Raw genomic sequence first — 67,951 nt, 5'->3', positions numbered from 1 at the left:
AAATTTTGACTTAACTTTCGTGACGACAGGAATTCATCTTCGGTTCTTTCGGTAAAGTCACGTAGATAGAAAATTAAACAAATAAAAACTATATATACATATAAACAAAAAACTCACGACGTTTCGATCGCAACACAAGCGGTCGTCATCTAACCAAATTCTCTCTTACCAAGTAAAGCCCACCCCGATATTGGGGTCTTTTTCAGAAGCGACCTGGCCACAAATGATAGCTCAACGAAGTGGCTTATGTGGAAATGTATAGCGGCAAAATAACCTAAATAATTTAAACGCACGTTTCAAGGTGGGGGGGGGAGGTTTTGGGGAGGAGTATGAAGGGACAGGGGATGCGCAGGGAGAGGAGGAGATGCAATGGGTGAAAGCGTTGGAGGGGAAGAGACGTTGGAAAGGATAAGGGGGCATCAGAGGATGTAGGGACAAGGGGAGATGTATGGGGAGGGGAGGAGACTCAATGGAGAGGGGGAGTTTCCAGGATACACGCATGTGTATGGTCGCGTGTCTTCCCGTCTGCCGCCGTGTGTCTCTGTCTCACCGTGCGTCTCCATATCCTCATCCCGTGTCTGTGTATCTCTGTGACTCTCCGTGTCTGACTTGTGTGTCTCAGTAACTCAATGTGTCTCACCCCGTGTCTCACCCCGTGTCTCACCCCGTGTCTCACCCCGTGTCTCACCCCTTGTCTCACCCCTTGTCTCACCCCTTGTCTCACCCTTGTCTCACCCCTTGTCTCACCCCTTGTCTCACCCCTTGTCTCACCCCTTGTCTCACCCCTTGTCTCACCCCGTGTCTCTGCGTGTTTCCGCGTTTCTCTCCGTGGCTCTCGCCGTGTGCCGCCCTACAGAGCCAAATGTCATGTCTGTGGCCATGCCGACCCACGGTGCCGGAGACGGCACCCCCAGGAGTCTGCGGCAGCACGACTTTGTGCAGAAGACGGTAGGGGGCGCTCTCTCCCACTGCTCGCGCACACTAAGAATACAATGACAAAGATCCCCCATATAGCTTGTAACAGACTGGTGGGGCAAGTGCTGTAAGCGAGCACCTATGAAGGCCAACACGGAGTGAATGGGTGACCAACACCGCCTTTGTCTCCCTAGTGGCGATGTTTCCACACCGCACCAGTTACTCATTTGAGGCTGAGTCGACCTAGGGGAGCACAAATTGAACTCGGGTCGCCGGATGTGCTAACCAAGACACTACCGCTCCCTACACTAAGAATACACATATATATGCACTGTGTGCACGTTTAAATACGTGCGTTAAATGTGTGTACCTCTGGCCGCGCGTCTTGAACAAATGTATGCTTGGGCGCGCGATTGCCTGTGTTTGCGCACGTGTACAGACCTGCGCGTACCTATAAACTATTTTGATTTCACCAGGTAAGGCCCACTGAGCTACGTAGCTCTTTCCAAAAGTGACCTGGCCACAAATGATCGCTCAACGAAGTGGCTAATCACGTGCAAATTTATAGCGGCTAAATTCTTTAAACGCGTGATGTTGATTCTAAATGTGGAAGGAAAAACCGGAGGACCCGGAGACAAATCCACGCGACCACGGGGAGAGAAACATGCAAACTCCAAATATCCAGGCGTCAGGGTCGGGATCGAGCCCATGTGCCAGGCGAGGTATTTCAACATCTGACCACCGTGGTGCCCTCTCCCCACTCGTCTGAATGTGCGTGCCCCGTGCGTCGCAGTCGATCAAGCCGGAGGCGTGCGTCCCGTGTGGACGGCGCATCCGCTTCGGCAAGATGGTGCTGCGGTGCCGCGAGTGCCGCACGGCGGCTCACCCCGAGTGCCGCGACCGCTGCCCCCTGCCGTGCACGCGGCCGTGCCCAGCACGCCGCTCACGCTGGCCGAGGTAAATCGTCGTTCTCATCGTCGTCGTCGCGATAATCTTTCTTCCACGAGGCGCCTTTCATGTCGAAATATCTCAAAGCGCTGCGGTACGTAAAACAAGTTCTTTATATGCAAAATAAAACAAAGACGACGTTTGCAGGGCACGGTGGCCGACTTTGCGCCGAGCACGGCGCCCATGATCCCCATGCTCGTCATCCGCTGCGTGGGGGAGATCGAGCAGAAGGGCATGCACGAGGTGAGCACCACCCCCAGCCACCCCCCCCACCTCGCATGCCTTGCCCCGCTCCTCCACACCTGCCCTTACATTACCCTTGTGTTGCCATGCTACTTAATCTGATTGTTTGCCCTGTCCCCTGCATTATCCTGTTCCTGCATGACCTCTCTTGTTTTCCTCTGATATTCATGCCCTTGCCTCGCCCCCCCCCCCAGCCTATTGTTGAGAGCTTGGCTATCCAATAATTTTAACCGTTTACTCGACCAATAATCGGTTAGCTTATAATCGGTTAGATTATTCATGTTATGGTATAACATGCAAAATAGTTGGGAAAACAGGGTGAGGGCGACACAATTGGCGTCTTCTGCGTGTGGTACTTAGGGGGTTTCCCACCTTCGGGAGCGGTGGCCCAGTGGTTGGCGCACCACGCTACGAACCCAACGCCCCGTGTTTGATTTCTGGCCACGGTCAACATCGGGGGGTGAATGTCAGAACCAGTTCTGGGCATCCCCCTGGGCCAGTGTTTTTTACTGCAAGGCCGCGGGCCACTGGCGACCCCTGGTGGCCTTCAGTGCGGCCTCTGGCGCCACCCCATCATGCCGCTGTCAAACCCCAATGGTTTCAAATGTGTGGCAGCACCTCACACTGGTGATGTTTTATCGGCAAAAGTGCCCCCCCTCTGAGAATTAGTGAAGAACACTGCCCTAGGTCGACTTAGGCTCACACGAGTGCCTGGTGGCGTTGTGTAAACATCAGCATGACAAAGATCGGCCGGGTATCTCCCTCGCCACACCAATACCATTGCGTGGCCATGCCGGCCTTAATAATAGGCGCTCGCTAACAGCGACCCGCCTCAACACGACAGTCTGTCAAAGACTACACGGTGGGGGGGAGGGGTGGAATGTTCACTTTTTTGTCTCCCGTGCCGGACGGCGTCAGACGGGGATCTACCGCGTGCCGGGCTGCGACCGCACGGTGAAGGAGCTGAAGGAGCGTTTCGTGCGTGGCCGCGGCACCGTGCCGGTGCTCAGCAAGGTGGAGGACGTCCACGTGGTGTGCGGCCTCCTCAAGGACTTCCTGCGCAGCCTCAAGGAGCCGCTGCTCACCTTCGCGCTCAACGGCACGTTCATGGCGGCCGCAGGTGAGCGGGCCTGCGCCATGAACCCCTCAACTCAACTAAAACCCCACTAAGCCATTCGCTCTTTTTCAGAAGCGAAAATCGGGAGGGGGGACCAGCGGTCCAGACAAAAAAACGACACCTAGAATTCTCAACTCGTGTGTACATTCAAATAAACAACCTTCATTCCAGCTGCTGATTGTGTTCACTTTTCCCTCGCCATATGTTGTCTTTAGCTTTAGAAGGGGCTCATCATCATCATGTGGAATTTCTCGCAGCCAAATATTCTAAACGTTTCATGTTGATTTTAAATTTGGAGGGGAAAAACCAGAGGACCCGGAGAAAAACCCACGCGACCACTGGGAGAGAGACACGCAGACTCCAAATATTTTGCAGGCGTCAGGATCGAACCCACCACCTCCTGTGTATACCAGGCGCGGGAGTCAACATCTCACCACCTGCTGAAATAGTGTGCGATCTGTCGTTTTCTGTTATTGTAATTTGTTGTTATGTTGTTGCTTTTTTGTTGTGTTTTCGCAGAGACAGTTAGGCCACGTAACGATGATCCGACAGAATTTGTAACGCTAAATAGTCGTTGGGCACGATTCACAATTGACGCTGGTTGTAACTATCGGCGGAACGGTCGTGCCCAATTGTTAGACGTCGTGTGCCTTGTTCCCCAATATGGGCGGCGGTGCTGCTGATGGAGCAGTAATAAATTAGCACGTTTGTTCATCACGTGACACCTTTGTTAATTGCCAGTGTCGGGTGGAGGAGGGTGTACGACACACATTTTACACACGCGGCCCATCCCAAAAGTCGTGCTAGCCTCCAATTAGCAGGATTGGCTATGCACAGTGCGAAAGAAGTTCAACATGTACACATACAAACTTGCACACGATACTTCTTCTTTGTATATACGGCTCTCCACGTATGAAAAAAGTTTCTCTTACACAAATCGTCAGCCGCTCTACCTTCTGGGTTCGCATTATTTCAGCAGCATTGATTCAAATACAGTAAGACCCCTGGTTGCGGAAGGCCCCCGACTTATGGAAATCCAACTTTATGGAAATTCTTCCATAAATGTTTGCGTTAGTTACATAAGCGCAAGTAGTGCAGCGCGGTGAGGTTGCGGATGAATACCGCGGAGCGAGGCGTCAGCACCGCCTTGTGCCTCGCTCCGCCAAAACGCCGCCTTCACTGAGCCCGAGGTTCACCAGGATTGAAGTAAATTGAAATGTTTGTCGCGTTACGTCATTGTTTGTAGCGTGACGTAATTGTTCGTTTTCTATGCTTAGAACGCTTTTTTTGCCCATGTTTCTGTTGTTAGTTTTTTTTATTTTGAGTTTCTTTCACGGGTTATTTACTGTATGTACTTTATTTAACACAATTACACTTGGGTTGCTTATGGTTTCATCCAACAGCGATTGGAGAAGACTAGACCTAGCCTAGTGCACGGTAAAATAACATTCGGAGGCTTGTGTTGCTCGTGTTGCCTCCGAAGCGTCGTGATTTAATTTATTTGTTTTCTTTTTTTAACCTACGTGACTTTACCGAAAAAACCAAAGAGTATAACATTCGGAAGTGACTGCTTTCTGATAATAAAACAAAAATCTTGGTATTTATAAACATTCGGGTACAGTAAATGTTCCATTAGTTTAATTATGGGTACTGTTTTGGTAAATATTCAATGAAACGAAAGAATCGTAGGAAGTGCAGAGCGTATTTCCAGCGATGCGATGCCAGGTGGCGATAAAAAACGGATGACAGCGCGATGCAACACTGACAGAAAACGGTAGGGGAGGTGTAACTGTTTCCGCTATGGGATTTTATCTTGAATTTGGTGGGAAATTGTTCAGTTTTGGACATACGGAAAATTCGGGTTACGGATCGTTCTGGGGAACCTAACCCATCCGTAACCCAGGGGCTGCCTGGACAAACAAAACCCGGCCGATTTTGACCGACTGCTGATGAGACGCTGTACGTCGAAACCGGACGCAGACACGCACAAACACTTATGTAAAGATGAACTTTGCAAACTCGCAAGCGTGTTGGCGTGTGTGCCTGCGTGCTTCTACAGAGATCCCGGACGAGGATAACAGCGTCGCGGCCATGTTCCAGGCGATAGACGAGCTGCCGCAGGCCAACCGTGACACGCTCGCCTTCCTCATGCTGCACCTGCAGAAGTGAGGCCCTCGCACGCACACACTCATTCACACTCACACTCGCACGCACACACTCACGCACGCACACACTCACTCACGCACACGCACGCACGCACACACTCACTCGCACGCAGCGCGCACACACTCACTCGCACACGCTCGCACACACTCGCACGTTCACTCGTTCGCACGTACATGCAAGCACACACTCGCACACGTTCATTCACTCGCTCACGCTCACTCGCACGCACTCACTCGCACGTGCGCACACGCACGTCTCCACTTGCACACGCTCGCTGACACTCGCACGCAAAGGATCCCCCATAGAGCCCACACAGGCTGCACTCGCACAATCGTACACACATGCTCGCACCAACGCGCTTGTACCCACACACTCGAATGCATATACACATTCATGAGCACAAACTCGCAAATCGCAAACGCACGCACACACGCTTGTATGTTGCACTACGCTTGCTTTCGCACCACGTTTAACAATTCCTCTCTCCCCTGCCCCTTTGCGCTGCTGCTGCCCGTGCCCTGGCCAGGGTGGCCCAGAGCCTGGACTGCAAGATGGACGCGTACAACTTGGCGCGCGTGTTTGGGCCGACCCTGGTGGGCCACGCGACGGCCGACCCCTCGCCCATGGTCATGCTGCAAGACACGCGGCGCCAGCCAGCGGTGCGGCACGCACACGGGGTTCAGAGTGTGTGTGTGTGTGAGAGGGCGCAAGTGTGTGTGTGAGAGAGAGACCGACCGTGTGTGTGTGCGAGAGAGACCGACCGTGTGTGTGTGCGAGAGTAGGAGTGTGTGTGTGAGCGTACGAGTGTGTGCGTGCGAGAGAGTGCATAGGTGCTTGCTAACAGCACTTGCCCTAACAGTCTATTCAGGCTACACGGGGGATCTTTGTCTTTGTGTGTGAGAGATTGAGTGTGTGTGTTGGGAGTGGTAGTGCAGCAGTTGGCACGCTACGCCACAAACCCGATGACACGGGTTTCATTCCCGTTCACGGCCAACATTAGTGACAATTAACTGACCAGGTCCTGGGCCTCCACTCGGCCTCAAATGAGTACCTGGTGTGGTGTGTAAACATCGCCACGGCGGAGACAAAGGCGGCCGGGCGTGGTGTTGACCACCTACCACCTCGTGTGCCGAGCCGGCCTTCATATAGGTGTTCGCTAACAGCACTTGCCTCTACAGTCTGTTACAGGCTATACGGAGGATCTTTATCTTTGCCTCCCTCCGAGAGCGTTACCAGTTGCAGTCATCACCTGTGTACGTTGACAAAGAGAATACAGCGATGGGGGGGGGGGGGAGGATGTCCCTGGTCAATCTTGCTACGGGATCTGAGTTGGACTCCCGGCCGTGTGCCCCGCCGACGAGCGCAGGTGATCGAGCGGCTGCTGTCTCTGTCTCCCGACTACTGGAGCAAGTTCGTGTCGGCCGGCGACAGCAGGAGGCCCGACGACACTTACGGAACTCCTGACCAGCGCACGCCCATCGGTGAGCGGCCATCCACTCTGCACCCGCCGCGGGGCCACGAGTTGAGCACGCTCGGCCTTCGCGACGTCCTTGAAGCGCAAGGGGATCGTCGTGTAGACGGCGGTAGTTTTGCAGTCGGAGGCGGCGATGCTGCTGTGTGTAATCCCGACCGAGTAATTAGCGCTGTAATTATTGTTATTTATATCTTCAAATTCGGTGGCCCACTCTGTTTTGACTGACGTCACGGGATCTTTCGCCTCCACTGTGCATAGCAGCAGACTGTGCGTGTGTAGTAGTATTTTTAAGGTGAATATGTCCCGAGTAATAGCCGGCCTGCTGGATAGTGCCCACAGACCTGTGTGCCGAGCGTCGAACGCGCTACTGCTGTGCAATGTGACCATTCGGTACCGCTGTAGAGTCGCCGTTAACCCCTTCACGGCAATATTAATTGGTCGTCTGTGCGTCACCATGCAGCCAGCAAAATATGTATTTAAATGCATTAATGTGGTAATAATTTAAAGGAGTGAATGGGGCTTGACCCTTCATCCTTGTGTAACATTGTTTACAATATCTCATGTTGCCACTAGATGGCAGCAGCAGAAAGATCCTCTTGTGTTGCCTGTGTGTTGGCTTACAAACAACCTGTGATTAGGACGGTTGGCTAGGTGCGGGATGAAAGTTCAACGTATACACAACCAACCTACAATCTCCTCGCGTGCAATATCGGGACCGACCGCAGGAGGGCATCGCCCGGATCCGGAGAAGAGACCGGTCGATCCGGCTGTGACAGTTTTAACATTAGCGGCGTGGTGGGAACGCGCGTCGGTCCAACGTGTTCCGTGTTTACCGGCGAGACGGATGCCCGCTAACAGCCCTCGGTGGGGTGCGTGGCGCCGCCGCTGGCGCTTGTTTGCGTGGTGCAGGCTCGAGCATGCTGGGCCCGCTGACCACGCCGGAGATGGTGCACGGCCCCACCCCAACCAAGACTCCGTCGACGAGCTCCCTGTCGCAGCGCTTCAAGTCGACGCTCACCCCCAAGTGAGAGAAGCCGCCACGCGCTCGCACTCTCACACCCACAGTGTCCGTCGCGCGGCAGTCAAAAGTGGAGGATATCATTGCACCCCTATTACAATGACGTCGCTAATTGTCAATTACGTTACCGACTGACCTTTTGCCCTCTGCCATCCGCCCCTCCCCCCCACCGTGATCCCACGACAGGTTCGGCAGCCGTGCCAAGACCCCATCGGTGACGTCACTTAAGAAGACGGGAAATTACTTTGAGTCCCCGTTGCTCAAGTGAGCCACTCCGTGCTTCCAATCGACACGACCCCTGCTTTCACAACCCCCACCCCCCCACCGTCCAATCCACCACCGCCGGCTGCCGCGGCATCGGTGGGTAATTGAAGGTGGGGCTGCGAGGCCTGCAACAGGGCGAGTTCGTGCCGAGTCCTGGCCGTGTTGCGCTGGGGCGTCGCCCACGACACGGACGCCGTGGCCGGCACGCCTACAAGCAGCCAATGGGGTTTGGAAAAAAAAATCGGTGGTGGATTTGACACGGGGTGGGGGCGGTTAGGTTGGGGGGGGGGGACTTCAATGGAGCGTAGTCTGGTTCCGGAACAAGATTCCGCTCCGACACACACTCCAGGAAATACCTTAAAAGCAGCTGCCGCTTGGTGCTTGCGCTCATGTAGCCGATGGCTTGTTGCAATGTTTTTCCCGTAATTTGTCTCCGTCGGGGTGACAGCGTCCCGGTTGGACACCAGAGCGGTTGACGGAGCTTTTTAGATTCGTAATTTTAGCTTTAAGTCTGCGTGCATTTTTTATTATAATTTTAGCCGGGGGAGGGCGGGAGCTAGAATCGGCCGCTGCTCCTTGACTTCCGGTTCCTGTGGGGAGGGGTGAGCGACGCTCCGTGCCGGGGTGTCTCCCCCTCCCCCACATCGCCGGTGGTGACTCCGGCTCGCGTTTCACAAGGTTCTGGGCGAACCGTTTTGAAACGAGAAAAGGTGAAACGCAACTCTTCCAGCGGCCGGGTTGACGGCATCGCGCCTACTGACGTGAGCGACGTGGTGTGCCCGCCCCCGCCCCACGCCCGCCGCATACTCTGCCATCATTTGAATGAAGCACCGACTCTCGCTGGGAAAACCCTGGGGTTGGGAGTTTCCACCGGAACCGGACCCGCGAGGTCGTATCGCCGCCGTCCCGGGAACAATGACAACAGCAACAAAAACAAAAACTCCCAACGCAAGCGAGCGTGGAGCGTCGCGCGTCGACTCGTCGATGATGCCCCCCCACCCCACTCCGTCTGGGGGGGGGGGTGTACAGCAGATGACCGCAAAAAAGAAGGTCCTTGAGTTTGTAAGTGGAGGGGTCATCATCGTGCAACCGCTTGACGCTGCCAATCTCCACTCTGGTATTGTCAGTCCGCCAGCGGTGCACCGGGGCTCATGGGGTATTTAACGGGGAGGGGGGGGGCGGGGGAAGGTGACGCGACCTTATGTTGACCACAAGTAACTTGTGTGGGTGCGTGTCACCTGTGCGTGTGTGACTTCCATGTGTATTGGTGGACACGTGTGCATGCATACGTCACACACCACAGTTTGACCATGACCCCCGTGTTTATGTCTGCATCATACCTGTGCGTCACACCATGTCTGATCGTGACCCCCCCCCCCCTGCCGTGCGTGTGTTCGCACGCGTATCTGTGCTCGACACTCGAGTGTGAGCGGTGTGTGTGTATTTGCCCGTGGCTGTGGGGAGCGATAGTGTAGCGGTTAGCGCGCTGCGCTACGAACCCGGCGACCCGAGTTCGATTGCCGGCCAACATCAGTGACGGTTATCTGAACCGGTCATGGGCCTCCCCTAGCTCGACTCGGCCTCAAATTAGTACCTGGCGTGGTGTGTAAACATCACCACTTGAGAGATGAGGGGCGTGGTGATGGCCACCCACCGTGTCGTATCGACCTTAATTGCTCGCTAACGGCACATGCCGTAACAGTGTGTTGAGACTACATGGGATCTTTGTGGCTGTGATAAGGAGCGGTGGGTGCGAACACGCCGTTTACGACGCCCTCTGTGCTCTGGGTGGGTAAATGGATAACGTAGCGTGCGGACACAGATAACCGCTCGGAGGTTTTTTGTGCATGCGACGGCTATTTGTGGTCAGCCTTGGGGTCACCTCGCTGCCACTGGAATCGACTCGGGAACCGTTCGCCTCTTGAACCTTCCCCGGCAGCGACTCCCACACCGTCCCGTCGGGAAATCATCGCGCCGGCGCAAGCAAACCAGACGAGTGGTCGAACCGTTCCCTGCCGAGGGCCCAAGAGCATTTTCAGCAATAGTCGCGGTGGGCAGGCGGCGCGTTCGCCGCCGCTAAACCTTGAGCGCGCTCGCACTGCGCACGTCGGCCGCGCGCTCGGGTACCTCTTCTGAAGGCAAACGGTGTGAGCGAGCGCGGCGCTGTCGTTAAACACGCGCCGGCGTTCTTGCCGGGTCGGCAGCATCCAGAACCCGACGTGGCAGAGACGCGAGCACGGGGGGTCAGCGGCCCGAGGCGCCACGCCGGGATGGGAGGTCGTCGGTTCGACACGATCTCTCCCGGCGCTGGCTGTTGTAATGGTGGGGGGCGAGTTTCTTGAATCCCATTCAACCGGCCCACTTGTCTCTCCCCCAGTGCCTCGCTGTGTCTCTGTCCCACCCAGCACCGGTCGCGAGCCGATGATGGGCAGGTCGCTTGGTGGAGGTGGGGTCACGTGTGGGCCAACATTGGGAGTTCCACAATTCCATGGCTGGAGGTTACTTGGTTTTTGAGGGGAAGGGTGACGACTTGATTGCTCATAAGTTGGTACTATTTTAACGACTCTGGGGGGGGGGGGTGATGATGGGCCCAAGTCAAATACGTGCCCTTTGACTGGAACGTTCACCCGAATTTGACACGTAAGTTTTAGCACAGTTTTGACTTATTTCTCAGTTCTGTTTATTTAGGGACTGCATAATAATCACAATTGCTCGCTATGTCGGCAAAAGTCACGGACAGCCAAAAAAAAAATCTTAAAAAAATAGGCTCGCGTGAATTATTTTATGAATACTAATTGGGGCAAATTTTAATATAATTTCAATAATGCATTCTAGATTTGAAGCTTTCGTGACTGCAAGGATTCATATTCTTAGGTTTTTTCGGTAAAGTCACGTAGGTAAAACATCAAAATTAATAAAAAATAAAATAAAGATCACGACGTTTCGGAGGCAACACAAGTCTCCGTCATCAGGTGGGACCGTCACAGCCAGATTAGCTGCATCAAGTTGATGCAGCTAATCGGTCCCACCTGATGACGGAGACTTGTGTTGCCTCCGAAACGTCGTGATCTTTATTTTATTTTATTTTTTTATTAATTTTGATGTTTTACCTACGTGACTTTACCGAAAAAACCTAAAAATATATTTCAATAATGCAAGTGACGCATACATTTCAATTGCTTGACCTTGTTTTAATTTATGCATTCGTGGCAGTATCAACGGCAGGAGCGTGTCCGCAATGTCAATTACATAATCGTTTCGCGTCCACGCGAGAGCCCATCGCTTCCGCGTTCCCTACAGGAGGGACAGTGCGGCGTTGGGATAACCCAACGACGGGCGATGCTTCATGAATTCTCCAACGGTTGCAGGCTGGGGCCAACGCTTTGCTATAGGAGCAAGGTGAAAGCTGAGAGGGGTACGGTGAGGCTTGGCACCCCCACTACGAATCTCGCAAACCAGAGGTTCGATTCCTGGCCGTGGCTAACGGCGGCCGCGGCAAGCATTACCCGAGCCGCTCCTGGGCGTCCTGACGCTCGCACTTGGCAAAACCCCGCAACAGCTGACCAGCGTGGTGAAGTACGGTCGAACGAGCCCCCCGTGACCGAGGCGGCATGTGGAGGGAGGCCTTCATCCAGCAGTGGATCTACAAAAGCCTGCCATTTATGACAATTACTTAATAGCTCAGGAATGCCACACTGAGTCTGAAGACTGCTGACAGGAGGGGTACTGCGTTAGGATGTTTGACCAATACCCAGTTAGATTGTGTTTTTTTTGTGTGTAGCCATGGCAGGTAACCGCAGAGCCCGGAGGAAACGCGCTTAGAGCAGGGGGTGAGAAATAAAAACTCTGCACAGACGAGGCGGCGCCCGAGTCGGGAGTCGAGCCCCGGGCGCCCTGCTTGCGGCGAGGCGCGGGGTTTGCCGCCACTGCGCCACCCTGCCGCCCAAGTGGTAGTCCGTGCAGCACACCGCAAGCGTTGTGAGGTGGGGGTGCATCTTAAGGGCACCCCCCCCCTTCAGCCACTGGGTGATCGCTACATTCACCGTGACGGTGAGATGGGGGTGGGAGGGGAGAGAAACACAAACTGTTCTCGAATTCTAATCGCGAGACTGAATTTAGTGAAACTTTATTGCTCCTTGATGTCGGCCTGGCCAGCCTTGTGGAGATAAGTTGCCTTTATCTGGGAGACGTGGGCTGCGCTTGTTATTGTTGCCCCGGGCAATGTTGAGCGGTGGGCTCGGTAGGCGTTTGCGGGGCCCGGCCAGGCTGGCTAGCGGCGGTGGCCTGACGCCTCGGGTATCTCGCTCTCTCGCTCGTCCGCTTTACCGTTACGCGTTGCGAGCTCTGTCGGGCGCGGGACGGAATACGGTCGACTCGCCTTGAACTCCCCGCAGAGCTGCATCAACTCATTCCGCCAGATTACGGTCTGGAACGACGGGCCGGGGTAGCGTGGGGGACGAGGTCCTCTGCCCCCCCCCACCCACAAGTCCCTAGCCCCCCACTTTGTCTATGCAACCGTTGTTGTTGTTTTTCTCCATTCCTGTGTACTCCGTTCACCATTCCGCTCGCCACTCTTGTACAAAAACTTGCAATTTTTTTTCCCCAAACTCTGTGACCTCATTCCTTCCTCGCATTCCTCTCCTCCCCTCGCTCGTCGCGGTTCCTTCGTCGTCGCCGTTCCTCGTTGTGATGGCCAGCAACAGCGGGGGACATTGCGGACGCCCGTGACTCCGGTTTAAGAAGGGGGGGGGGGGGTCCCGCTGTATCATGCCCGTCTTTTTTTTGGGGGGGCGGGGGATGTTTTTGGAGCAAACTATTCAGTAGCAGCTAAGTAACCGTGCAAGTAAATCTCTCTGGGCACCGGAAATCCTCAATAGGTGGGAAACAATACAACATTATTTAAATGCGAAATTGGATTTCATTTTCATGGGACTGATAGTGATGATCTGCATTCCGCGACATGTCATGTTGTATTGTGAACCATGATATACCTTAGTGATTATCCGTTTTTTTCTATACTCCATATATTTTCTACATTACTTACTGCCGAACGTGTCGTGAGAAATATCTACGTAGCGATTGCGTTTGTGGAATCCTGAGAGTAAAGCTGCATACAAGAATTAACGGTAATGCTTCCTGAGACTTTTCTTTCGGTGTGGTGCTGGTGGTGCTGGTGGTGCTGGTGGTGCTGGTGGTGCTGGTGGTGCTGGTGGTGCTGGTGGTGCTGGTGGTGCTGGTGGTGCTGGTGGTGCTGGTGGTGCTGGTGGTGCTGGTGGTGCTGGTGGTGGTGGTGGTGGTGATGGGAGTTTGTAAATCGGGACTAAGATGGTGATGGCGATGGTTGTACATAATGTGATTGATGACGATGGTGTTTGTTGTGATGATTATGATGGTGGTCATGATGTTGATGATAGTGATTGTAATGCTATTGGTGATGGTTGTGATGTTCATGATGTTGGTGAAGTATAATGTTGGTTAAGATGGTGATTGTAGTCATTGTAATGCGATTGATGGTGTTTGATGTAATGGTTATGATGGCGATGGGAAGTTTGTAATGCTGCTTAAGATGGTGTTGGAGATTATTGTACATAATGCAATGGATGATTGTGTTTGTCATGATGGTGGTGGTGATGTTGATGGTAACGGTTAATGCTGTTGATGAAGCTGTTTGTGATGGTCCTATTTGTGATTACATTGATGGAGCTGACTAAATGTTAGCTTTGTGGTTTAACCAGCTGAGAACTCGCAAAACCAGGATCACTTAAACATGTCCCGGTGACCTGGGCGCCAGGAGTCTGCCGGTGTCATCCCAATGGAGTCATCTCGCTGTGCAATCTTCCAATTTGTACACTGACGCGCGAGCTGGTGGCACACAGGCCGATTCGTGTTGATTTACATTCCGACTACCGTTGTCTTTACCAGGTGAGGTCCACCGCTGTGATATTGTCACTTTTTTTTCCAGAAGCGACTTGCCTAGCACGAATGATAGCCCGGCGAAGCGGCTTATCATCGCGAGGCAATTTATCGCGGCCAAATAATCTCGGCGCGAGAGAGAGCCACGCAAGCTCCAAATGTGCAGGCCGTGCACGCGAAGTCAACTCGATTACCAGGCACCACTGGGTTGAGTGGTTGTCTTGACAACAAAACAAAAACTCCACGCGTTATTGCAAACTCGGCAATATAACAACGTTTGCTTCTGGGTGGTGTAGACTCCGCTGTCGATCTACGTCTGGTTTCACCGCTCGAGTTATGGGTGTCCGTACGTACAACTTCTTTCCCACCGTACGTGGCCAGCCATGCTGATCGGAGGTGCGGTTTTGCTGATGAGATGGGGGTCTTGGGGCCGGGGGGGGAGTTGTGAATGATAGAAAGTAAAACGGTTTCCTTTCAGCCACCGACCCATATCGAGAACGGAGAGAAGAGCCTGTTGCCTTTAAAGCTTTTGGCAGGTCGCCAGCATTGATTGGGTCAAGGTAGCCTTGACTTGTCCAGGCGAGCTGGATTTCGAAACCGGTGTAAATTCTTATTTCTGTGAAAGCAATGCTGCTGATAAAGGAACACTCCCTGGCCGAGGCTGTGTGTCTGGGTTAAACAAACAAAAACTCGGCACGTCTGCCACGAATCTGGGACGCATTATTAACGAATGGTGGCTCATTTAATCGATCTTCACGATGTTTAACATCGTTTTGCCTCGACCGCTTGTGAGCAGCCTCAACGTGCGGCACTTTGGCTTAGAGAGCGACAATGAGCCCGCCTCGAGACACTGCGCCGCCACCGTACGAGCATCGACTCGCTCAGAGACGGGGAGGACGACTCCGCGAGATAGGGGGAGAGAGAGCGACTCTGAGAGGGAGAGGATGACAGAGGACGACTCGGGGAGGGAGAGGACGACTTTGAGGGAGAGGACGACTTTGAGGCACCAGGAGAAGGAACCACGGACGAGGAAGAGTTAAGGCAGCAGCAGCCACCAACGATTGCCCGAGCTCTGGGGTCCTCTATACGAATGCGTTTTCGGACAACGCATGCGAGTGTGTCTCCACGTGCGTGAGGAAGCCGGAGCAACCGGGGGGAAAGAGCCCCAGGCGTGCGAGCGGCACAACGCTCTGTCCCGTGCAGGCGGAGCAGGTGGAGCCCACGTTGTTTGCTGTTTACCGCCGCCTGCCTGGCAAGCGCGGGGTCCGGTGGCATCTCCTCGCCCCACAAGAAGCGGCACATCGTTGGTGAGGCGATCCACCAAAACCCTTGCCGCTGCCTCCAAAGTCAACGACTACTGTTACCAGGCAAGGCCCCCGCTGAGAGCTGTGGAGCTCTTTTTCAGACGCGGCCTGGCCACAAATGATAGCCCAACGAAGTGGTGGCTTATCATCATCACGTGGACCTTTGTGTCGGCCAAATGCTCGAAGCGGTTCCTGTGCACGGCGGCAGCAGCGGCGACGACACGACACAACAGCGGCACGCGTCCGGCATTGACCCCGACCCGGGGTGGGCGGAGGGGGCCCTGATTTCTGAATGACCTCTGCCCCGCATCCCCCCCCACCACCACTACCCCACCCACCCACCACCCCACCCAACCCCACCCTATGCGTGCCGATAATTTGAGGCGTAATTGCGTGAAGTGTATGCGGCCTTGAACTGTTGGCATCGCGGGTGATCTGCGACTCCGGGACGTTGCATTGGGGGCTTGATGGGCAGGATTTATCTCGCCTCATCATCGGCACATCAAGTCGGGCGGCGGTGTGGGAACACACCAACACCCCTGAACCACGGGGTTACACACACACGCACACGCAAATCGATTTGCGTGAGCGCGCCGTGAAGCGAAGCGGAGATCCTCGCACGCTGACAAGTGGAACACGATGCCTCGCTAGCACGTGACACACTGACAGGCGACGCGTGTCTCTCATCATCATCACCACGGTGGCTAGGATATGTTAACTACCTCGCCTGGTCTACAGGAGGTCGTGGGTTCGACCCCGACCCTGACGCCTGCTGCTGTATATTTGGAGTTTGCGTGTCTCTCTCTCATCATCATTATCATCACGGTGGCTATGAGATGTTAACTACCTCGCCTGGTCTGCAGGAGGTTGTGGGTTCGATCCCGACCCTGACGCCTGCTGCTGCTGTATATTTGGAGTCTGCGTGTTTCTCTCTCCCCGTGGTCGCGTGTATTTTTCGCGGGGACCTCCGGGTTTTCCCTCCACATTTAGCACCGACATCACCACGCGTCTCGAGTGTTTGCCTGCTACACATTTCCACGTGGTGGTGGTGGTGGTGATGATGATGAGCCGCTGCTTCGTTGAGCTATCGTTTGTGATGGCCAGGTCGCTTCTGACAAAGAGCTACATCGGTCGGCACGCCTTTATCTGGCAATACAAAACAAATCGTCTAAATAGTTTAGTTGGCACCATCGGAGGTCTTGCCGTGACTTTAAAAGTGTCCGCTTTAGGCCGCTCGCCATCGGACAAAGGCGGCGCTCTCAGGCGCGCTTCCGCGGCCGTCTGGAACGCTCTTCCCTTCCGCTATCAGGAAGCCACTGAGAGCTGTGATGCACTTTTAAATCATCGTCGTCTGGATTGACGAACTCGTTTGTTAAGAACTGCTTCTTGCGTTTAGTTTGTTGTCCTTCCCACGCACATCCGATTAGCGCGGTTAGCTACGTAGGGTGCGAAAGAAGTTCAACATCCATACTACACTATACACTACACACACTACACTATACACTACACACTACACACTACACTATACACTACACTATACACTACACTATACACTACACACTACACTATACACTACACTATACACTACACACTACACTATACACTACACTATACACTACACACTACACTATACACTACACTATACACTACACACACGACACATACTACACTTTACACTACACACACTACACTGTACACTACACACACTACACTGTACACTACACTACTATACACTACACTACACACACTACACTATACACTACACTACTATAGTGTATAGTGTGCGGTGTGTAGTGTATAGTGTGTGTAGTGTAGTATAGTATATAGTGTGTGGTGTGTAGTGTAGTGTGTGATGTGTAGTGCAGTGTATAGTGTGTGTAGTGTATAGTGTGTGTAGTGTAGTGTATAGTGTGTAGTGTGTATATAGTGTGTGGTGTGTAGTGTATAGTGTGTGTAGTGTGGTGTGTAGTGTATAGTGTGTGTAGTGTAGTGTATAGTGTGTGTAGTGTAGTGTGTAGTGTAGTGTGTGTATAGTGTGTAGTGTAGTGTGTGTATAGTGTGTGGTGTATAGTGTGTGGTGTGTAGTGTAGTGTATAGTGTGTGTAGTGTAGTGTATAGTGTGTGTAGTGTAGTGTATAGTGTGTGTAGTGTAGTGTATAGTGTGTGTAGTGTAGTGTATAGTGTGTGTAGTGTAGTGTATAGTGTGTGTAGTGTAGTGTATAGTGTGTGTAGTGTATAGTGTGTGTAGTGTAGTGTATAGTGTGTGTAGTGTAGTGTATAGTGTGTGTAGTGTAGTGTATAGTGTGTGTAGTGTAGTGTATAGTGTGTGTAGTGTAGTGTATAGTGTGTGTAGTGTAGTGTATAGTGTGTGTAGTGTAGTGTATAGTGTGTGTAGTGTAGTGTATAGTGTAGTGTATAGTGTGTGTAGTGTAGTGTATAGTGTGTGTAGTGTAGTGTATAGTGTGTGTAGTGTAGAGTGTGTAGTGTAGTGTATAGTGTGTGGTGTATAGTGTGTGGTGTGTAGTGTATAGTGTGTAGTGTGTGTATAGTGTGTAGTGTAGTGTGTAGTGTGTGTATAGTGTATAGTGTGTAGTGTAGTGTGTGTATAGTGTGTAGTGTAGCGTATAGTGTGTAGTGTAGTGTATAGTGTGTAGTGTATAGTGTGTGGTGTGTGGTGTGTAGTGTATAGTGTGTAGTGTAGTGTGTGTATAGTGTGTAGTGTATAGTGTGTAGTGTAGTGTATAGTGTGTAGTGTAGTGTGTAGTGTAGTGTATAGTGTGTGGTGTGTAGTGTAGCGCGTGGCGTGCTTGCTTGAGGCGTGCGTCACAAAGACGCCACGCGACCTTGCTCGACGATACGCGATGACGCAACAGAGCTTCATGCGAGCTCAGGGCCGACGAACGGTACTAACCGTAAAAGAACGAAAAAAAACCGGTTATCGTTCCACTTAAAGTCAGGGACTCCGTGATCATCGATCCTCAGCGGAATGTTCGCAGGCACGAACGCGCGCACGAGAAGGGCAAACCGCACGGCGGCGTCAGACCACGTGCGCGTCGTGCCTCGGGTCAAGGTGCAGAGGCGCAGGCCCTGCAACTGCCTCGCTCGCTCGCTCGCTCGCTCTCGCCACTCGTAGGGGGAGCTCGCGGGGGTGATGGTGGTAGTGGTGATGGTGGAGGTGGTGGTGGTGATGGTGGTGGTGGTGATGATGGTGGTGGTGGTGATGATAATGATGGTGGTGGTGATGATAATGGTGGTGGTGATGATGATGGTAGTGATGATGGTGGAGGTGGTGATGATAGTGGTGGTGATGATGATGGTGGTGGTGGTGGTGATGATGATGGTCGTAGTGATGATGATAATGATGACTGACGGATGTGTTGATGATGGTGGTGATGATGGTGGTGGTGGTGATGACGGCGGAGGTGGTGTTGATGATGGTGGTGATGCTGGTGGTGGTGTTGATTATGTTGGTGGTGGCGATGCTGATGATGGCGGTGGTGAAAATGATGCGGATTGCTTGTCACGCGAACTGGGGCACGCGATTTTTCACAATCTCCGATTTACCCTCGCGATAATAACGCCACGGCCGCCGCTGTTGCTGTTGCCGCTGATGATGTTGACGGTGGAGACAATATCACGGGCAAATAGTCTCCGTATTTAATGTTTAACTGCTCCGGCCGTTGTCTATTCCTGGGCGAGTAAGCGTGTGATCGGGGTCGGATTCTCTCGTGTCGCTATCTTTCGGGGCCGTACTCGATAAGCGGCGGCGGCGCTGATTACATTATTCCATAAAAGTTGCACCCACCCATTACCCGGACCCAACCACGTGGTCCTTCCGCGTGGCCTTGGCGAGACGTGGCCACCGCCAGCGAGACTCACCACGGGAGGAGGAACAGAGGGTTGTGATACGCGTCGCTGTGATAACGTCAGCAGGACTCGAAACAACTTAATGTGGTCACAGGGACTCCTCTACTTACGAACGAGTTCGCTTCCAGAGGTGTGTTCGTAAGTCGATTTGTTCGCAAGACCCAACTTTACTGCTGTCGATTCCAAACGTGTTGTACGGCGTGTACACTAAACGCGGGGGGTGGCTTTAACAGTTGTATAATCTCCTTTAGATGTAGATACCACTGGCTCTTTACGTTCTGTAGATATCATTGGTTCTTCGTGTTCTGCAGATGTAGATGCCACTGGTTCTTCACGTTCTGCAGATTAGATGCCACTGGCTCTTCACGTTCTGTAGATGTAGATGCCACTGGTTCTTCACGTTCTGTAGATGTAGATGCCACTGGTTCTTCACGTTCTACATATGCAGATGCCATTGGTTCTTCGTGTTCTGCAGATGTAGATGCCACTGGTTCTTCACGTTCTACAGATGTAGATGCCACTGGTTCTTCGTGTCCTGCAGATGTAGATGCCACTGGTTCTTCACGTTCTACAGATGTAGATGCCTCTGGTTCTTCACGTTCTGTAGATGTAGATGCCACTGGTTCTTCACGTTCTACATATGCAGATGCCATTGGTTCTTCATGTTCTATAGATGTAGATGCCATTGGTTCTTTGTGTTCTGCAGATTAGATGCCACTGGTTCTTCACGTTCTGCAGATGTAGATGCCACTGGTTTTTCACGTTCTGCAGATGTAGATGTCATTGGTTCTTCACGTTCTGCAGATGTAGATGCCACTGGTTCTTCACGTTCTACATATGCAGATGCCATTGGTTCTTCACGTTCTGCAGATGTAGATGTCATTGGTTCTTCACGTTCTGCAGATGTAGATGCCACTAGTTCTTCACGTTCTACAGATGTAGATGTCGCTGGTTCTTCACGTGGCATCTACACGACATACGAACCAGGTTTGTTCGTGTCTCTGAAAGGTCGTAAGTCGAATGTTCGTAAGTCGAGGAGGAGGAGTAAGGAGAAGAGTCGTTAGAGTTGTCTCTGCGCGCCACCGTCGAGAGAGGCGCGCGGAGTTAACGGCGAGTGTTGTTCAGACAACAACAACAACAGCGGCTGCTTAACGCAGTCGTCAATGACAGCGTTTTGAGTGTGTGTGTGTGTTTGAGCGTGTGCGTGTGTGTGTGTTTTAACGTGTGTTTGTGTGTTTGAGTGTGTGTTTGTGTGTGAGCGTGTGGCCGATTGCCACGTTGTGGTGTGACCGCAGACGTGTGAGGTTGTGGCGGCCTTCATCCAGCAGTGGAGTGACAATGGCTGCTGCTGCTGATAATGATGGAGGCGGAGGCTTGGGGTGAACCTCATCCAGCAGTGGAACATGATGACGATGGTGACAACCTACCTTTCTTCACTATTGACAACTTGCAGCTCAGCACACGGCAGATGCCTGCGCAGCGCGACTCACGACCTCCTCTTGATACCAAGATCCAGGATGGTCATGTCTATGCGCCGCTTCTCGGTGGCAGCCCCAACAGTCTGGAACGATATCCCTCTGCACATTCGCAGCATCACCTCAATCGCCTCCTTCAAGAGACACTTAAAAACTCACCTCTATAACCACGTGCTTTCGAGTGACTCTGAGCTTGGCTCCGCGCCGCTGAGTTGCGGTCACTACGTCTGCAAATTTGTGCGTGTTACAAATTGAACTATTATTATTATTAACGTGAACTGGTGTGGCCTGAACCCCTCTTGACAACGGCTCAGCCAAACATCGTTGAGCGGGAGAGGCCGGGCCACCAGCCAACACAATTGCCGTGGCCTGGGAATTTCGCGAACTTTACTCTTTGATTCTTTCGGTCAAGTCACGTGGGTTTAACATAAAATTACATTTCTCCCGACGTGGCTTTACCAAAAGAACCAAGATTTCGCAAAACTATTTTGGTGCGCTGCTTGGCAACGTCGCATCAACCCACGGGTTTCTCGGGCCCGTTGTTATCTCACGATTCCGCGAAGTTTAAAAAAAGAAACCCCCCCCCACACACACAAACATCGCTTATAAAATCGGACGGATTTGTTACTCAATTGGAATGAGACCACGGCAAGTATCATCTCCCCCGCCACTCCAGACGGACCACGGCGATGGTTCTTGACCGGCCATCCACCCCCTCGTGTTGCCGTGCCGGCCTTCATAGGTGCGACTCGCGAACAGCACTTGCCCCAACAGTCTGGTGTAGCCTATACGGGGGATCTTTGTCTGTGCAGCGATTGTGAAGCTGTCAGCGCGCGGCGACGCGTAACAAAGGCCACCCGAGTTCGATTCCCGCTCACGGCCATCACGATTATCTACACCGGTCCTGGGCCTCCCCTAGGTCGACTCAGCGTCAAGTGAGCACTGTGCCTGATGCGGTGTGTAATAAACGTCGCCACTGGGGAGACAAAGGCGGCCTGGCGATCACAAATCATCGCTCAACCAAGTGTCTTATCGTGGACATTTATTGCAGCCAAATACTCTTAAAGTCGTGACGGAGGACCTGCGGAATAATCCACGGGACCATGGGGAGAGAGACACGCAGACTGCAAATATGCAGCAGCAGCAGCAGGCGTCAGGGTCAGAATCGAACCCACATCCTCCTAGTTACGAGGCGAGGTAGTGAACATCTCCTCGCCAGCGTGGCGCTCCCCATTCGTCACCCAACGTAGCCACATTTAATCAACCTCACGAGTGTAATCATTCATCTTTGTTCTTCTCAACATTAGTCCTCCGATTTTGATTTTGTTTTGCCATTGTACACTTCAATTCCCGACGATCTATACCATGGCCATCATGACGTGTTTAATGGCAGCGATTGTGAACGCCTGTTACGGGTAGGTCCTCGCTTAACGAGTCGTGTTTATGCGGTAACGCGTTTTCGGCATAACGCGGTCCGTCGGTTCGGGAACAACCCTTTCGCACGACGTGGAACGGCGCCCCGTTCGCAACGCGTAAACGCGCCCGTTATAACGCCACTCCGCGTGTTTTAGTGTACATGCTGTACCACATGTTTTAGTGTACATGCTGTACCACGTGTTTTAGTGTACATGTTGTACCACGTGTTTTAGTGTACATGCTGTACCACGTGTTTTAGTGTACATCGTCGTCATCATCATCGTCGTCATCATCGTCGTCGTCATCGTCATCATCGTCATCATCATCATCGTCATCATCGTCGTCGTCATCGTCATCATCATCGTCGTAATCATCGTCGTCGTCATCGTCGTCATCGTCATCATCATCATCATTATCGTCGTCATCATCGTCATCATCATCGTCATCATCATCGTCGTCATCATCGTCATCATCATCGTCGTCATCATCGTCATCATTATCATCGTCATCATTGTCGTAATCATCGTCATCATCATCGTCGTCGTCGTCATCATCGTCGTCATCATTGTCGTCTTCATCGTCATCATCATCGTCGCGCAAGGCATTGGGATGCTGCTGGATACTTCTACCTCTGTGGATGCTACCCACCACGCGGGAGACTGCGTCCTGACGCGGCGTGCGCGTCAAACGTCGGCACCGTGAGATGATGAAGGCGCCTCCGATTATCACGCCTGGCTTACGCACTGTGCGAGAGAAGTTCAACACACACACACGCCGACATACAGGGTGGCCGGTAGTGGTGCCGGTCACCCATCTCCTGCCGGCCTTCAATAATGTGCTCGCTGAACAGCACTTGCTCCAAAAGTCTGTTAAAGGCTATATGGGTGATCTTTGTATTTTGTGCGGAAGGTTGTGTGAAGGGTGGTTGTGTGATTGTGCGATATAGATACCGCAGACTTGGGGGCGGGGGGGGTGATGTAGGAATGTGTGTGCGTGTGTATGTGCGTGTGTGTGTGTGCGTGTGTATGTGCCTATAAAAGAGAGACGCAGAGAGACAGATAGAATCACACGTGAGAGAGAGAGAGAGCAGAGAGTTCATAGATATATAGCGTACAGAGTCAGAGAGAGTCTGAGAGAGGGTGATTTTGAGATGAATCATAGAGTTCATAGTTTATAGTATAGAGGGTTGAGAGAGAGAGATTGGGTGATGAAGAGATTAATGAGAGAGTTCATAGAGAGATGGGACAGAGCGTTGGAGAGTGGCAGATGCTCATTGAGAGTTGAGAGAGAGCGAGAGAGTTGATATATAAACAGCAGAGGGCGAGAGAGTGAGCCTGTGAGATGGGTAGAGAGAGTGCGCGCGATTGAGAGGAGAGCTCTTAGAGTGTGGGAGTGTGAGTGGGAGAGACAGTCAACGAGTTTGTTTGTTGTGAGAGAGAAGGAGATAGGGTGAGTTAAAACATACAACAGCGAGGGAGACAGGGCGGGCGAGTGAGTGACAGTGAGTGGGAGTAGGGAGAGCGAGTGAGAGTGTGAGAGTGTGTAAGAGTTAGAGAGTGTGTGAGAGAGTGTGAGTAAGAGTGAGTGGAGTAGGGAGAGCGAGAGAGAGAGTGTGAGTGTGTAAGAGTGAGTGAGTGAGAGTGTGAGAGTCTGTGAGCGAGGGAGGCAGGGCGGGCGAGTGAGTGACAGTGAGTGGGAGTAGGGAGAGCGAGTGAGAGTGTGAGGGTGTGTAAGAGTTAGAGAGTGTGTGAGAGAGTGTGAGTAAGAGTGAGTGGAGCAGGGAGAGAGTGAGAGAGTGTGTGAGAGTGTGTATGAATTAGAGAGTGTGTGAGAGAGTGTGAGTAAGAGTGAGTGTGAGTAGGGAGAGAGTGAGAGAGTGTGAGTAAGGGTGAGTGGGAGTAGGGAGAGCGAGTGAGAGTGTGAGAGTGTGTAAGAGTTAGAGAGTGTGTGAGAGAGTGTGAGTAAGAGTGAGTGCGAGTAGGGAGAGAGTGAGAGAGTGTGAGTAAGGGTGAGTGGAGTAGGGAGGGTGAGTGACAGTGTGAGAGAGTGTGAGAGTGAATGAGAGAGTGTGAGTAGGGAGAGAGTGAGTGAGAGTGAGTGTGAGTAAGGGTGAGTGTGAGTAGGGAGAGAGTGAGTGAGAGTGAGTGTGAGTAAGGGTGAGTGTGAGTAGGGAGAGAGTGAGTGAGAGTGAGTGTGAGTAAGGGTGAGTGTGAGTAAGGGTGAGTGGAGTAGGGAGGGAGTGAGTGAGAGAGTGTGTAAGAGTGAGTGAGAGTGAGTGTGAGTAAGGGTGAGTGTGAGTAAGGGTGAGTGTGAGTGAGTGTGAGTAAGGGTGAGTGTGAGTAAGGGTGAGTGTGAGTAAGGGAGAGTGTGAGTGAGAGTGAGTGTGAGTAAGGGTGAGTGTGAGTAGGGAGGGAGAGAGACCGGGGGAAGAGTTGAGTCGAAGCTCCAATGGATGAAGCAGCGACGAGAGACGCGGTGAGTAGCTGGTGACACACACACACACGCACACACACGCGCACACACACACACACGCACACACACACACACGCACGCACACACACACGCGCACACGCGCACACACACACACACGCACACACACACACACGCACACACACACACACACGCACGCACACACACACACGCACACACACGCGCACACACACGCACACACACGCGCACACATCAACTCATCTCAGAAGCTAAACGATGATGTGTTTGACCAGGTAAGGTCCCCACTGAGCTGTGTAGCGCTTTTTCAGAAGCGACCTGCCCACAAATGACAGCTCAGCAAAGTGGCGTATCGTCATCGTCATCATCGTCATCATCGCCACGTGGAGATGTTTAGCAGCCAAATACTCTAAAGGCGTGCTTCTACAAAGACAAAGATCCCCCGTGTAGCCTTCAACAAAAGTATCCCATCGCGTGAGCACCGTACGACATACAAAAGACAAAGGTCTCCCGTGTAGCCTTCAACAGAGTGTTGGGGCAAGTGCTGCTAGCGAGTAGCGCCTACGCAGGGCGGCACTGCACACGGAGGAGGTGGGTGGCCAGCGTCACGCCCGGCCGCCTTTGTCTTCCCACAGTGCTGATGTTTGCTACACACCGCACCAGGTGCTAATTTAAGGCTGAGTCGACCTAGTGGATCACCGGTTCATTCACATAATCGTGACTATTATTAGCCCTGAGCAGGAATCGAACTCGGGAGATTGGGGGGGGGGTTCGAAGCGAAGTGCGCGCACCACTGTGAGTCAATGTCTCAATGTGTGAGTCTACGGGTCTCTGTGTGAGTCTATGGGTCTCTGTGTGAGTCTGTGGCTCTCTGTGTGAGTCTAAGGGTCTCTGTGTGAGTCTATGGCTCTCTGTGTGAGTCTGTGTATCTGTGTGAGTCTCTGTGTCTCTGTGTGAGTCTATGAGTCTCTGTGTGAGTCAATGTCTCAATGTGTGAGTCTATGGGTCTCTGTGTGAGTCTATGGGTCTCTGTGTGAGTCTATGGGTCTCTGTGTGAGTGTATGGGTCTCTGTGTGAGTCTATGGATCTCTGTGTGAGTCTATGGGTCTCTGTGTGAGTCTGTGGCTCTCTGTGTGAGTCTAAGGGTCTCTGTGTGAGTCTATGGGTCTCTGTGTGAATCTATGGGTCTCTGTGTGAGTCTATAGGTATCTGTCTTAGTCTATGTCTCAATGTGTGAGTCTATGGGTCTATGTGTGAGTCTATGGGTCTCTGTGTGAGTCTATGGGTCTCTGTGTGAGTCTATGGGTCTCTGTGTGAGGCTATGGGTCTCTCTGTGCGAGTTTATGGGTCTCTGTGTGAGTCTATGGGTCTCTGTGTGAGTCTATGGGTCTGTGTGAGTCTATGGGTCTCTGTGTGAGTCTATGGGTCTCTGTGTGAGGCTATGGGTCTCTCTGTGCGAGTTTATGGGTCTCTGTGTGAGTCTATGGGTCTCTGTGTGAGTCTATGGGTCTCTGTGTGAGTCTATGGCTCTCTGTGTGAGTCTATGGCTCTCTGTGTGAGTCTGTGTATCTGTGTGAGTCTCTGTGTCTCTGTGTGAGTCTATGAGTCTCTGTGTGAGTCTATGGGTCTCTGTGTGAGTCTATGGCTCTCTGTGTGAGTCTATGGGTCTCTGTGTGAGTCTATGGCTCTCTGTGTGAGTCTATGGGTCTCTGTGCGAGTCTACGGCTTTCTGCGTGAGTCTACGGCTCTCTGTGCGAGTCTATGGCTCTCTGTGTGAGTCTATGGCTCTCTGTGTGAGTCTATGGGTCTCTGTGTGAGTCTATGTCACTATGTTTGAGTCTATGGGTTTCTCTCTAAGTCTGTTGGTATCTGTCTAAGTCTATGGCTCTCTGTGAATCTACGGCTCTCTGTGTGAGTCTATGGCTCTCTGTGAATCTACGGCTCTCTGTGTGAGTCTACGGCTCTCTGTGTGAGTCTATGGCTCTCTGTGTGAGTCTATGGTTCTCTGTGTGAGTCTATGGCTCTATGTGTGAGTCTATGGGTCTCTGTGTGAGTCTATGGCTCTCTGTGTGAGTCTACGGGTCTCTGCGTGAGTCTACGGCTCTCTGTGCGAGTCTATGGCTCTCTGTGTTAGTCTGTGGCTCTCTGTGTGAGTCTACGGCTCTCCTCAATGCGAGTCTGTTGTCCCAACCACGAGCCACAGAGATCCACCACTGGCTCACAGCAGCAACAGCAACAACATCCACAGCCACCCGACTTGTTTATCAGACACCGCAATCATCATCGTCAGCAGCCGCAGCAGTAGAGACGTGGAGTCTGCCTTCACTTTAGATTGTACAACGTAGATCATTACTCATTGCTAAGTGGGGGGCGGTGGTGGTGGTGGTGGGGACGGAGTCGAGGGAGAATTTCTTAGAATCAGAATTTTCGAGATGCGGTGGTGATAGAGGGAGACAGTCCAACGTTGGATGTTGGGCAACGCTTGCCAGCAGTGTGCAAGGTTCACGTCTGGTCAAGATGGCGTTAAGTGGCCATGTGATAACTTAAGAGGGCAGGGATGAGTCTCGTTTACAAAAAAATCGTGGGGATGTATGTGTGTGTGGGGGGGGGGATGAGTGGATGAGTGAGTGGGGTGAATGAGTTCGCTGAGGTAGTGAGTGGGTGGGTGAATGAGTGGACGAGTGAATGAGTGGACGAGTGAATGAGTGAGTGAGGTCTCTGTTAGAGCTAGTGAGTGGGTGAGTGTGTGGGTGGGTGAGTGGGTGAGTGAGTGGGTGAGTTAGTTGGTGGGTGAGCGAGTGAATGAGTGGGTGGGTTAGGTCTCTGTTAGAGCTAGTGAGTGGGTGAGTGTGTGGGTGAGTGGGTGAGTGGGTGAGTGAGTGGGTGAGTTAGTTGGTGGGTGAGCGAGTGAATGAGTGGGTGGGTTAGGTCTCTGTTAGAGCTAGTGAGTGGGTGAGTGAGTGTGTGGATGGGTGGGTGAGTGAGTGGGTGGGTGAGTGGGTGAGCGAGTGAATGAGTGGGTGGGTTAGGTCTCTGTTAGAGCTAGTGAGTGGGTGAGTGAGTGTGTGGATGGGTGGGTGAGTGAGTGGGTGGGTGAGTGGGTGGGTGAGTGAATGAGTGGGTGAGTGAATGAGTGGGTGAGTTAGGTCTCTGCTAGAGCTAGTGAGTGGGTGAGTGAGTGTGTGGGTGGGTGGATGGGTGAGTGAGTGGGCGAGTGGGCGAGTGGGTGGGTGAGCGAGTGAATGAGTGGGTTAGGTCTCTGTTAGAGCTAGTGAGTGGGTGGGTGGGTGAATGTGTGGATGGGTGGGTGAGTGAGTGGGTGGGTGAGTGGGTGGTGAGTAAGTGGGTGAATTAAAGTGTATTTTGTGTATCCAGTGAGAACTAATGAGACCATGGATAAGACTTATTTACAAGTGTGACTTGGGTGAAATTAGTGGGTGAATGGGTGAGTGAGTAGGTGAGTAAGTGGGTGAATGAATGGATAAGTGAGTGAGTGAGTGAAAAGATACATTTGTGTGTGTTTGTCTGGACTCAGAGTTATAATAATAAGGCTACTGGGAAGTTGGAGGCAGTCGCCCTCCAGCAACAACGGAGGGCAGAGGAGCGACGCTCACAACAACGCGCGGAGCGCAGGGTGGATATAGCACAGCAAATTGGCACAGTAGGGGGCACAGGTGGTGCATCTGCCAGTCATCTCAGTCAGTCGACCCGTGGCACCTGCTGGGTCTGTCCGTGACCTCCTGCCGGCAGCGAGAGCCTTCGACACTTCACGCGAGGGCTTCAACGTGCACCTAGCCTGGCACAAGCGCTGTGGTGACGTCACTGCCACTGCTGTTGTCATGTGTGTGCGTGTACGTTTCGACTCAGCGTTCTATAAGAGCCTGTTGGTGCGTGCTAACGCAATGGGATACAGTTGGGCAATATCTTGTTGCTAGAGGGCGACTGCCTCCAACTGCCCAGTAGCAGCAGCAGCGTCCTTCAGGAGACTCCTCCACAGAGGCCGATATTGACACTGCTGGTACCACTCATCGTCCACTCAGCTCCACATCCTCCTGTACTACGTCACTCCATCTCTTCTCCAACCCGTGCCGCGCCCGTTTAGCCCCCTCTATCCGGCCAAACATAAGCTGTTTGGGTATGCGGTGGCTGGGTATGCGGGCTACGTAACCCAGCCAACGCAGCCTTGCCTGCCGGAGAAGCTCACCGATGTGACAGTGTCCAGATCTCTGAAGGCTCTGTGAGCTCCTCACGCTGTAATCCAGTCTTTAGACGGCTCGACGTGTCGCAAGCGTCGTGAGTGAGTTGCGGAGGAGACCCGGCAGCTTCGTATGGGGCGATAGGCCAGGCAGCTTCCACACAGCGTTGCGCAACTGATGTGAAGATTACCACGTGGTAGGCCTTCGCGACCAATATCATCCATAACATAGGGGTTGTTTTTTGGGTTAGATCGCGTAAATACAAATGTGTCGTGAAACCCGCCACCACCCCGCACAGCCGATTAGTACAATTGTTGTGGATTTGCTCTCCAACACACAACCGGTTAGTGCTGTGCTCGTCACAAACTGGCCACGTTCTGTTCCCGTGACGAACCTTACTCATTGCGCTGTGTCGGGTGGTGGCGGATTTAACGACACATTTATATATTTACGAAATCCCTATCTTCTTGGTTCTTTCGGTAAAGTCACGTAGAAGGGAAGTAATAAAATAATAAAAATAAAACAATGAAATAATATAGTAATGTAATATAATAAAATAATAAAATAATATTATATAATAATATATTATTATTTTATTACTTCCCTTCTACGTGACTTCACCGAAAGAACCAAGAAGATGAATCCCTGCAGTCACGAAAGCTTTAAATCGAAATCTAACCTCCCTATGTCATGGATGACGTGAAGATACTGCCGCTCGACTGATTGGGAGCGAGAGAGCGCTGCCTGCCACCCGGTGCCGGGCAGCAGCAGCAGCAGAGTTGAGGGTTCAGGCGTCCGGGGCGGGGCAGCTGAAGTCGGGAAGAGGAAAGTCGCTGGGGTCCGAGCCGAGAGACGCCCAGGTGGGTAGGAGAAGTGGGGCCGCTAGCGGGGCGGGCGGGGGGGGTAATGGATGTCGAGCAGGGCTATTGGTTCGGGATCGGAGCAGCGATGGGGATAGGGGGTAAGGGTTATGATCATGGGTAAGGGGGTAGCGATCAGGGGTAGGGATATAATTAGACTTAGGGGTAGGGGGTAGGGATAGGGGGAGAGGGGGTAGGGTTATGATCTTGGGTAAGGGGGTAGCGATCAGGGGTAGGGGGTAGGGATGTGAGTCGACTCGGGGGTAAGGGGGTAGGGATAGACAGTAGAGATAAGGGGGGGGGAGGGATAGACAGTAGAGATAAGGGGAGAGGGGGTAAGGGGGTAGGGATGGACAGGAGGGATAAGGGGAGAGGGGGTAAGGGGGTAGGGATGGACAATAGAGATAAGGGGAGAGGGGGTAAGGGGGTAGGGATGGACAGGAGGGATAAGGGGGGGGGGTGGGTAGGGATGGACAATAGAGATAAGGGGAGAGGGGGTAAGGGGGTAGGGATGGACAGCAGGAGGGATAAGGGGGGGGGGGTTGGGTTATCCCGGGCGGGTTACGCAAGTCGCCGGCCGGCGGGCGGAGAGGTCGTGGAGGGGCCACGGCGACTGGGAGAAGGCGACAGTAGCAGCAGTAGCAGCAGTAGCAGTAGCAGCAGTAGCAGCAGTAGCAGTAGTAGCAGTAGCAGCAGCAGTAGCAGCAGTAGCAGCAGTAGCAGCAGCAGTAGTAGTAGTAGTAGCAGCAGTAGCAGTAGCAGCAGTAGCAGCAGTAGCAGCAGCAGTAGCAGCAGCAGTAGTAGCAGTAGTAGCAGCAGTAGCAGCAGTAGCAGTAGTAGCAGTAGTAGCAGCAGCAGCAGTAGCAGCAGGGAGTGAGGACTCAGCTCAGGGGATATCAGGACCCCCTAGATCCTTAAACCCGATTCCCAGAACCCCTTAGATGCTTTAGCCCGTATCCCAGGAAATCCCTAGATCCTTAGATTATAATCCCAGGACCCCCTCGATTCTTAAAGACAAATCCCAGGAACCACCCCCACCCCCCCTTGAGAATCCTTGACCCCCATTATAACGAAGACACCCACACGACCCGTGAGGTTATTAAGATTCACTCTGAGACCCGCCACCACCACTGGACCCTACGACTCCTCAACTCAACACCTCTCAAGATCCAGAAGGCTCCCGGCGGTTTACAACTCAGATCCCACCACCACCGCCACCCCCGTTCCCCCTACGGGGACCTTGGACCCCTAAAAATCTTGGGACCCCTATCGGCCCTTAGACTCTCAGCTTCCAGACCTTCAGGTGTCCGAGGCGACCGTGAGACTGGAAGTCCTGCTGGGCCATGGTGAGTGTGCGACAGCTGATGGCTCAGATATGTTGACTACCTTGCCTGGTGTGCAGGATGTCGTGGGTTCGATACAGACATTGACGACGTCTGCTGTTGTATATTTGGAGTTTACGTGTCTCTATCCCTCTATCTCATTATCACGGTGGCTAGGAGATGTTGACTACCTCGCCTGGTGCGCAGGAGGGCGTGGGTTCGATACAGACCCTGACGACGCCTCCTACTGCTGTATATTTGGAGTTTGTCTCTCTCCCTGTGATCGCGTAGATTTTTCTCCGGGCCCTCCGGTTTTCCCCTCCACATTTAGAACCAACATCACCACGCGTTTAGAGCGTTTGGCTGCTATAAATGTCCGCTTCGTTGAGCGATCAAACCGAGTTCTATAGCCCCCGTGGGCTTTACCTCGCAAAATAAAACATAGTTTCGTTTTTAGTTTAACGCCGGTGACGATTATCTGAACCGGTGCTGGCCCTCCCCTAGGTCAACTCAGCCTCAAATTAGTACCTGGTGTGGTGTGTAAACATCGGAACTCGGGGGAGATAAAGGCGGCCGGGCGTAGTGTTGGCCACCCCCCCCCCCCTCGTGTGCCGTGCCGGCCTTCATAGGTAGCGCGACTCGCGACCAGCACTTGCCCCAACACGTCTGTTCAAGGCTACACGGGGGACCTTTGTATTTTGTATGTTGTAAGATGCTGACGCGATGGGATCCTTTTGGTGGGGCAAGATTTTATTTGTTCAAAGTAAATCTCACAATCATGATCACAATCATGATCACCATCATCCTCGACACAGTCCTTACCCTCATGAGTCAAATATGTCTCATCATCACCGTCGCATTATATTTACCACTATTAGCCTGATCACAAACCCCACCATCAGTCAGTTGAACGCGTAATTGGCTTTCGCGACCAACATCATCCATAATCGAGGTATTTTTTGGGGTGAGATCGAGTAAATGTATAAATGTGTCGCTAAGACAACTCGCTTCCTGATGAAGCTGGTTGTCATTACTGGCGAAACGTCGGACTCTGATTGTTAATGTTGTGGCTTGGCCCTCCAACACACAACCGGTGGTGCTGTCCTTAAAAGGACGGCTAAGCTAGGGGTCCTATTCTAGCGGGTCTTCTTGCTTCAACTGGTCATCTTCAACTGCCTGGACCTCGCCAGAGGTCCGCCTTATATATGTTTCTCGGCCGAGGTGCGGACCTCGGTGAGGCACGCGGGTGACCCAGAGGCCCCCACCGAGGTCCGCGTGTCTGCCGTTGCAGCTCAGTGCATCCGCAGCCTCCCCCCCGGCCGTTGGGAGTGTTTGCGAAGGATCGTAGGACCCCTCACAACCCCCAGCCGCTTCTGGGCTGTCTGTCGTTGCCTGCAAGTGCAGCCCATCCATGGCACTGCTCTAGTACATTACATAAAAGCGTGTTTTAAAAAACGTGTTTTTAAAAATATTACTTATTCAGATGCGAGCCGGCCACAATGACAGGTCAACCAGACGGTGGTCCACCACCACCACCACCACCACGGGGACACGGAGAGCAGCAGCTGCAGCAGCAGCAGCAGCAACTGCTGGGTCGTGTCAAGGCGCGCTCCTAAAGCAGCGGCAGTCAACTTCCCTGCCGGGAGTCGGCCAAAAAATTGCTGTTCTCCGAATAGACTTTCCCCCGTCATGTTAACGTGGAATTCCCATTGGGCTGTTGCACCCTTGAGGAACACAACAGGCACGGCGCGTTCACTCCAGAGCCGTGGAACCTCGACTCACCCCCCTCCCCCACCCCCCCGCCCGCCCCCCCCTATGCCCCCACCCCCTCCCCCCTCATCTCCCTCCCCCTACGTCCCCACCCCTCCCTCCGCATCCCCTCCCCCCGCACCTCCCCCCGCACCCCCTCCCCCCGCATCCCCCTCCCCCCCGCGCCCCTCCCCCCGCCCACCTCCCCCGTGTCCCTCCCTCCCCCTACGTCCCCACCCCTCCCCCCGCACCCCCCTCCCCCCGCATCTCCCTCCCCCCGCACCCCCCTCCCCCCGCACCTCCTCCCCCCGTCACAGGCAGTGCTGGAGGATGGAGCTGCTCGCGACGAGGAGGTGTGGCCCGGAAGCGAGGAGGTGGCCCACGCCACCGACGGGGTGGACGTGGTGGACGTGGTGGACGAGGATGAGGAGGAACTTCACCGCGGGTTGTCGGTGGTGAGGGTGAGCCGGGAGGAGGGGCGGGGAGGAGGAGGAGGAAGAGGTGAGTAGAAGGACGACTATCAGGGTGCGGTCATCATCATCAGCAACAGCATGATCATCATCAGCAACAGCATGATCATCAGCATCATCAGCAGCATGATCATTATCAGCATCAGCAACAGCATGATCTTCATCATCAGCATCAGCAGCAGTATTATCATCATTATCAGTAGCATGATCATCATCATCAGCAGCAGCATCATGATCATCATTATCAGCAGCATGATCATTATCAGCATTATCAGCAGCATGATCTTCAGCATCATCAGCAGCATGATCATCAGCATCATCAGCATGATCTTCATCATCAGCAGCAGCATGATCATCAGCATCATCAGCATGATCTTCATCATCAGCAGCAGCATGATCATCAGCATCATCAGCATGATCTTCATCATCAGCAGCAGCATGATCATCAGCATCATCAGCATGATGATGTTCATCAGCATTAACAATAACATGATCAAACATTCTAATAATCAGCAGCAATGCAAGCATGATCAATCATCAACAGCAGTAGGATGATGATCATCATCACCATAATCAGCAGCAACGAAAATCTATCATCATCGTCATCATCTTAATTTGGCGTAGCATCATCAACATCATCACCATCATCACCATCTTCACCATCAATCACCATCACCACCATCATCACCACCACCACCACTATCACCATCACCACCACCACTATCACCATCACCACCATCACCACCACCATCACCACCACCATCACCACCACCACCACCACCACCATCCCCACCACCATCCCCACCACCATCCCCACCACCATCACCACCATCACCACCATCACCACCACCATCACCACCACCATCACCACCACCATCACCACCACCACCACCACCATCACCACCATCATCACCACCACCACTATCACCACCACGACCACCACCACTATCATCACCATCAACACCACCATCACCACGACCACCACCACATCACCACCATCACTACCACCATCACCACCATCATCACCATCATCAACACCATCACCACCACCATCACCACCCCCACCACCACCACCACCACCAGGGTGATCGTCACCACGAGGCGTCCCGTGTCCTCAGGCCACGCTGGAGGCGACCACCTCCACGCCCGCCTTCCGCTCTCCCCTCTCGTGCCCATCGACTCGAAACTCCGGGAGCCCAAAGCCTCGACTCCAACCCTCACCCCGCGCACTCACAGGACTCGGCTGCCTGGGCCCAACGGGGACGCGTGCATGCAGGTGATCTAGCACTGGACAGAGCACGGCTCGTGGTGACGGTGGCGACCACGTGGGGAGCGGTGGCGCGGCGGTTAGCGAACCGGCGCTACGAACCCGGCGACCCGAGTTCGATTCCCGCTCGCGAACAATAACAGCGGCGAAAGTTTGAACCGGTCCTGGGCCTCCTGTAGGTCGACTCAGCCTCAGATGAGCACCTGGCGTGGTGTGTAAACATCAACACTGGGGAGACAAAGGCGGCCGGGCGTGGTGCTGGCCACCCACCCCCTCGTGAGCCGTGTCGGCCTCCATATGTGCTGCTCGCTAACAGCACTTGCCCCAACATGCTGTTGAAGGCTACACGGGGGATCTTTGTCTTTGTGTGATGGTGTATGGCTGGGTAGGGGGATATTCTACGTTGACGATCGTGTGGCACCGTGGCTCCCGTTTGACCCCTCTCCTGCGCCCCCTTGCCCCCCCCCCCTCTGCTCCCTCCCCTGCTCCCCCTTGCCCCCCCCCCACCCCTCTGCTTTCCCTGCTCCCCTTTTGCTCCCCGGCAGAACGGTGATGGAGGCAATTCCCAAGGTAGCCGGTAAGTGAACACACGCGGACTAACACGCGGACTAACACGCGCACTAACACGGGGACTAACACGGGGACGAACACGTGGACTAACACGCGGACTAACACACGGACTAACACGCCGACTAACACGGGAACTGACATGGGGGAACTAACACGCGGACTAACACGTGGGCTAACACGCGGGAGCTAACACGCGGGCTAACACGCGGGAACTGACATGGGGGAACTAACACGTGGGCTAGCACGCGGGCTAGCACGCGGGCTAACACGAGCCATGGCGGTGTGAGTCTCGTAGCCACGGGCAGGGAGCGAACCTGCCTCGCCTCGCCGCCCCAAAACTCGGGACCCGCGTGCGACCCACGTGGTTCAGGCAGAACCCTGCCGAGGTTTGGGGTGACGGCGAATCGTGGCGACCGTCCCGGGCCCCGCGCTTTGGTGGGAAGGGGGGGGGGTGCACGCCGTGTAATTTGCCCCGGGCCCCGCAAACCCCCCGCCCCCCACACGGTTCAAGCGCAGCCCTTCAAGTGCCTGCGCAGGCCACTGCCGGTCAAATGACCTCCACATTGTTTCAACCGCCGCGCCAGGAGATAGAATCGAAGGCGGACCACCTCTGAATTTTTCCCAGGTGGTCCCGAGTGTTGCTCACCATCATATGACGAGAGGGAGCTCTGCAGAAGTGTTTTTCCACAACTGGCAATGACGTCTCGCAAGATGTGGGAGTGCCCGCCACGTGTTACCCCACCGCCTTGCCGATAAAACTTTGACTGCGGTGGAGCCGTTCATTCGCAGCGAACCACCTGCGGCAGATTCCCAATGCTGTCGTAACAACAACAACAGCAGCAGTAGCAACAATTATATTAACAACAACAAACAAGCAAAATATAAAATACAATTGCAGTTTGAATGTAATAATGTTATGAAACGTGCAGTTATTAGTAATGGGCAATGTCGTATTAATGTCGGCTTAAACCGACACAGAGAAAAAAGAATATATATTAATAAATATTCAATAATATATATTAATAAATATTTAACAAATATATAAAACCCTGGACCCAAAAAATTCTTACTCAGCTCATTTTATTACATTATTGTGTAATTACGGATAATCCGAGAGTGAGTGGGTAGTGGCAACATGGCTCAGAGCTCGGAGAGTTGAATCATCATCATCATCATTAAGCACATTCTGGGTTTGGTGAGAGCTCAAGAGGCGGACAGACGACGGCTGTGAATCGACTCCACATCCTCATCAGCAGCAGCAGCAGCAGCTACAGCAGTCTGCAGCAGCTACAGCAGTCTGCAGCAGCTACTGCAGTCTGCAGCAGCAGCTGCAGTCTGCCCCAGGTCCCAGTGTGGACGTTTGCTGCTGCTGCTGCCACGACTCGATGGCTTCAGGCCAGAGTGGTTTATTATCTCGGTCCACGGTTTGGGCTGCGTGGCCACAGTCTTCATCGCGTCTCTGCGGACCTCTGCGTCTCTCTCTCTCTCGAGCTGCTGCTGCTGCTGCTGTCTCTTGCGTCTGTCTCAGGAGCGAGACGGCCTCAGTGTGGAGGCCTCCCGCTGCTGCTGCTGCTGGCACGAGGGGAGGGCTTCAGCAGAGACAGAGGCAGAGTTCGTGTCGTGTCGCCCTTCCTCCTCCTCCAGACCACAGCGGGTTCACTGTGCGGTCCATGGCTTTGGTTGCCTCAGCCACACCGCTGTGGCGATGTCTTTAGTGTATGTCTATGGGTCTCTATGTATGCCTCTGAGTCTCTACGTATCTCACTGGGTCTCTGTGTATCTCTCTGGGTCTCTGTGTATCTCTGTGGGTCTCTGTGTATCTCTGTGGGTCTCTGTGTATGTCTCTGAGTCTCTGTGTGTCTCACTGGGTCTCTGTGCGGTCCACGGTTTGGGCTGCGTGGCCACAGCCGCACCGCTGTGAGCCGTGGCTTTTTATTTTTTTTGTGGTACGGCGTCGGCATGCCGACCAGGTTCTGATGACGCGGAGTCTTTGAGGATGTGGACTATACAAGGCAGGAGGAGGTGCGATGATGGATGATGATGTTTGAGCCTCGAACGAGGTGGCGTTTATACTGGTAGGAACCTCCTGGTTACACCAGCCCACAGGGGATGATTGTGTCCGTCGTGCAGGGAGGGGCTGGGTGGGGAGGGGAGGGTGGGGAGGGGCTGGGTGGGGAGGGTGGGGCTGGGTGGGGTGGGGCTGGGTTGAGGGGCTGGTCACCCCGTAGTGCCCTTATCAAACTCAACGTTTAACCTACTCACGCCGGCTTGTGCCCGCCCTCACAGTCGGCCATATTTGCGGAATACACCACGCCGCCGTTGACCCTGGCCACTGACCGAGCAATCCAACGTTCCTACCAGCTCCCTCCGCAGGAGGAATGTGTTCTTTCTGCACGTCCGCGTTGTACCACTCTGTTCATTCAGCGGCAGTAGCGGCGGTAGCGGCGGTAGCGTTCTTCCCGAACTGGGAAGGCGACGACGATGGCGGTGATGCCGACGATGTGAAGAAGCGAGCTCCACGTCGGGACGGGATGGAGAGTCGGGGGGCAGGAGCCAGGGGACCTGCCCAATGAGCACAGGACGAATGCCCCGCACTCTTCCCGACTGTGAGACGCTCCGGACTTCTACCCGGGTGTCAATGCAGTCACACAAATGTTCACAACAGCAACGACCCCCCGTGTAGCCTTAGCATACTCTTGGGGCAAGTGCTGTTAGCGAGCAGCACCTGTGAAGGCCGGGATGGCACATGGAGGGGGTGGGTGGCCAGCACCATGCCCGGCCGCCTTTGTCTCCCCAGTGGCGATGTTTACACACCGCACCAGGTTATTCATTTGAGGTTGAGTCGACCTAGGGGAGGCCCAGGACCGATTCAATAATCGTCACTGGTGTTGGCCGTAAGCGGGAATCGAACCCGGGTCGCTGGATTTGTAGCGCAGCGTAGCACTAACCACTACACCACCGCTCCTTCCCCTTACACACACACAGACTTACACACACACAGACTTACACACACAGACTTACACACACACAGACTTACACACACACAGGCTTACAGACACACAGACTTACACACAGACTTACACACACACAAACTTACACACACAGACTTACACACAAACTTACACACACACAGACTTACACACACAGACTTACACACACGCAGACTTACACACACGCAAACTTACACACAGACTTACACACACACAGACTTACACACACAGACTTACACACACACAGACTTACACACACGCAGACTTACACACAGGCTTACACACACACAGACTTACACACACAGACTTACACACACACAGACTTACACACATAGACTCACACACACACAGACTTACACACACACAGACTTACACACACAGACTTACACACAGACTTACACACACGCAAGTCAAAAATAACAAATTTGATTTGCTGCTCAAACGAGCATTGAGGCATCGGTGCCCATCTGTTTACAGCCCTACGGAGCCAGTGGTGGAAATTCCACGTTCATATGGCGGGGGAGAGTTTATCCGTAGGGCAACCGTCGTTGACTTCGCCACCCTGGAGGGAGGGAGGAGGTGCTTAGCTCACCACCCAACCCCCAGCCACTTTCCAGGATTTGAACTTCCAATCTTCCGATTGCAAATCGCTAGAGGTGGGGGGGGGGGGGCGCAGAGTGGGGGGGGGCTGCCCCCTAATCAGGAGGAAGAGGCTAAGCGATGGTCGTCGTCGTCGTGTGTAATATCGAGGTGGGCACGTGGTTGGGGTTACGCATTAGAAAGTTTTGCAACGTCAACTGTTTTTTTATTTTGAACCCAAAAAATTAATTTTTGAGAGGGCCAGAGAGGGAGGGAGATCAACAAGAAACGAGATTTTGTAAAATGAACGAGTAATGTTATTAAAGCCCTTGACGTAAATCCGGAATAAATTGGAATACTTAAAAACATATATATATGGGTTCGAGTGGAATCCGATTACTAGATTGGGTGGAGGGGAAGAAAGGGGGAGGAGGAGGAGGGGGAGGAGGAGGATGAGGAGGAGGATGAAGAGAGGGAGGAGTCCACCCACAGAGGTCAGAGTGGGAGTGTGAAAGGTGGGGTGGGTGGGTGGGTCTCATGGCCAGGTATAAACACCTGGGGAGGAACCTGGCCAAGGTAGACAGAGAGAGCGGCAGGGTGGGGAGGTGCGCTCTGGACAGATGCACACTGCACGTGTGCCCCTTGGACTTGAAGTCGCACCGCACGTAGCCAGAGCCGTGCCGACGCGGACGCGCCGAGGTCACTTGGCGAGCGCCTTGACGAGCGGGGAGCCCTGACACTTGCCGCTCTCCGTGCCCGCGCTGGCAAGAAGATGCCTCTTCTCCACCCTAGCAAGATCGTCCTCCCTCTGTGAAGGTGTGTGAGTGTGCGTGTGAGTGTGTGAGTGTGTGTGCGTGTGTGTGTGAGTGTGTGAGTGTGTGCGTGTGTGCGTGTGTGTGTGTGTGAGTGTGTGTGCGTGTGTGCGTGAGTGTGTGTGTGCGTGTGTGTATGAGTGTGTGAGTGTGTGCGTGTGAGTGTGTGAGTGTGTGTGTGAGTGTGTGTGTGTGAGTGTGTGAGTGTGAGTGTGTGTGCGTGTGAGTGTGAGTGTGTGTGCGTGTGAGTGTGTGAGTGTGTATGTGTGTGAGTGTGAGTGTGTGAGTGTGTGAGTGTGTGAGTGTGTATGTGTGTGTGTGTGAGTGTGAGTGTGTGAGTGTGAGTGTGTGTGAGTGAGTGAGTGTGTGCGTGTGTGAGTGTGTGAGTGTGTGTGAGTGTGTGAGTGTGTGTGTGTGAGTGTGTGTGTGAGTGTGTGAGTGAGTGTGTGAGTGAGTGTGTGAGTGTGTGAGTGTGTGTGCGTGTGTGTGAGTGTGTGTGTGAGTGTGTGAGTGAGTGTGTGTGAGTGTGTGAGTGTGTGAGTGAGTGTGTGTGTGTGTGTGAGTGTGTGAGTGAGTGTGTGAGTGTGTGTGAGTGTGTGAGTGAGTGTGTGAGTGAGTGTGTGAGTGTGTGTGAGTGTGTGAGTGAGTGTATGTGAGTGTGTGCGAGTGTGTGTGTGTGAGTGTGTGTGAGTGTGTGTGAGTGTGTGAGTGAGTGTGTGTGAGTGTGTGTGCGTGTGAGTGTGTGAGTGTGAGTGAGAGTGTGAGTGTGAGTGAGTGTGTGAGTGTGTGTGAGTGTGTGAGTGAGTGTATGTGAGTGTGTGTGAGTGTGTGTGTGTGAGTGTGTGTGTGAGTGTGTGAGTGAGTGTGTGAGTGTGTGTGAGTGTGTGAGTGAGTGTATGTGAGTGTGTGTGTGAGTGTGTGAGAGTGTGTGAGTGAGTGTGAGTGAGTGTGAGTGAGTGTGTGTGAGTGTGTGAGTGTGTTTGTGAGTGTGTGAGTGTGTGTGAGTGTGTGTGAGTGTGTGTGTGAGTGTGTGAGTGTGAGTGAGTGTGTGTGAGTGTGTGTGAGTGTATGTGAGTGTGTGTGAGTGTGTGTGAGTGTGTGAGTGTGTGTGAGTGTGTGTGAGTGTGTATGTGAGTGAGTGTGTGTGAGTGTATGTGAGTGTGTGTGAGTGTGTGTGAGTGTGTGAGTGTGTGTGTGTATGTGTATGTGAGTGAGTGTGTGTGAGTGTATGTGAGTGTGTGTGAGTATGTGTGAGTGAGTGGGTGAGTGTGAGTGTGTGTGAGTGTGTGAGTGTGTGAGTGTGTGTGAGTGTGTGAGTGTGTGTGTGAGTGTGTGAGTGTGTGTGTGAGTGTGTGTGCGTGTGTGAGTGTGTGAGTGTGTGAGTGTGTGTGAGTGTGTGAGTGTGTGTGAGTGTGTGAGTGTGTGTGTGAGTGTGTGAGTGAGTGTGTGTGAGTGTGTGAGTGTGTGTGAGTGTGTGAGTGTGTGTGTGAGTGTGTGAGTGTGTGTGAGTGAGTGTATGCGAGTGTGTGTGTGAGTGTGTGAGTGCGTGAGTGTGTGTGAGTGTGTGAGTGTGTGAGTGTGTGTGAGTGTGTGTGTGAGTGTGTGTGAGTGTGTGAGTGAGTGTATGTGAGTGTGTGAGTGAGTGTATGTGAGAGTGTGTGAGTGTGAGTGTGTGTGAGTGTGTGTGTGAGTGTATGTGAGTGTGTGAGTGAGTGTATGTGAGAGTGTGTGAGTGTGAGTGTGTGTGCGTGTGTGTGTGTGTGAGTGTGTGTGCGTGTGTGCGTGAGTGTGTGTGTGCGTGTGTGTATGAGTGTGTGAGTGTGTGCGTGTGAGTGTGTGAGTGTGTGTGTGAGTGTGTGTGTGTGAGTGTGTGAGTGTGAGTGTGTGTGCGTGTGAGTGTGAGTGTGTGTGCGTGTGAGTGTGTGAGTGTGTATGTGTGTGTGTGTGAGTGTGAGTGTGTGTGTGTGTGAGTGTGAGTGTGTGTGAGTGAGTGTGAGTGTGTGAGTGTGTGTGAGTGTGTGAGTGTGTGTGTGTGAGTGTGTGTGTGAGTGTGTGAGTGAGTGTGTGAGTGAGTGTGTGAGTGTGTGAGTGTGTGTGCGTGTGTGTGAGTGTGTGTGTGAGTGAGTGTGTGTGAGTGTGTGAGTGTGTGAGTGTGTGAGTGAGTGTGTGTGTGTGTGTGAGTGTGTGAGTGAGTGTGTGAGTGTGTGTGAGTGTGTGAGTGAGTGTGTGAGTGTGTGTGAGTGTGTGAGTGAGTGTATGTGAGTGTGTGTGTGTGAGTGTGTGTGAGTGTGTGTGAGTGTGTGAGTGAGTGTGTGTGCGTGTGAGTGTGTGAGTGTGAGTGAGAGTGTGAGTGTGAGTGAGTGTGTGAGTGTGTGTGAGTGTGTGAGTGAGTGTATGTGAGTGTGTGTGAGTGTGTGTGTGTGAGTGTGTGTGTGAGTGTGTGAGTGAGTGTGTGAGTGTGTGTGAGTGTGTGAGTGAGTGTATGTGAGTGTGTGTGTGAGTGTGTGAGAGTGTGTGAGTGAGTGTGTGTGAGTGTGTGTGTGAGTGTGTGTGTGAGTGTGTTGTGAGTGTGTGAGTGTGTGTGGTGTGTGTGAGTGTGTGTGTGAGTGTGTGAGTGTGAGTGAGTGTGTGTGAGTGTGTGTGAGTGTATGTGAGTGTGTGTGAGTGTGTGTGAGTGTGTGAGTGTGTGTGAGTGTGTGTGAGTGTGTTGTGAGTGGTGTGTGAGTGTATGTGAGTGTGTGTGGTGTGTGTGAGTGTGTGAGTGTGTGTGTGTATGTGTATGTGAGTGAGTGTGTGTGAGTGTATGTGAGTGTGTGTGAGTATGTGTGAGTGTGTGAGTGAGTGGGTGAGTGTGGTGTGTGTGAGTGTGTGAGTGTGTGAGTGTGTGTGAGTGTGTGGTGTGTGTGGTGTGTGTGAGTGTGTGAGTGTGTGTGTGAGTGTGTGTGAGTGTGTGAGTGTGTGTGTGGTGTGTGTGAGTGTGTGGTGTGTGTGTGAGTGTGGTGTGTGAGTGTGTGAGTGTGTGAGTGTGTGTGAGTGTGTGGTGTGTGTGAGTGTGTGAGTGTGTGTGTGAGTGTGTGTGGTGTGTGAGTGGTGTGTGTGGTGTGTGAGTGTGTGTGAGTGTGTGAGTGTGTGTGTGAGTGTGTGTGTGAGTGAGTGTATGTGAGTGTGTGTGTGAGTGTGTGTGGTGTGTGAGTGTGTGGGTGTGTGAGTGTGTGAGTGTGTGGGTGGTGTGTGAGTGGTGTATGTGAGTGTGTGAGTGTGAGTGTGTGTGTGTGAGTGTATGTGGTGTGTGGGTGGTGTATGTGGAGTGTGTGAGTGTGGTGTGGGTGGTGTGTGAGTGAGTGTATGTGGTGTGTGGTGGTGTATGTGAGAGTGTGTGAGTGTGTGTGGTGTGGGTGTGTGTGTGAGTGTATGTGAGTGTGTGAGTGAGTGTATGTGAGAGTGTGTGGGTGTGGTGTGGTGGGGTGTGTGGTGAGTGTGTGTGAGTGTGTGGTGAGTGTTGTGGGTGTGTGGTGTGGGTGTGTGTGGTGTGTGGTGGTGGTGTGTGTGTGGTGTGTGTGTGTGAGTGTGTGTGAGTGGGTGTGAGGTGTGTGTGGGTGTGTGAGTGAGTGTGTGTGGTGTGTGGTGTGTGTGGTGAGTGTGTGGGTGTGTGTGTGAGTGTGTGTGAGTGTGTGGTGGGTGGTGTGGTGGTGTGGTGTGTGTGGGTGGTGGGTGTGGTGTGTGGGGGTGGTGTGGTGTGAGTGTGTGTGGTGTGTGGGTGTTGTGGTGTGTGGGTGTGTGGGTGTGTGTGGTGGTGTGAGTGTGTGTGGGGTGTGGTGTGAGGTGTGTGGGTGTGTGAGTGTGTGTGGTGGGGTGTGTGGTGTGTGTGGGTGTGTGTGGGTGGTGGTGTGAGTGTGTGGTGTGTGTGTGTATGGGGGTGTGTGGTGTGTGGTGTGTGTGGGTGAGTGTGTGTGAGTGGGTATGTGAGTGTGTGGTGTGTTGTGGTGTGTGGGGGTGTGTGAGTGTGTGAGTGGTGTGTGTGGTGTGTGAGTGTGTGAGTGTTGAGGTGTGGGTGTGTGGTGTGTGTGGTGGTGTGTGTGGTGTGTATGTGGTGTGTGAGTGTGTGTGAGTGTGTGTGAGTGTGTGAGTGTGTGAGTGGTGAGGTGTGTGAGTGTGTGAGTGTGTGTGAGTGAGTGTGTGTGAGTGTGTATGTGGTGTGTGAGTGTGTGTGAGTGTGTGAGTGAGTGTGTGTGAGTGTGTGAGTGAGTGTGTGTGTGAGTGTGTGTGGTGTGTGGAGTGGTGTATGTGGTGTGGTGGTGGGTGTGTGGTGTGTGTGTGGTGTGTGTGGTGTGTATGTGAGTGTGTGAGTGTGTATGTGAGTGTGTGAGTGTGTGTGGTGTGTGAGTGAGTGTGTGTGGTGTGTGAGTGGTGTGTGAGTGTGTGTGGGTGTGTGTGGTGGGTGTGGGAGTGTATGTGGTGTGTGTGAGTGAGTGTGTGAGTGTGTGTGTGAGTGTGTGTGAGTGTGTATGTGAGTGTGGAGTGTGTATGTGAGTGTGTGAGTGTGTGTGGTGTGTGAGTGAGTGGTGTGAGTTGTGGTGGTGTGTGAGTGTGTGTGTGGTGTGTGTGGGTGTGTGAGTGAGGGGTTGTGAGTGTGTGTGAGTGAGTGTGTGAGTGTGTGTGTGAGTGTGTGAGAGTGTGTGGACAGGAGCGCTGACGGAGCCGTTGGGGAGACTCTTGCCGAGGCTTCGGCGCATTGCCGCGGGGGGCGGTTGGGGTTGGTGGGTCACGTGATTCGTGGCCTGGCCATGTCTGTCTGTCCGGCGGCGTTGTGGCGGTGGCGTTGTGAAGGGGGGGGTGTGTACCGGGACTTGGGGCCTGGGTAGGAGAGCTCCGTGTGGATTGGTGTCTCCGGGCTGTTGTCTACGGTGCACTGGCAAATCCGGCAGGTCGTGGGGGGGGGGGCAGGGGGGTTCGGGGGCAACATTCCAAGTTGCAGAGTTGTAGAGTTGGGTGGTGGAGTTGAGTGGTGGAATTGAGTGGTGGAGTTGAGTGGTGGAGTTGAGTGGTGGAGTTGAGTGGTGGAGTTGAGTTGTGGAGTTGCAAAGTTGAGTGGTGGAGTTGAGTGGTGGAGTTGAGTTGTGGAGTTGCAAAGTTGAGTGGTGGAGTTGAGTGGTGGAGTTGAGTGGTGGAGTTGAGTTGTGGAGTTGCAAAGTTGAGTGGTGGAGTTGAGTGGTGGAATTGAGTGGTGGAGTTGAGTGGTGGAATTGGAGTGGTGGTGGTTGAGTGGTGGAGTTGAGTTGTGGAGTTGCAGAGTTGAATGGTGGAGTTGAGTAGTGGAATTGAGTGGTGGAGTTGAGTGGTGGAGTTGAGTGGTGGAGTTGAGTGGTGGAGTTGAGTGGTGGAGTTGAGTTGTGGAGTTGCAGAGTTGAGTGGTGGAGTTGAGTGGTGGAGTTGCGTGGTGGAGTTGAGTTGCAAAGTTGAGTGGTGGAGTTTAATGGTGGAGTTGAGTGGTGGAGTTGAGTGGTGGAGTTGAGTGGTGGAGTTGAGTTATGGAGTTGAGTGGTGGAGTTGAGTGGTGGAGTTGAGTGGTGGAGTTGAGTTGCAAAGTTGATTGGTGGAGTTGAGTGGTGGAGTTGAGTGGTGGAGTTGAGTGGTGGAGTTGAGTGGTGGAGTTGAGTGGTGGAGTTGAGTGGTGGAGTTGAGTGGTGGAGTTGAGTGGTGGAGTTGAGTGGTGGTGTTGAGTGGTGGAGTTGAGTGGTGGAGTTGAGTGGTGGAGTTGAGTGGTGGAGTTGAGTGTTGGAGTTGAGTTGCAGAGTCGAGTTGTGGAGTTGAGTCGCGTAGTAACCCACGACCTCCTGTAGACCAGGCGAGGTAGTCAACATCTCCTAGCCACCACGTCGCCCCCTTTGCGTGGCTGAGGCCACACTCGGGGTCGCCCACAGAGGCGGTGCGCTCCTGGCCGCTCGCTCGGCACCGCCGCATCTCAACGTTTGGCCACGCCGAGTGTCACGTGACGGGGGGCCGCCACGTGGCCCACGGCCGCCGGCACCGGTGACGGTTGTCTGCACCGGTTCTGGGCCTCCCCTAGGTCGACGCAGCCTCAAATTGGGACCTGGTGCGGTGTGCGGTAAACACCGGGGAGAGGCCGTCTGGAACGCTCTTCCCTTCCGGCATTAGGAAGCCACTCGGAGCTGCGCTCCTCGAAATCGAGATGCAGAACTAATTTCGTTAAGAAACTGCCGGTCGTGTTCAGTGCTGTTGCTCTTACCACACACCTCGGATTAGCAACGGTGGGCTACGTACGGTGCGAAAGAAGTCCAACGTGCATACGAGGCGGCCGGGTGTGGTGCTGGCCTACCTACCCACCCCTCGTTGGCCGTGCCGGCCTTCACAGGTGCTGCTCCCTCACAGCTCTCGACCCAACATTCTGTTAAGGGCACGCGGGGTGACTTTGTGTGTGTGCGTGTCTCTGCTGTAGGCGTGAATCTGCCGTGGAGATGACGAAGGAGGGAGAGAAAGGCGACAAGATGAAAGGTGAGTCACAGCTTAGATAGAGACACGTGCATACGCATGCACACACACACAGACACATATAAAGATCTCCCGTACAGCCCACACAGGCTGTTGGGGCAAGTGCTGTTAGCGAGCACCTATGAAGGCCGTGATGGCACACGAGGAGGCGATGTGGCAAGCACCACGGCCGACCACCTTTGTCTCCCCAGTGGCGATGCTTAACAGCCCGCGTGAGGAATTCGATTAATGCTGAGTGGTAGTCGTGGTGATGATGGCGATATTGGTAGTGGTGGCATTGGCGTTAATATTGGTGATAGTTTTATTGAAGGTGGTGGTGATGATCGTGGTGGTAAGGATGATGTTGGTGATGGTTGTGGTGATAGTGGTGGTGGTGATGATAGTGGTGGTGGTGATGGTAGTGGTGGTGGTGATGAGAGTGGTAGTTAGGATGATGTTGGTGATGGTTGTGGTGATAGTGGTGGTGATGATAGTGGTGGTGGTGATGATGGTAGTGGTAGTGGTGATGAGAGTGGTGGTTATGGTGATGTTGGTGATGGTTGTGGTGATAGTGGTGGTGATGATGATAGTGGTGATGATGATAGCGGTGGTGATGGCGATGATGTTGTTGCCAGGCAACCGGCTGGATGACAACTCATCCAAGAAGCGGGGAGACCCTGCATCACGTCACGTGGACCGGAGACCTCACGAGGTAGGAGTCTAACCCTGAGACCACGAGGTCAGAGGCGAACTCGAACCCTGACCATAACCCGTGCGGTGTGTTAAACATCACCAGCGGGGAGAGACAAAGGCGGCCGGGCGTGGTGCTAGCTAGTCACACTCCCACTTTCCCCAACAGCCTGAAAAGGCAACACGGGTGGGGAGTTCAGTGTCTCCATTCATAACGGGGAACCACCCTGCTGATGTGACACAGAGAAGTCGAGACCAGTCCAGGGTTGGCTGTCTCCGTGTCTCCGCGTCTCCGCGTCCCCGTGTCCCCACCTCTCCACGTCTCCGTGTCTCCAAGTGCCTGTGTCTCTCTATGCCGGTGTTCGCATCTCTCCCTGTCCCCGTGTCTCCATCTCTCCGCATCTCCCACCTCTCCGCGTCTCCTTGTCCCCGTCTGCCCCGTGTCCCCGTGTCTAAAACTATTTAATATATTTTACCAGGCATGGCCCCGCTGAGCTGTGTAGTTAGTTTTTGTCAGAAGCGACCTGGTCGCAACCACGGGAAGAAAGAGAGAGAGACGCGCACGTTAGGGTCGGGATCGAACCCACGACCTCCTGCACACCAGGCGAGGTGGATAACATCTCCTAGCCACCGTGATGATGATGAGAGAGAAAGAGACACGCAAACTCCAAATATACAGCAGCAGCAGGCATCAGGGGTTGGGATCGAACCCACGACCTCCTGCATACCAGGCGAGGTGGATAACATCTCCTAGCCACCGTGATGATGATGAGAGAGAAAGAGACACGCAAACTCCAAATATACAGCAGCAGCAGGCATCAGGGGTTGGGATCGAACCCACGACCTCCTGCATACCAGGCGAGGTGGATAACATCTCCTAGCCACCGTGATGATGATGATGAGAGAGAGACACGCAAACTCCAAATATACAGCAGCAGGCGTCGTCAATGTCTGTATCGAACCCACGACCTCCTGCATACCAGGCGAGGTAGTCAACATCTCGCCGCCGCGTCTCCGCGTGCCCAGGTGTTCGTGCAGCTCAACGAGTTGGTGTGGGCGAGCGGTGGCGGTGGCGGTGGCGAGCAGGTGGGGGGGGAGGGGGGGGGAGGGGGGGGAGGGGGGGCCCTCGTCGTCGTGGCGCGAGACGGCGCGCTGGATCAAGTTCGAGGAGTCGTTCGAGGCGGAGGCGGCTCGCTGGGGCAAGCCGCGCGTCTCCTCGCTCAGCTTCCGCGCCCTCCTCGAACTCCGCAAGGTCCTCGCCCGCGGTGAGACCGGCGGGGGAGACGCGCCGGGGTGGGGGGGGGGGGCACGCACGGGGGGAGCCACGGGGAGGGACACGAGGGGAGACACGGGGGGAGACACGGAGTCTTCCCGGGACACCTGTGTGTGTCTGTGTGTGTGTCTGTGTGTGTGTCTGTGTGTGTGTGTGTGTCTGTGTGTGTGTCTGTGTGTGTGTTAGTGGTAGTGTAACGGTTAGCGCGCTGCACTACGAACCTGGCGACCCGGGTTCGATTCCCGCTCACGGAAAACACCAGTGACGATTATTTGAACCGGTCATGGGCCTCCCCTAGGTCGACTCAGCCTCAAATAAGTACCTGGTGCGGTGTGTAAACATTGCCGCTAGGGAGACAAAGGCGGTCGGGTGTGGTGCTGGCCACCCACCCCCTCGTGTACCGTTGTGGCCTTCATAGGTGCTCGCTAACAGCAATTGCCCCTACAGTCTGTTAAGGCTATACGGGGGATCTTTGTCTTTTTTGTCTGTCTGTGTGTGTATGTCTGTGTATGTCTATGTGTGTGTCTGTGTGTGTCTGTATGTGTCTCTGTGTGTGTGTCTGTGTGTTTCTATGTGTATGTGTGCTCGTTAACAGCACTTGCCCCTACAATCTGTTGAGGCTACACGGGGGATCTGTGTCTGTGTGCGTGCCAGGCGTGGTGCACCTGGACGTGGCCGAGGTGACGCTGCCGGGGGTCGCGGCGCGGCTCACCGAGCTGCTCGCAACCAGCGCCATCATCCGGGCACGTGACCGCGACCCGCTGCTCCGTGCACTCACCCAGCGCCACAGGTGCCGCTCACCACTCACTCACCACCCACTCACTCACCACTCACTCACTCACTAACCCACTCACTCACTAACCCACTCACTCACCACGCACTCACCCACGCACTCACCCACTCACCCACTCACTCACCACTCACCACTCACTCACCACTCACTCACTCACCCACTCACCCAGCGCCACAGGTGCCGCTCACCACTCACTCTCCACCCACTCACTCATTACTCACTCACTCACTAACCCACTCACTCACTAACCCACTCACTCACTCACCCACTCACTGACCCACTCACACACTGACCCACTCACTCATTCACCCACTCACTCACCCACTCACTCACTCACCCACTCACTCACTGACTCACCCAGCGCCACAGGTGCCGCTCACCACTCACTCACCACCCACTCACTCACTACTCACTCACTCACTAACCCACTCACTCACTAACCCACTCACTCACTCACTCACCCACTCACTGACCCACTCACACACTGACCCACTCACTCATTCACTCACTCACTCACCCACTCACTCACTCACCCACTCACTCACTGACTCACCCAGCGCCACAGGTGCCGCTCACCACTCACTCACCACTCACTCACTCACCACTCACTCACTCACTCACCACTCACTCACTCACTCACCACTCACTCACTCACCACTCACTCACTCACCACTCACTCACGCACTCACCCACTCACCCAGCGCCACAGGTGCCGCTCACCACTCACTCACCACTCACTCACCACTCACTCACACGCACTCACCACGCACTCACTACTCACTCACCACTCACTCACCACGCACTCACTCACTAACCACTCACTCACCACTCACTCACTCAAACAATCACACTCCAACACACGAGTGCTCACTCTCTTCCCCCCTCTCCCCCCTCTCCCCCCTCCCCCCCCCTCTCCCCCAGCCTGCCGTGTGACTCCGAGCTGGCGGCCGCGGCTCTGCTCCGCAGCGGCCTCGGCTCGCTGCGTCTCCGCGCCAGCAGCTGGCGGCGCGGCGCCCCGGCCCCCGGCTCGGCCCCTGGCTCGGCCCCCGGCTCGGCCCCCGGGTCGGCCCCGGGGTCGGCCCCGGGCTCCCCCGGCAGGGGGCCGCCGCCCGGAACCACCGCCGCTCACCGCGACGTGGAGGCCGCACGGTGGCCCAAGGTGACCCCCCGAGACCCCGAAACCTTGAGAACCTCCAGAGACCCCAGAGACCCCCGTGTGCTAGCCACACTTGCCCCAACAGTCCGATAAGGCTACACGGTGGCTCTTTGTTTTTGTGTAGCGGAGCCTCACGTTCACGGCGGCCGACCGTCGGCCCAAGCTGCTGGAGAAGATCCCTCACGGAGCCGAGGCCACGCTCGTCCTCGTGGGTGAGCACGTGTGGTGTGTCAGTGAGTGTGTCAGTTTGTGTGTCAGTGTGTGTCAGTGTGTGTGTCAGTGAGTGTGTCAGTGTGTGTGTCAGTGTGTGGCAGTGTGTGTGTGTCAGTGTGTGTGTCAGTGTGTGTGTCAGTGTGTGTGTCAGTGTGTGGCAGTGTGTGCCAGTCTGTGTGCCAGTGTGTGTGTGTCAGTCTGCGTGTGTAAGAGGAGCGACGCTCACAACAACGAGAAGAGTTCCGGGCGGCTAAAACACAGCGAGTTAGCACAGCAGGGAGCACAGGTGGTGTATCGTCCAATCATCTCAGTCAGTCGACCCGTGGCACCTGGGTCTGTCTTGTGACCTTCTGCCAGCGGGCATTCGACACTTCACGTGGCCTGGCACAAGCGCCGTGGTGACGTCACTGCCACTTAGTGACGAATGGCAGCTGTTGTTGTGTGTGTGTGTGTGAGGCGGTAGTGTAGTGGTTAATGCGCCGCTCTACGACCTGAGCTCGATTCCTGCTGTTACCTCCACTGCTGGATCAGCAGCACGGGGTCAGTTTCAGGGTCAGAGTTGGGATCGGGGCGAACCTTGGGATCATCATCCCCCAGCACAACTTCACTTCAACTCTAAAACGTTCGCTCCCCATCGCTCCTTACCCCCCCTCCTCCTCTATCCCTTACCGCCTCCTCTGCCCCCCCCCCCCTCCCCAGGCCACGCCGAGTTCCTGGCGCAGCCGGCGGCCGCCTTCGTGCGGCTGCGTCGCGGCGTGGTGCTGCCCGGCGTGCTGGAGGTGCCCGTGCCCACGCGCTTCGTCTTCCTGCTGCTGGGGCCCCGGGCCGCAGGCCTCGACTACCACGAGATGGGCCGCTCGCTCGCCGCGCTCATGTCCGACAAGGTGCACGCGCGCACGGACAGACGCACGGATGGTAGATGGACACACGGATGGACACACGGATGGACACACGGACAGACGCACGGATGGTAGATGGACACACGGACAGACGCACAGACGCTGGACTGACGACAGACGGATGCTCGATGGACGACGGACGCACGCACAGACGGACGCGCTGACACACAGACGTACGATGGACCGACCTGCGTTCCTGTAAATGTTCACACGGTGATGATAGCCCACGCTGCATTGAGCACTGACGGGACGGTAAGTCTGTTTGATTTGACCGGCGACTTCTCGCAGAGAAGGCGACTGACGTTTGTTCAGGGACGCGCGTGCAGAGGATTTGGCCGCCGTACATTTCGACGCGATGGGCCACTTTGCTTTGAGCTACCATTGGTAGTAGCCAGGCCGCCTCTGAGAAAGAGCTACGCGGCAGCCCAGTAGTAAAATTAGATAAAATACCTTTAAAATAAAACCTTGACAATAACAAAATGTATGACATCCTGCTTGTCGTCGTTATCGTCGTAACCTGCGCAGGACTTCCACGACACGGCTTACCGCGCGGACGACCGCCGCCAGCTGCTGGGCGCCATCAACGAGTTCCTTGACAGCAGCGTGGTGCTGCCCCCCGCCGAGCTGAGCGACCGCGAGCTGCTGGGGCCCGTGCCCTCGTTCCAGCGCGCCGTGCTGCACAAGCGGCGCCAGCAGCGCAGCGGTGAGACGCGCACGCCGCCCAAGGTCGCCCGCGAGGCCCTCGGCCGCCTGCTGCTGTTGGGGCGAGGGTTGGAGGCCGTGGAGGCCGGCACGGGACACCTTGTCTCCCGAGTGGCGATGTTTACGACACGCCGAGTCGGTCTGGGGGAGGCCCAGGATCGGTTCGGATAATCGTCACCGGTGTTGGCGGGAATCGAACTCGGGTCGCCGGTTCCGAGCTCTGCGTGCGAAGCGTTGCCCTACCGCTTCCCGTGTAACTCTTAACAGACTGGCACGTCCTGTATACGTGACAACCCTCATGAGTTGGCTGTGTCGGGTGGTGGCGGGTTTAATGACACACACTTATATACTTACGCGATCTCACCAAAAAACCCTCTATTATGGATCTTAACGCACTGTCAGGGCAAGTGCTGTGAGCGAGTCGCAGCACCTTTGATGATGACGATGATGATGATGATGATTATGATGATGATGTCGATGATGATGACGATAATGATGACGATGATGACAACGATGATGATCATGATGATAATGAAGATGATGTTGATAACGACGGTGATGATGATGATGATGACGATGATGATGACGACGACGATAACGGCGACGATGATGTTCACGACGACAATGCTGACGATGACAACGACGACAATGAAACTCAATCACCTCTCCCCTCCCGCGTCACCCCGCCCACCGTCCCAGCCGCGGACGAGGGCAACCAAAAGCCCTCGGTTGACGGCAAAGCTCCGGCCAAGGAGGCGTCCGGCGGCGACGGTGGCGGCGACAACGATGAGGACCCACTGCGACGCACCGGCGTGCCGTTCGGCGGGGTGTGGTGCGACATGAAGCGACGCTACGGCCACTACGCGTCGGACCTGCGCGACGCCCTCAACCTACAGTGCCTCCCGGCGATGATCTTCATCTACTTCGCAGCCCTCTCGCCCTGCATCACCTTCGGCGGCCTGCTCGGTGAGTGAGGGACCGCTCATAATCCAGATGATGCCAGAGTGGACAATCCCAACTCCGAAATTTTCAAATACAGAAGTGGACGGACGGGGGGGGGGGGGGGGGGGGTCGGCAGGTAGCGCATCGCGATCCGGAGGATGCGTTTGGTCAGAGCGACTGCTGGGACGAGGTGGACGAGGTGGTGACGCAGGCCCCGCCGTGTCCGCTGTGCCGCAGGGGAAGCGACAGGGAACCTCATGGGGGTCTCCGAGCTGGTGGTGGCCACCTCGACGCAGGGCGTCCTCTTCGCACTCCTCGGAGCGCAGCCGCTCCTCATCATCGGCTTCTCGGGACCCCTGCTCGTCTTCGAGGAGGCCTTCTTTTCCGTGAGTGCACGGGCAGAGCGAGCACTTGTGCCTCTCTCCTCCCCGTGTCTCTCTCCTCCCCGTGTCTCTCTCCACCCCGTGTCTCTCTCCTCCCCGTGTCTCTCTCCTCCCCTTGTCTCTCTCCTCCCCGTCTCTCTCCTCTCCGTGTCTCTCTCCTCCCCGTGTCTCTCTCTCCGCGTCTCTCTCCACCCCGCACGTCTCCTCTGCGCGTGCGTAGTTCTGCGAGTCCAACTCGCTCGACTACCTGACGGGCCGCGTCTGGGTGGGCCTGTGGCTCGTGCTGCTCGTTCTCGTGCTCGTCGCGGCCGAGGGCAGCTTCCTGGTGCGCTACGTCTCGCGCTTCACCCAGGAGATCTTCGCCTTCCTCATCTCGCTCATCTTCATCTATGAGACCTTCGAGAAGATCTACGAGGTGTGCGTGTGTGACGACGCGGTGGCTTTTGCGCCATACTTCTGTTCGGTGACCCCACCGCCACCTCCTCTCCTCCCCAACCTCGTCCTGGTGTTTAGAATTCTCACCCGGTTACACCAAATCAACTTGAACCATGAATTTGAACTCACTCACTCACTCACCATGTCACTCATCAATTTACCTACTCACCCACCTTCGCACCCACCCACGCATTGAATGGCTCACTCGCGCACTCACTCGCGCACTCACTCACGCACTCACCATCTCACTCGTTCATTTACCCACTCGCCCAACTTCTCACCCACCCGCGTGTTAACTCGCTGCTGCTCGCTCCTTCTCTCTTCTCCGTCCATTCTCCCCTCCACCCTCTCATCATCATCACCACCGCTGGCGCTCGTTCCCTTCCTCCTCATCTCTTCCTGCGGCTCATCTCGAGCCGTGCCCTCCTCTCTCTCCATCGCAGGGGTTCCCCGTCCCGGCATCGCTCCTTCCCTCTCCCATTCGTTTCTCTGTGTGGCGGGCGCTCTCCTCGCCAGCACGCCGAGACAGTCCGCTTACTCCAGTCACCCACAGCTCTCTCCTTCACCCACAGCTCGCTCCTTCACCCACAGCTCGCTCCTTCACCCACAGCTCCCTCCTTCACCCACAGCTCGCTCCTTCACCCACAGCTCCCTCCTTCATCCACAGCTCCCTCCTTCATCCACAGCTCTCTCTGTCATCCACAACTCCCTCCTACACCCACAGCTCCCTCCTTCATCCACAGCTCTCTCTGTCATCCACAACTCCCTCCTACACCCACAGCTCCCTCCTTCATCCACAGCTCTCTCTGTCATCCACAACTCCCTCCTACACCCACAGCTCCCTCCTTCATCCACAGCTCTCTCTGTCATCCACAACTCCCTCCTACACCCACAGCTCCCTCCTTCATCCACAGCTCTCTCTGTCATCCACAACTCCCTCCTACACCCACAGCTCCCTCCTTCATCCACAGCTCTCTCTGTCATCCACAGCTCCCTCCTTCACCCACAGCTCCCTCCTTCACCCACAGCTCTCTCCTTCACCCACAGCTCTCTCCTTCACCCACAGCTCTCTCCTTCACCCACAGCTCTCTCCTTCACCCACAGCTCTCTCCGTCACCCACAGCTCGCTCCTTCACCCACAGCTCCGTCCTTCATCCACAGCTCCGTCCTTCATCCACAGCTCTCTCCTTCACCCACAGCTCCTTTCTTCATCCACAGCTCCCTCCTTCACCCACAGCTCGCTCCTTCACCCACAGCTCTCTCCTTCACCCACAGCTCGCTCCTTCACCCACAGCTCTCTCCTTCACCCACAGCTCTCTCCGTCACCCACAGCTCTCTTCTTCACTCACAGCTCCCTCCTTCATCCACAGCTCTCTTCTTCATCCACAGCTCGCTCCTTCACCCACAGCTCTCTCCTTCACCCACAGCTCGCTCCTTCACCCACAGCTCTCTCCTTCGTCCACAGCTCCCTCTTTCACCCACAGCTCGCTCCTTCACCCACAGCTCGCTCCTTCACCCACAACTCCCTCCTTCACCCACAGCTCTCTCCTTCATCCACAGCTCCCTCCTTCATCCACAGCTCTCTCCTTCGTCCACAGCTCCCTCTTTCACCCACAGTTCCCTCCTTTTCCCACATCTCCTTCCTTCACCCACAGCTCCCTCCTTCACCCACAGCTCTCTCCTTCACCCACAGCTCTCTCCTTCACCCACAGCTCCCTCCTTCACCCACAGCTCTCTCCTTCACCCACAGCTCTCTACTTCATCCACAGCTCGCTTCTTCACCCACAGCTCCCTCCTTCACCCACAGCTCTCTCCTTCACCCACAGCTCTCTACTTCATCCACAGCTCTCTCCTCATCACATACAGCTCCCTCCTCCATCCACAGCTCTCTCCCCCTCCTACCAGTCCCCTGACGTGCCCCCTTATCTCCCACAGTCCCCTCTCCTAGTTCCTCCCTCTCCCCTCATCCTTGTCACCTCATTCCAAGCCACAATATGAACCACAATACCTTGCAAGGAGCATCATCCATCAGGACAACTCCGCTCATCCTCGCAGCAGCAGTGGCTTTTGGCTACCCACCGAACAAAGACGGTGGTCACCGCATCGCGCGGCGCTTTCAGATACGCTTCTACGGCCGTCTGGAACGCTCTTCCTTCCGATATTAGGAAGCCACTGGAGCTATGCACTTTAAATCATTATCTAGGTTGAAAACTAATTTCTTAGGAACTCCTTCGTGTGCTTAGTTTGTTGTCCTTCCCCCGCACCTCCAATTGGCTACGTACGAAGTTCAACATCCACACAATCACGCAGGTCGTCGCACTGTGGGGTTACTCCTGGAAAAGTAGGTGCAGGGATTGGCATAATCATTGTATGTATGTTGAACTTTTTTCACACCGTACGTAGGCAACTGCGCTAATCAGAGGTCTAGGCAGTAGGGAATGCCGATGTTGGGGGACCGTTATGGAGGACCGCTAGATCTGCATCCTGTGAATCGCAATCCTTGACTCGACTCCGGTTCCTCATGGCGATGGTGCCACTACTGCTACACCATCACCATTGTCACCGCCACAACCACCAACACCATCACCGCCACTGCCACGTCACCATCACCAACACCACCGACACCTCCACCAATACCGCCACCACCACCATCGCCACCGCCACAGCCACCGCCACCATCACCACCACCAACACCACCACCACCAACACCACCATCACCACCAACACCATCACCACCAACACCGCTACTACCACCAACACTGCCACCGCCACCACGGGAACCAAACGCCCCTCCTTGGCCGACGATCGCGAATCTCCGATGTCTCTCTAAGCGTGCGGTCGCGTCTCTGCCCGCCGGGGCAGATCTTCCAGGACCACCCGCTGCTGAGCGAGTCCGCGGGCGGCGTGAGCACCCCCGCGGTCGCCTGGAACTCGACCCAGGTCCCCGGCAACTCGTCGGCGTCGTTGGGGGCGACCGCGTGCCGGCCAGCGGGAGACGAGGACCCCCTGGGCTGCCCCAACACGGCGCTCATGTCGCTCGTGTTCATGGCCTCCACCTTCTTCATCGCCGTCTACCTCCGCAAGTTCAAGAACAGCCGCTTCTTGCCCGGCGTGGTGCGTCCGTGCGTGCGTGTGCATGTGTGTGTGTGTGCGTGTGTGTGCGTGTGTGTGTGTGTGCGTAGCGTGCGTGTGTGTGTGTGTGCGTGTGTGTGTGTGTGCGTGCGTGTGTGTGTGTTTGTGCGTGTGTGTGTGTGTGTGCGTGTGTGTGTGTGCGTGCACACACACACAAGGCCTATGATACCATCAGTAGGACTGGGCTCTGGGTTGTTCTTCGTGCTTTCGGAGTCCCTGACCCTCTGCTCACGATCATTAAGGACCTTCATGATGGTGAGCGGGCCCGGGTAAAACTACGTGGCCGGGAGTCGGAGCCTTTCCCTGTACACCTTGGGGTGCGACAGGGATGTCCTCTGGCTCCCACATTATTTAACATCTATTTCGACTGCGTAGTTCGTGAAGCCTTCAAAAGCTGTACCGGGGGAATTACCATTTGGTACAGATATAATGGGAGGCTGATCGACGCCCGGGTGCGATCAAGGGATGGCTCCCTATTGGTCAACCACGTTATGTATGCCGATGATTTGGTAATAGCTGCTCATTCAGAAGAGGAGTTGGAGACGCTGCTGCTGAGACTGGAGTGTGCCACCAAGAGGTGGGGCCTTACCATCAGCCCCACCAAAACTAAGCACCTGCCTGGGTATTTTGTACCATCGGGCACTCCACCCCCACAACTCCCAATCGGTGATGGGGCAGTTGTGGAGAGAGTGGAGAGTTTCCCATACCTGGGCAGTGTGCTTATGACCGGCTCCAGTTTATCAGCAGAGGTCTCACTCCGAATCAGTCGAGCGGCAATATCTTTTCATCGGTTGCGTAACGCTGTGTGGAAGCTACCTGGTCTGTCGCTCCGCACGAAGCTTCAGGTCTTCTCGGCCACGGTCATTCCCTCCCTTCTCTACGCTTGCGAAACGTGGACCCCCCTAGTGGAGCATCTTCGCCGGTTGGAAACATTTAGGCTGGCCTGCCTACGATCCATCCTGGGTTTAACCAGGCTGGATTGTGTGAGGAGCTCACAAGTCCTTGAAAGATCTGGGCAAAGTCCCATCAGTGAGCTCCTCCGGCAGGCAAGGCTGCGTTGGCTGGGTCATGTAGCCCGCATGCCCAGCCACCGCATGCCTAAACAGCTTTTGTTCGGCCGGATCGAGGGGGCTAAACGGGCGCGGCACGGGCTAGAGAAGAGATGGAGTGATGTGGTACAGGAGGACGTGGAGCTGAGTGGACTTGCCGATGACTGGTACCAGCGGTGTCAAGATCGGCCTCAGTGGAGGAGGCTCGTGAAGGACGCTACTGGGCAGTTGGAGGCAGTCGCCCTCCAACAACAACGGAGGGCGGAGGAGCGACGCTCACAACAACGAGCGGAGCGCCGGGTGGCTAAAGCACAGCAAGTTGGCACAGTAGGGGGCACAGGTGGTGGATCAGCCAGTCATCTCGGTCATCTCGGTCAGTCGACCCGTGGCACCTGGGTCTGCCCCGTGACCTCCTGCCAGCGGGCGTTCGACACTTCACGTGGCCTCAGGGTGCACATGGCCTGGCACAAGCGTCGTGGTGACGTCACCGCCACTTAGTGGCGAATGGCGGTTGTTGTTGTTGTTGTGCGTGCATGTGCGCGTGTGTGTGTGTGCGTAGCGTGCGTGTGTGTTCGTGCGTGTGTGTGTGATTGCGTGCATGTGCGTGTGTGTGCGTGCATGTGCGTGTGTGTGCGTGTGCGTGCATGTGCGTGTGTGTGTGTGCGTGTGTGTTCGTGCGTGCGTGTGGGGAGCAGTGGCGTAGCAGTTAGCGCGCTGCATTATGAACCCAGCGACTCGAGTTTGATTTTTCGCTGATGGCCAATGCCGGTGACGATTATCTGATCCAGTCCTCGGCTTCCCCTAGGTCGTCTCAGCCTCAAATCAGTACCTGGCGCGTTGTGTAAAAAACACCACTGTGGAGACAAAGGCGGCCGGGCGTGGTGCTGGCCACCCACCCCTCGTGTGCCGTTCCGGTCTTCATAGGTGCTACTCGCTAACAGCACTTGCCCCAACAGTCGGTTAAGGCTATATAGAGGATCTTTATCTTTCTGCGTGCTCAGGTCCGACGGGCGATCGGAGATTTTGGTGTCGCCATCGCAATCATTGCCATGGTGCTCATCTCTCTCGCGGTGAAGACAACTTACCTGCAGGTGAGCGTGGGTGAGCGTGGGTGAGCGTGGGTGAGCGTGGGTGAGCGTGGGTGAGCGCACCCGGGTGAGGTGAGCGTGGGCGAGCCCTCTTCTCTCCTCCTAGAGACATCAAAACACCGAACGAGTGAGCGCTCGATCAGACGCGTGGACGAGTGAATCATTGATCAAGCGAGTGATCGTGTGAGTGATCAAGTTAGTGAACAGTCAATTGAATGAACGATCGAGTGAGCGAATGAGCAAATAAACGATCGAGCGAGCGAATGAAGGATCTAATGAGCGAATGAATGATTGAGTTACTTGAACGATCGAGTGAGCGAGCGAATGAACGATTGAGCAAGCGAATGAGCGAATGAACAGTCGAACTAGCGAATAAACGATCGAGTGAGCAAACGAGTAAATGAATGAACGATCGAGGGAATGAATAAACGATCGAGCGAGCGAATGAACAATCGATCGAGCGAGCGAATGAATGATCAAGCGAGTGAATCAATGATCAAGCGAGCGAGCGACTGAATGATCAAGCGACGAGTGAATGAATGATCAAGCGAGCGAGCGAATGAATGATCAAGCGAGCGAGTGAATGAATGATCGAGTGAGCGAGCGAGCGAATGAATGATCGAGCGATTAAGCGAGCGAACAGCCTCCGATCGGTCGTACCCCCCCCCCCTCCGCTTCCGCCACGCGGCGCAAGCAGAAGCTGGTGGTGCCGAGCGGCGTGTCGCTGTCCGAGCCGAGCCAGCGCGGCTGGTTCATCAGCCCCGCGGGTCCCTCCGGCCGGCCCTTCCCCGTGTGGATGATGTTCGCGGCCGTCATCCCCGGCGCCCTCGTCCTCATCCTCGTCTTCATGGAGACGCAGATCACCACGTGGGTCACACCGCCACCCTCCTGCACCCACACACCTCGTCGTGTTCACTCGCTGCCCCCCCCCCTCACCCGCGGCCGACAATGGCCGGCTGCCGCCATTCATCATCCCGTGTGTCTCTTCTGCAGCTGCCTTCCCACTTGGTTGATCGGTGACTGACTCCGTGTCCAGTCACCGGCCACCAAGCGCCACCACCCCCACCGTCCTCTTGACCCCACCAGCACCTTGCCGACACCACCTCAACAACACCACCACCTCAACACCACCACCACTATGACACCACCACCACCTTCTTGAGACCACCACTACCACCACCACCATGACACCACCACCACCCACTTGACACCACCACCACCACCATGACACCACCATCATGACACCACCACCACCTCAACACCACCTTCTTGAGACTACCACCACCACCACCTTATTGAGACCACCACTACCACCATCAACACCTCAACACCACCACCCTCGTGACACCACCACCACCTTTTTGAGACCACCACTACCACCATCACCACCACCCTATTGACACCACCACCATGACAACACCACCATGACACCACCACCACCTTCTTAAGACCACCACTACCATCATCACCAGTTTATTGACACCACCACCAAGACAACACCACCACCGACACCACCACCACCAGTTTATTGACACCATGACCATGACACCACCACCACCAGTTTATTGACACCACCACCATGACACCACCACCACCACCACCATGACACCACCACCACCATCCTGTTGACCCCCACCTCCTCTGCCCCCCCCCCCCCCCCCCCCAGGCTGATCCTGGCTAAGAAGGAGCGCCGACTGGTCAAGGGCTCGGGCTTCCACCTCGACCTGCTGCTCATCGCGCTCATGGGCGGCGCGAGCGCGCTGCTCGGGCTGCCGTGGCTCACGGCGGCCACGGTGCGCTCCGTGAGCCACGCCAACGCGCTCACCGTCATGAGCCGCGCCACGGCGCCCGGGGAGCGGCCACGCACCGAGCGCGTCGTGGAGCAGCGACTCACCGCACTCGCCGTCGCCCTGCTCGTCGGTGAGGGCCGCGGGGGGCGGGGGGCGTGGTGGTGATGGTGGTGATGGTGGTGGTCATAATGATGATGGTGGTGATGGTGGTGATGGTGGTGATAGTGGTGGTGGTGGTGATAGTGGTGGTCATAATGATGATGGTGGTGATAGTCGTGATGGTGGTGATAGTGGTGGTCATAATGATGATGGTGGTGATGGTGGTGATGGTGGTGATGGTGGTGATAGTGGTGGTGGTGGTGATGGTGGTGGTCATAATGATGATGGTGGTGATGGTGGTGATGGTGGTGATAGTCGTGATGGTGGTGATAGTGGTGGTGGTGATGGTGGTGGTGGTGATGGTCGTGATGGTGGTGATGGTGGTGATGGTGGTGGTGATGATGGTGGTGATAGTGGTGGTGGTGCTGATGGTGGTGGTGATGCTGGTGGTGGTGGTGGAGGTGGGGATGGTGATGGTCGTGCTGATGGTGGTGATAGTGGTGATAGTGGTGATAGTGGTGGTGGTGGTGATGGTGGTGATGGTGGTGGGGATGGTGATGGTGGTGGTGATGGTGGTGATAGTCGTGATGGTGGTGATAGTGGTGGTGGTGATGGTGGTGGTGGTGATGGTCGTGATGGTGGTGATAGTGGTGGTGGTGATGGTGGTGGTGGTGGTGATGGTCGTGATGGTGGTGATAGTGGTGGTGGTGCTGATGGTGGTGGTGGTGATGCTGGTGGTGGTCATGGTCGTGATAGTGGTGGTGATGGTCGTGACGGTGGTGGTGGTGGTGATGCTGCTGGTGGTGATAGTCGTGATAGTGGTGGTGATGGTCGTGATGGTGGTGATGGTGGTGATAGTGGTGGTGGTGGTGATGGTGTTGATGGTGGTGATGGTGTTGATGGTGGTGATAGTGGTGGTGATGGTTGTGATAGTGGTGGTGGTGATGCTGGTGGTGGTGGTGGTGATAGTGGTGATGGTGGTGATGGTCGTGATGGTGGTGATGGTCGTGATGGTGGTGATGGTCGTGGTGATGGTGATGGTGTTGATGGTGGTGATAGTGGTGGTGATGGTGGTGGTGGAAGGTGATGGTGGTGGTGGTGGAGTGCCGTGAAAGTGTCTGAAATATTAATTTGGACTCATAGAACTTCTGAACCGAACCTAACCATCGCTGCATCCCTGTGTGTCCGTGTGTACGCGCGTGCTTGTGCGTCCGTTTGTCTGTGTGTCCGTGCGTCTGGGCATGCGCGTGTGTGTGCGCGTGTCCGTGCGTGTGTCCGTACGTCCGCGCGTGTGTCCGCGTGCCCGCGCGTGCGTGTGTCCGTGCGGGCGTGTGTCCGTGTGTCCGTGCGTGTGTCCGTGTGTCCGTGTGTCCGTGCGTGTGTCCGTGTGTCCGTCCGTGTGTCCGTGCGTGTGTCCTTGTGCCCGCGCGTGGCGCAGGCCTCTCGGTGGTGCTGGGCGACGTGCTGAGCCACATCCCGCTGGCCGTGCTGTTCGGCATCTTCCTCTACATGGGCGTCACGTCGCTGAGCGGCGTGCGCATGGTGGAGCGCATGCTGCTCGCACTCAAGCCCACCAAGTACCACCCGGAGCGCCGATACGTCACCGCGGTACCAACTCCCCCCCCCCAGCACCACCGCTACCCGTGGCCGGCGGCGCCGCCTTGATGGGTGCTCGCTGACAGCGCTTGCCCCCAAGGGGTCTGTTTAATGGCTACGCGGGGGGATCTTTGCCTGCGTGCACACGTTCGTCTGTGCGTGTGTGCGTGTGTCTGTGCGTGTGTGTAGGTGTGTGTGTGTGTCTGTGTGTGTCTGTGTGTGTGTCTGTGCGTGTGTGTCTGTGCGTGTGTGTAGCTGTGTGTGTGTCTGTGCGTGTGTGTGTCTGTGCGTGTGTGCGTGTGTCTGTGCTTGTGTCTGTGCGTAGGTGTGTGTGTGTGTAGGTGTGTGTGTGTCTGTGCGTGTGTGTGTGTCTGTGCGTGTGTGCGTGTGTCTGTGCGTGTGTGTAGGTGTGTATGTGTTTGTGCGTGTGTGTGTGTGTGTCTGTGCGTGTGTGTGTGTGTCTGTGCGTGTGTGTGTGTCTGTGCGTGTGTGTGTCTGTGCGTGTGTGTGTGTCTGTGCGTGTGTGTAGGTGTGTGTGTGTGTGTCTGTGCGTGTGTGTGTCTGTGCGTGTGTGTAGGTGTGTGTGTGTCTGTGCAAGTGTGTGTGTCTGTGCGTGTGTGTAGGTGTGTGTGTGTCTGTGCGTGTGTGTGTGTGTCTGTGCGTGTGTGTAGGTGTGTGTGTGTCTGTGCGTGTGTGTGTGTGTCTGTGCGTGTGGGTGTTTGTGTCTGTGCGTGTGTGTAGGTGTGTGTGTGTCTGTGCGTGTGTGTGTGTGTCTGTGCGTGTGTGTGTGTGTCTGTGCGTGTGTGCGTGTGCGTTCCCGAGTGGGGAGCGCTGGTGTAGCGGTGAGCGCTACGCTGCGCTACGAACCCGGCCACCCGGGTTCGATTCCCGCTCACGGCCAACACCGGTGACGATTTTCTGAACCGGTCCTGGGCCTCCCCTAGGTCGACTCAGCCTCAAATGAGTACTTGTTACGGTGTGTAAACACACTGGGGAGACAAAGGCGTTCGGGCGTGTTGCTGGCCACCCGCCCCCTCGTGCGCCGTGCCGGCCCCGCATAGGGTGCTGCTGCTCGCTCACGGCACTCGCCCCGAGAGTCTGTCCCAGGCTACACGGGTGACCTTTGCCTTGGTGTGCGCGTGTGCCCGCAGGTGAAGACCTGGCGCATGAACATGTTCACCGCCATCCAGGTAAACCGCAGCGCGCGCCGCTGAGCGCCAGCGCGCTGCTCGCGGCTACGAGGGACTGGCGTCGAGAGCGAGGAGCCGCACGGCGTTGCCGCGTTTGCTTTGGGTCTGTCGGTAAAGTCACGTCGATGGGTTCAAAGAAAATAACAAAAAACGACGACGTTTCGATCGCAGCACGAGCGGTCGTCTTCAGCCCCCCTTTGGCATCGTCTCTGCCCCACCCAGGTGGGAGCGACGAGGCAGAACAGGGAGGTTTAAGTTTGTGTGTACGGCGAACTTCTTTCGCACCGTACACAGCCAACCGTGTCAATCAGAGTTGCGAGGGAAGGTGGTGGTCGTGGTGGTGGTGGTGTGTTAGAGGGGAGGTGGTGGGGGTGGTGTTAGAGGGAAGGTGGTAGTGATGGTGTGTTAGACGGTGGGTGGTGGTGATGTGTTAGAGGGAAGGTGGTAGTGGTGATGGTGTTAGAGGGAAGGTGGTAGTGGTGGTGATGGTGTGTTAGACGGTGGGTGGTATATATGTGTGTACGTCAAATTTCTTTCGCTCCATACGTACCCCACCGTGTGGAGGAAGGACAACAAACTTTACACACAAATACGGCGAGTGAAGAGTGAGTGGTAAGGTCACCACTAATATGCAGGTCACCACTAACACCACTAACACACAGGTCACCACTAACATGCAGGTCACCACTAACATGCATGTGTAAATAGGGGGGGGGGCATGTAACAAACCAGAGGCAACTTCCAATCGCCACGTTAACTTACCGCGAGCTAAAGAGCCCCCACCCCCTGAGCTCCCGGCTGTTCCCGGAAGAGAGGGGGCACGATGCCTCGCGAGACAAAAACAACAACAACGACAACAACAACAACAACAACGACAAAGAGTTCACGACTTACAACGCAGTTGGCCGAACACGACGAAGCGGAATGATTCCCATTCGAGCCTCCGCGAGCGAGCGGTGTCGTCGCGGTCGGGGCTTGCGCGTTGACGCTGGCGGTGCGTGCGTTGACGCCGGCGGTGCGTGCGTTGACGCCGGCGGTGCGTGCTGACGCTGTGCCCAGGTGCTGCTGCTCGCAGTGCTGTGGGCCGTGCAGCTCACCCCGGCCGCGCTCGCCTTCCCCTTCCTGCTCATCCTCACCGTGCCCTGCCGCTGGCTCCTGCTGCCGCGCATCTTCTCCGCCAAGGAGCTGCAAGCGGTGAGGCTCTCCCCGTCTCTCAGTGTACCCTGGTCTCTCCCCGTGTGTCCCCATCTCTCCCAGTGTGTGTCAATGTATGCTGGTGTCTCCCCTTGTCTCTCAGTGTATCCTGGTCTCTCCACGTCTCTCAGTGTATCCTGGTGTCTCCCCTTGTCTCTCAATGTATCCTGGTCTCTCCCAGTGTGTCCCCATCTCTCGCAGTGTGTCTCAGTGTATCCTGGTGTCTCCCAGTGTCTCTCAATGTACCCTGGTCTCTCCCCGTGTGTTCCCATCTCTCCCAGTGTCTCTCAATGTATCCTGGTGTCTCCCAGTGTCTCTCAATGTATCCTAGTGTCTCCACTTGTCTCCCCGTGTGTCCTCATCTCTCCCAGTGTCTCCTGGTCTCTCCCCATCTCTCCCCTTGTTTCCCGGTCTCTTGCCATACCTTTCCAGGCCTCTCCCCACGTCTCTCCATCATCCAGCAGTGGAATGACTAAGAGCTGTAAATTAAACTCGGGGTTGTTGTTTTTTAGCTTGAACCTCAGTTGCGAAGCACAGTGACCACAGGTCGCCAAACGGCCAGCAGGAGAAGGACGCACGTGTCTTTAGTCGGACGAGGTTATTTATTATAAGAGCTTGGGGGAAGAAAGAGGTGTGACGGTGATGATGGGAGGAGGGAATTCCAAAGTGAAGTGAGTTGACCTGCAGTGTGGTGAGTGGGTGGGTGAGTGGTAGGGTGAGTGGGTGGCTGGATGAGTGGGTGAGTGAGTGGTAGGGTGAGTGGGTGGGTGAGTGGTAGGGTGAGTGCATAGGTGGGTGGGTGAGTGAGTGGGTAGGTAGGTTAATGAGTGGTGGGCGAGTGAGTGGGTAGGTAAGTTAATGAGTGGTGGGTGAGTGAGTGGGTAAGTTCATGAGTAGTGGGTGAGTGGGTCGGTAAGTTTAATGAGTGGCGAGTGAGTGGGTAGGTAAGTTAATGAGTGGTGGGTGAGTGAGTGGGTGGGTGAGTGCTTGTTGTAACCTGCAGTGTGGTGAGTTAGTGGGCGAGTGGGTGAGTGAGTGAGTAAGTTAGTGGGTGAGTGGGTGGATGAGTGAATGTTGTTGGGATGTGCAGTGTGGTTGATGGTGGTGGTTCAACACAGTAACCATGGCAGTAGCGATAGCAGAGTGATAAGGAGACGACTGACTGCCGGTGAGCGGGCAGATGCTCTTCCAGTTGAACGTGTTGTTGTTGTTGTTGTTATCCCCATCACTCACCACATTCCCTTCCCTCTCCCCCTGCCCCCCCCCTCCAGTTGGACGGAGAGGAGAGTGAGCCGACGTTCAACGAGGAGGAGGGGCAGGACGAGTACGACGAGCTGGCCATGCCCGTGTGACCTCGGTCGCTCGGCAACCCCCCACACTCCTCATCTATCGCCATGGCAACCGAGGCATCCTTGGTTATGGACCCATGCGGACACTGATATGGGGGATGGGGTGGGGGAGGGCGTGGGGGGGGGGAGAGGTGGGGTGGTGGTGTGGAGGAAGACGGGGGGGCAACGTCACGCACGGTCTTCACTCCGCACGTGGGAACTCCCTCCCGCCGGCCGCCTTCGCCGTCCGCCTCGCGCCAACGCTCGGCTCGGCACGCCGCCACGGGGTCGTCAAGGCACACGCGGAGCGCGTCACCCCGCACTCCTCCAGCCCGCGCCAGCACTCGCCAGCACTCGTGGGGAGGTGGAGCCACGTGCGGTCGTGTGGCTGGAGCCACCACGTGGCGTGCGAGGGATGGTGATGGCATGCGGAGGCCTTTATCCGGCAGTGGACAGACCATGGCTCGTGATGATGATTGTTATTATGATGATGGTGATGTCTTGATCCAGCAGTGAGCAGCCTGTGGCTTATGATGAAGATGATATGATGATCAGCGTGATGATGATGATGATGGTGACGTCTTCATCCGGCAATGGGCAGACCGTGGCTCGTGATGATGAGTGACTTGAGCGTCACGTGTCGTGGCTGTCACTGACTCGTGCTCACACGACCGATTAATCGGTGTAAATTAAGCGATGTATACGCACATGTTAGCAATCGATTGTTATAATGACTGCCGAACAAACGGCCCTATGTTTTGTACCTTTTAAAGTTTTAACTTTGCGTCTCTCTCACCCTCCATTGCGTGAAACGGGTGGTTAACTCATTCACCGTTGACGCTGCTTTCATTAACGTCGTCACTGTACCAGGGATTGAACCTCGTGCCGCCGTTGGTCTCTGTGCGTTTTGTTGGAAGCCCCATCGCTGGTGTCCGTCACTCAACCGGGTGTTGAACTCTTCCCTCCACATTCACTGAACCAGGAGTTGAACTCATCACTCTGCCACTGAACAAGATCACCCATCACTCGTAAAACAGAAAAGGGCAGCCATTGGCGGATATGTGGACCACGGACAATACCGTCTAGTGATATCAGTCCCTCGGACAGCGCCTTCTCCATGGACATCAGTACCACGAACATAGCCCTCTCTATTGATAACAGCACCACGAACAGCGCCTTCTCCATGGACATCAGTACCACGGACAGCGCCCCCCCTGTTCATATCAGTACCATGAACAGCGCCCTCAGTGAGATCAGCACTCTCTGTACAGTCTGTTGAGATCAGCACGGCGCACAGCGCCCTCTTCACATTGCTGTGTTCACTCGCATGGGCAGCGGTCTCTTGTTGAGATCAGCACCGTATCCAGGGCACTACGCTTGTGCTATCAGCACCACGGCTAGCGCCCTCTCCACATCACTGCATACTCCGATCAGCACCACATACAGCTCCCTCACCACATCACCGCATACTCCGATAAGCACCACATACATCTCCCTCACTACATCACCGCATACTCCGATCAGCACCACATACAGCTCCCTCACTACATCACCGTGTACGCTTCTCAGCACCACGGACAGAGCCCTCGATATTGGGATGATTGCCCCGTTGTGACGAATGTTCAAGCACGGAAAGCGTGGCCGCTGCTGGCTGCTTGGTGGAGCACGCCACGCCGTAGCGTCTCCGTCCACGCGCGTTTCAAGATTTTGTCTCCGTCTTCGAAACCCGCTCTCTCTCTCTCTGTGTGCGTGTGTGTACATATGTACAGAATATAAATGCCTTCTTTAAACGGCCCCGGCCTTGGCTTGGTTGTTTGAGGTCTGCCGCGTGTTTATTAGCCGTGGTAGTACGCGCCCGGCTGTTGCTTCGCGTCGGGCGCTAAAGGGCCGGTGGCGTCAGTCGCGAGACGCTCGGTTTGTTGCGTGCCGGCAGTCGCGGTCTAGATTTGACCAAAGTTGCAAAATTGCACCGCATATTACTCAGTTGGGATCGTGCACGAAGCAATCGTCGATTCCCCCACCCCTCCCCACCCCACCGCACCCCCTCCCCACCGCTACTGTGGTCAACATGAGGCTTGCCTGAGGAAATCAGCAACTGTTGAATGGTATTTTGCAAGGGATCATCGT

The 67,951-nt window shown here is 54.9% G+C and overlaps 2 protein-coding genes and 1 pseudogene across 3 annotated transcripts in view; 2 read left to right on the top strand and 1 right to left on the bottom strand.

The window, feature by feature from the left end:
• LOC144951407 (neuropilin-2-like) overlaps positions 1–563 on the bottom strand; it is a 12,642-nt pseudogene extending 12,079 nt beyond the window's left edge. The window contains exon 1 of the transcript XR_013640476.1: positions 551–563. The product of XR_013640476.1 is annotated as a neuropilin-2-like (transcript). The remainder of the gene's footprint in view (positions 1–550) is intronic.
• A 298-nt stretch (positions 564–861) lies between these two features.
• LOC144951336 (rac GTPase-activating protein 1-like) lies at positions 862–8,401 on the top strand. Its single transcript, XM_078881539.1, is given in 10 exon segments — positions 862–948; positions 1,709–1,832; positions 1,835–1,872; positions 2,011–2,106; positions 3,025–3,226; positions 5,283–5,388; positions 5,916–6,048; positions 6,756–6,870; positions 7,773–7,887; positions 8,068–8,401. Coding segments are annotated over 10 exon segments (1,092 nt in total). The 5' UTR covers positions 862–867; the 3' UTR covers positions 8,150–8,401.
• A 14,801-nt stretch (positions 8,402–23,202) lies between these two features.
• Positions 23,203–65,935, top strand: LOC144951376 (band 3 anion transport protein-like). Its single transcript, XM_078881606.1, is given in 24 exon segments — positions 23,203–24,595; positions 33,013–33,196; positions 34,284–34,441; positions 34,978–35,009; positions 45,841–45,896; positions 46,508–46,584; positions 47,589–47,657; positions 47,659–47,827; positions 48,490–48,625; positions 49,550–49,787; positions 49,909–49,996; positions 50,697–50,881; positions 51,422–51,599; positions 52,298–52,564; positions 52,778–52,926; positions 53,144–53,338; positions 56,221–56,472; positions 58,541–58,630; positions 59,325–59,494; positions 60,294–60,547; positions 61,955–62,124; positions 63,264–63,302; positions 64,362–64,496; positions 65,768–65,935. Coding segments are annotated over 24 exon segments (3,399 nt in total). The 5' UTR covers positions 23,203–24,568; the 3' UTR covers positions 65,849–65,935.
• Positions 65,936–67,951: the final 2,016 nt, after the last annotated feature.

This window comes from Lampetra fluviatilis, chromosome 62, assembly GCF_964198595.1.
Source record: "Lampetra fluviatilis chromosome 62, kcLamFluv1.1, whole genome shotgun sequence".
NCBI lineage: Eukaryota > Metazoa > Chordata > Hyperoartia > Petromyzontiformes > Petromyzontidae > Lampetra > Lampetra fluviatilis.
This window is presented reverse-complemented; position numbering and strand designations above follow the sequence as displayed.